Source organism: Primulina huaijiensis, chromosome 13, assembly GCF_012295235.1.
Source record: "Primulina huaijiensis isolate GDHJ02 chromosome 13, ASM1229523v2, whole genome shotgun sequence".
Classification (NCBI taxonomy): Eukaryota; Viridiplantae; Streptophyta; class Magnoliopsida; order Lamiales; family Gesneriaceae; genus Primulina; species Primulina huaijiensis.
In genome coordinates, this window is record NC_133318.1 from 4460375 (window position 1) to 4532463 (window position 72089).

The 72089-nt window shown below is 35.9% G+C and overlaps 4 protein-coding genes and 1 long non-coding RNA gene across 5 annotated transcripts; 2 read left to right on the forward strand and 3 right to left on the reverse strand.

The window, feature by feature from the left end:
- Positions 1-23244: 23244 nt before the first annotated feature.
- LOC140991140 (uncharacterized) lies at positions 23245-24210 on the reverse strand. Its single transcript, XM_073461099.1, has one exon. The coding sequence runs from the start codon at positions 24208-24210 to the stop codon at positions 23245-23247; it is 966 nt and encodes a 321-aa protein (XP_073317200.1).
- A 1898-nt stretch (positions 24211-26108) lies between these two features.
- LOC140991425 (two-component response regulator-like APRR1) lies at positions 26109-30851 on the reverse strand. The gene is made up of 6 exons (XM_073461373.1): positions 30206-30851; positions 29491-29652; positions 29243-29376; positions 28659-28826; positions 28290-28393; positions 26109-27197 (listed from the first exon to the last, which is right to left on the reverse strand). Exons 1-6 carry the CDS (start codon positions 30333-30335, stop codon positions 26300-26302), a joined length of 1596 nt encoding a protein of 531 aa, XP_073317474.1. The 5' UTR covers positions 30336-30851; the 3' UTR covers positions 26109-26299.
- Positions 30852-36991: 6140 nt separating this feature from the next.
- LOC140991719 (2-hydroxy-palmitic acid dioxygenase mpo1-like) lies at positions 36992-39377 on the forward strand. Its single transcript, XM_073461838.1, has 4 exons — positions 36992-37442; positions 38473-38535; positions 38895-38966; positions 39065-39377. The coding sequence occupies exons 1-4, from the start codon at positions 37104-37106 to the stop codon at positions 39179-39181; spliced, it is 591 nt and encodes a 196-aa protein (XP_073317939.1). The 5' UTR covers positions 36992-37103; the 3' UTR covers positions 39182-39377.
- Positions 39378-51454: 12077 nt separating this feature from the next.
- On the reverse strand, positions 51455-53579 carry LOC140990834 (uncharacterized). Its single transcript, XM_073460656.1, has one exon. The coding sequence runs from the start codon at positions 53487-53489 to the stop codon at positions 51522-51524; it is 1968 nt and encodes a 655-aa protein (XP_073316757.1). The 5' UTR covers positions 53490-53579; the 3' UTR covers positions 51455-51521.
- A 2895-nt stretch (positions 53580-56474) lies between these two features.
- LOC140991001 (uncharacterized) lies at positions 56475-56994 on the forward strand. Its single transcript, XR_012177756.1, has 2 exons — positions 56475-56618; positions 56695-56994. It is a non-coding gene; the product is annotated as an uncharacterized lncRNA (long non-coding RNA).
- Positions 56995-72089: the final 15095 nt, after the last annotated feature.

The window sequence follows — 72089 nt, forward strand, 5'->3', positions numbered from 1 at the left end:
AGTGACGATCGAGGAACGGAGACCGAAGGCTGAAAAATGTAAAATATTTTTATTGAATAATGATTTTTAATTATTTAAAATATGGTAGTTGGATATGCATATTTTTGAAAAATAGGGGTTTGAGGTGATTTTATACGCCGGGACGTAAATTTTAAAAGTGTTGGTTTTTCAACTAAAATACGAGCTTTTTTGACAACCCGGCTAATAAATTCACAAATTTATTTAAACAAAAACTTTGTTAATATTTTATTTAAATCCTAATTAGACTAATGAGCTTAATTTAATGGCTTAATAGGCCTAAGGCCTAGTTAGTAAACTAATTAGTATATTTTATGTGTATAATATGTTAAAAAAAAACCCTACACTTTACACCACAAAAAATCGGACACCCTCTTTAAAAATCTGAAAACTCTCCCCACCCCTCTCATGCACACACACGGCACATATACATATCATCCGAAGAATTTTCGAAGGGTTCAAGTGGAAACAAGCCAAGGTTCTTGCCCGTTCTTCGTTGTCAACAAATTTTCGTGCGTATATAACGCAAAGGCACGCCATAATTCTTTCTTTTCTCGTATTTCATGCCATGGTAAATATTTTAAATCATTGTGCATGAATAAACAAAGAACACTTGATTATATTTCGTTTTTCATGCATATGTGTTGTTTAAAGCATGGTTTTTAATTCCAAATTCATGTTACTTTTTTTTAAGAGGCTGCCATGAATTAGGATATGAATAAGCATGTATTTCCACAAGTTTTAAGGTCTAGAAACACACACAAAAGCAACAAAACACACGGCACAAACAGAAGCACAAAACTGGAACACTTTGATGTCAAGGGTGTTGAGGGGCTCGGCTTTTGAGTTGGGTGGCTGGGCTAGGGTTCGGTTGGGACAAAGGCCTGGCTAAGGGTGTGCTTGGGTCATGAGTGGAGTCCTAGCCATCATAGGACTCGGGTATAGGGCTCGGAAAGGAGTTCTAGCTTGCTAGGACTCCCACCCGATGGGGGGGTTGCTGCTGCACGCCTTGGTGCAGCAGCGCGCAGGCGACGTTGTGGTTTAGCAGGAGGGCAAGGGCTGGGATAGGGTGTCTCAGTAGGGTCCTAATAGGGTGCACGACAGGCTGGTTCAAGGGCTGGGCTCGTTGGTAAGGGTTGTGAAGCAAATCAAAGAGTCCTAGTTTCATACAATTCTCGGCCAGCATAGGGGTGTTTGGGAGGATCACGTTTTTGGATTTTGGGATGGGTCCTTAGTGGTCTAAGGGTCCAGTAGGGTACTTTAGGAGTTTGGTCAAGTTTTAGATCAACATGGTTTGGGGGTAACTTGTGAAAATCGAAAGTTGGCTCGGGGTCGAAGTTTAGGTGTCAATTTAGGGTTTTAACTAATGAAAAATTGAAAAAACGGCTCACGGGGGTCGAGTCGTGGTCATAAGGGCTAAAATAATATAAAAAGACTAAATTTTGAATTTAAGAATTTTATATTAAAGTTTGGGATTTTTCGGGATTGAATCACCGTCAAAACAATAAAAAAAAGATAAATGAAAAAGTCTAATATTTAAGCTAAATAAAATTATGAAAAAATTAATTTAAGCTTAAATAATTAGTTGGGACATGTTAGAGTCAAGAAATAAAGAAAAAAGTCAAAAACGTAAAATGTCAAGTCTAGGGGTATAACGGTCTTTTTACACCAAAAATTAGTAAACGTCATGGCAGTGCTCTAAATGTTATATTTATGATATTATGATTATTTTCAGCTGTTTATGAAATGTTCATGATTAAATAATGATTTTTAAATGTCAATTTGATTTTTATGCTTTAAGGTCGACATTTAAAAGACATGTTGCATGCTTGGTTTCAAAAGAAAAATGTGATGTTATGCATGATTTTTATAAAGTAATGAGAATGTTAAACGTTGAAGGAAGTGAAGTAATTGTGACTAATTCGATAATGTTGGAGATATCGTGAGGGTTATGGTCCCAGTGGGAGCCCAACGATCGTATTTCTATCATTATGAATATGTGGTAACGGTTATGTGGTAACGGTTTTGTGGTAAGGGTAAGAATGAGAATATCGTGAGGGAAAAAGGCCCCCGAGGGAACCCATTTATGGGAAAAGGCCCCAGAGGGAACCCCGACGATCGTATTTCTATTCGATGAGAATAGGTCAAGGCCCAGTTGACCGGTGAGAGTGTCGCTGGAGTCCCCGCCGCCCAGTACTGTGATTACATGTAGATGGATCCATCGACTTTTGAGGTTTATGTAATGATGAGGAAAGTCACAATTAACGATCTGAATTCAACAAAAGGAAAAAGTAAAAGGAAAAGGAAAATATTTATGATCATGAAAAATGTTTATGTTATGTCATGTTGAGGAAAAAAAGAAAATTAAAGTTTATGTTTGTCTGTCATAAAATGTTATTTTTACGTAAAAGTATTTTCACTGTTGCATGTGGTTTTATACGTATTATTAGCTATAAAGATTATGGTGTGTTGAGTCTTTAGACTCACTAGGTGTGATGGATGCAGGTGAGGTTGAGGGAGGTCATGACGGATGATTTGACTGGACTGATGGCGCACACAACCCCAGGACCAGCGCTTCTACTTTTTCTGCATTTATGATTCATGCTTCATGATTTACGTTAAAGATTTTTAAGACTATTTATTTATGCTTTTTGAGAGATTTTTGAGAGGTTTAGTATGAGCTATACTTTTCAAACTTATTGCTTTTTAGGTTTGGTAAGACAGTTGACGATTTCATATTTATGACTATTTCACTTGATTTTAAAATGCTAGTTGGATGATGTGTTATTTTTAAAGGGGAAAATATTTTATAAAAATATTTTTATGTGGTAAATGTACATGGCCGAAAATTGAGTGGTTTTTTGTTTAAAAAATTTCTAGTACTTTTAAAGAAATAAAAAGGGCAGACGTTTCATAGTTGTGGCTCATGATTGTGGAAGTGTCTTTTGACTTTTCACATTCTTGAGTTAATTGAAGACTTTTGACTCTTCATATTCTTGAGTTAACGGGAAGATTAATTGAGTTAATTAATTTTGCATGACTTTTGACGTGTATTTTGGAGCTTATAAATAGTGTGTCGTTGTATCCTGAGAAATACTTGTCCATCCAGATCCTCGAAGCACTGTCGGAGGGGACAGATATGTTTTAAAGAAACTATACTGTTAGAATCGGTTAAGGTAGTTGAAGTGTTTAGAAGGGGAGTTGAATAAACATCTAGGTTTTTTGCATTGTTTTCTGAAATGTGAATCAGTTTTTTGAGGAACTGATCCTAGAACCTTGTTTGTCGATATAAATCAGTCAACTGAAAGTAGTGCAGAATAAGACTAAAGTATAGATTGAATACTTAGTATAAACTGAAATGATAACTGAAATGAACACAAGAAATTTTTCTGGATGTTCGGAGACTTCAAATATTCCAACGTCACCGCTTCTATCATGAGGATAGGATTTCACTAAAAGACTTTGATATATTACAGTAAATTGTAATAATACACTTCAGTTGGTCTCACACACTGCCAGACTGAAACTCTTAGTCTAACAACTCTTAAACAGTTATAAACTGAAAGGTACTCTAACTAGTAGGGGTGTCAAAATTAAACACGACCCACGAACCCGATATTGTTCAACTCAAAAAAATCAGGTTTGGATTTCAGGTTTTCGGTTCAAGTCAGATCGAGTTGGACCCGATAGCTGACCCGAAAAAATGATCGGGTTGGTTCGGTCGGGTTGACCCGAAAATTTTAATTTTTTTAAAAAAAATATAATTAATAAATAATGCCTACATTTTTATATATTGTATGTCTGAAAACTATTTATTGTATATTTATATCATAAATTTTCTTAATTTAATATTTATTTCGTACATTTTTTATTTTTTAACCAATAGTTTATTTAATTTAGTAAATATAATTTTTTTCTACAATTAGACTTTTAAATTTAAATCATATATATAAGACAGCTTTTGTTATTATGTGTTTAAATTAAAATATTATTACTATTTTTAATTTTATTTAGTTTTTAAAAAAATTAAAAATATCGGGTTAGTCGGGTTGAGCGGGTTGATCAGATTTGTGTTCGGGTTGGGAGTTTTCGGGTGGGGCAATTTTTAAATAGTACTATGCACCAACCCGACCCACCCGAATTGACACCCCTACCTGAATGCTACTGATAAATACAAAGAAAGTAGAGCTTGAGTATGGGATTTGTAAATTAAGAATATACTCGAGAAGTGTATCGCAATTGATTGAAGGTTGTAGTTTTATTGTTTCGTGTGAGTTCACTTGTTTTAGTCACCAACCTTCTTCAGCTGATTCAATCAGCTATATGTAGTCTTCGATCTCAACGGTCGTGTAGCTACTTTTTCTGATAGTGGTACGAGGTATCCAGACTGTTCTGTTCCGATACAACTATTCTGCTTTGGTACAACCTGTCAGTCTGTCTGCTGATACTTCAACCGATGACGTGGCCAATTGATTAGAATTCAACTGATTAGTCGATCAGTTCAGTTGGGCATTATCCGTTGTAACTTATGTCATATCAGTTACGAATACTTCAGTTGATAAGATTTTTCAGTTTAGTTCAAGCGAAGTCTTCGGTTATTATTTCACGATTGTTCTATCAGTTACTTTCTTCAGTTTTTTTGCGGATTAATTTGTTAAACTCTGAAACTTTATAATATTCCAACAAATTACTCATTTTCGGTGTTTGACAAAACTTAGATTTCGTGAACTGATGATAGAGAACAAAACTTATTGTACATAAAATAATGTACAAATTCGTACATATTCAGCAATAAAAATTTTATAGATTTTGAAAGAGGTAAGTACAGATTCGTATAAACATTCCAAAACAGAAAATAAGCCTTCAGACTAATAAATGATTTAGGACACTTAGAAATTATATTTCGACTTCTTCTCAGCTGGCCCTTTATCAGTCGGCTTGTCTGGTTCAATTCTCTTATTTCTGTTTGTTCCTGATAACTCTGTCTTCTGTTTTTCTCCCTTTTTGCCAATACCCGCCACTTTTGTGAAGAGGAGGAATGCTGAACTAACTTGAGCAGATACCTCAGCCAGCTGATTCTGAATTATGTCAATCTTCTTAGATAGGCTGGTATGAAAAAAATCATCCGATTGCTGAGTTGTTCTTGGGATGAGAGCAGAGTAGGAATTGTAACCGATTCACTTTTAATCTTTTCGACTGAATTGAAAAGAGCAACTCCATCCTTGGTCAACATCTTCAAGTCCTTCATTGTTTGTTCTTTTAAGGTGTCCAGACTTAAAGAATGTAGCAGCTGAGTAGATTTGATCTGGCTGATATGTGAACCAAGATTGTTCAGTTCTGAAACGATGGTGTCCAGCATTATATCAGCTCCTAGTGGCAATTCAAGGGATAATGCTTCAGTAGGCACTTTTCTTTTCCCTTTCCCTTCTAAGAGAATTCCACAACAGCAAGCTGACCTGGGGCAATATCTTGGTCAATATCAGCTGCAAGTTCTTCTACTATTGCTTCTTGAACTGATTGACTGGGAATGTTGATCAGGTGAAGAGCTTGATACCTTGGTAGTATTTTGAGCAGCAAACATCTGAAGAGTGGCTTGAGACATAAAGAAAGTCTCAGGAAGCAGCTGGTTGATTGATGGCAAGGCAGTTGCAGGTGTTGGTTACTGGACTGAGAGAGTGATTATTTGTTCAGTTGGTAGCTGAGCAGCTTCAGTTTGCACTTCTGTCTCTGTTGTTGTGGGCTCCTTAACTCCTAATTGTTATTACCATGCAATCTGATCAGGGTTAATTAATTACAGCGGAACACGAGTTTAAATTTTATTTACAATAAGCCCAATATATATTATTTGAATACTAAAATAGTATTTCATCGCACATCATAAAATATGCCCACACATAATAAAAACAACACATACAACAACAAATCATATCCTCGGGACATGTCTCAGTATATAGATACATATATATATACTGGGATTGACAATAACACCTCAAACATCAACTGTGACTCCCTCCAGAAGCCCCCTCTCCGGTCTCCTGATATCTTGTAGTACTTGTCATTTTCCACATACAAAGACAACAACAGCCCCCTCTATGGTGAGCAAAGCACAGTCTGAAACAACCACAATATATACCACAAGTATCTAAACAATGATATATGATATGCAATGTATGTATGTCGTGGAGGTATCAGGTCAAATGCCCATCCACTGAGCATATCTGAGAATCAATCGAATCGCTATCAAATCAATGCTCGAGATGGCACACCGGCCTCAATCAGGGATGATCATATGATAGCGTCAGCAAAGCGCCATAAAATCCCAAATCTCAATCAATCATCGGGGCCACTAATGACTATGTTTTAAGGGCCACGTAATGCAAAACATAGCATCGCGTTCACAAACCCCAGAATGAAATCCAATCATATCAAGGTATCCAAAGATCATAGCTCAACGTATATGTCATGTATGCCACATCAACTCAACAAATAAGGCATATAGATACATATTCTCAGTCAAATCAATCAAACATATATCATATGATATAGATACATGTCATATATTACTTGGTCGTAACATACCTCAATTCTTCGTTCTCAGTTCAGTGTAGCTTGAATATTTCAGTATAGAATCTTTATATACATCAATAACATATTTATTCCAATCAATTACTTCATTCAAATCCATGTTTTCAAGTTTCAATTATCTTTTGAAACTTTGAAATTCATATCAAATCAAAATCAAAACATAATTCAATTTCTACTTCAAAACTTAGTTTCTTGTCGGTTATTCTGTCACATATATGTTCTCAACTTCACAAACATGTTATTCCAGCATTTCAATAAATAACAGTACTGAAATCAGAAGAAAGTTACCTCAAAAGAACGCTCTCGACACAAGGATTCCAAATATATAATTTGTTTCAAGTTTGGACAAAGTTTCGAGGCAGATTCGTACGGTATAATTTGAGTTTCCTCGATTTCTCTCGAAGCTTCAGCAAAAGAAATGAAGAAACTTCATTCTTATCAGCCTTAAATATTGTGCAACAGCTGTATCGGCGCTGGGGTGGTCAAACTTGGGCGCCTAACACCATTTGGCTTTGTCACACGCTGGGCCGCGCAAGAAGTTGCACCATAGCGTGACCTATTTTGTCCGAAACACTATTTTAGGTTTCTAATTAGCGAAAGTGGTCAACATGAAAGTTGTAGCTCTATGTCTTAGCTTTCATTTGCCACCAACCTTACTCAATTTGGATATCGGATGCGAGAGTTATGCTCATTCGTCCAAAATGTGTCAGTGCAAAAATTTCAATGCACACGTTATATGTCGGGATGATTTTGCCCCTATTTCCAAATGGATTTGGACAAAACTCAAAACATGAAAGTTTTAGTACTATGTATTATATTTCCAATGAAATTGGTTTCATTTCATTTGGACTAATACTCAGATAATTACGCTGAAAACCGTAAAATGTGTCACTTTTCTATTGCGGTTCAACATACTTTTCGAACACAAATCAATGTCTAATACAGTCTTTCATTATTACCACCTATTTTTTCACTTTCATTGTCAATGATATACCTCATACACGTAATCACATGACAATTTCATGAATTATCGATAATCAAAGTATGATTTATGATAATACGATACGAGGTCCTTACATTTCTCTTTCCACTTAAAAGATTTCGTCCTCGAAATCTTAAACTCAATATACATAACATTGGCAAACATATATTATGTTATCAGTTATAGAACATAGCAAAACTAAAATCAGTAAATGGATCATTATACATTGAATACAATGTAACAGGTGGAATAGAATCAAATAAATGTGGATATGATTCTCGCATCTTACTTTCCGATTCCCACATTAACTCTTCCACACCAAGTCGTGTCCATTGTACTCGAACCAAAGGAATATATTTTTTACGCAATATTTTCTCTTTCCGATCCATAATGAAAATAGGTTGTTCAACATAGTAAAGTGAAGGATAAAGTTCAACCTCATCAGGTTGAAGCACATGTAATGGATCTGGTTCATACTTTCTCAACATAGAAACATGAAATACATCGTGAATGACAGATAAAGATGGTGGCAATGCCAACCAATAGGCAAGATCCCCAACTCGATCAAGGATCTCATATGGGCCAACATATCGAGGAGATAATTTCCCTCGCATGTCAAATCGAACAGTGTCTCTAAAAGGAGATATATTCAAAAACACTTTATCACCTTTTCGGAATTCTTAGGGTCGTTTTTGTTTATTGGCATAACTTGTTTGACGATCCTGTCACCAATTTCATCCCAAAATAATGGTGATCTACATCGTCTCCCATATAAAGTTTCAAACGGCGCCATACCAATACTCGTTTGAAAGCTATTATTGTATTAAAATTCCACTAATAGTAAGGCATCTTGCCATCCCTTTTTAAAATCCATCACAACAGCACGTAACATATCTTCTAATTTTTGAATTGTACGCTAAGTCAGGCCATCAGTTTGAGAATGATAAGCAGTACTCATAGCCAAACGCGTACCCATCGCTTCTTGGAAACTACCCGAGAATTTAGAAACAAACCTAGGATCACGATCTGATACAATCAAGACTGGCACACCGTGCAGTCTCACAATATTCTCCATTTATAAACGGGTCATTCTCTTATAAGTATAAGTCCGCTCATACGGAATAAAATGCGCAGATTTCGAAAGCTGATCAATAATAACCCAAATAGCATCACAGCCCTTAGGCGAACGAGGCAAATGAGTTACAAAATCCATATCAATATGTTCTCAATTCCATTTTGGGATTTCCAGACTATGGAGTAATCCTCCGGGTTTCATTCTCTCGGCTTTCACTTGCTTGCAGACAAGGCATTTCGAAATGAATTCATCAATGTACTTCTTCATACGTCTCCACCAGAATTGAGGTCTCAATGTCAAATACATTTTTCAGCCTCTAGGGTGAATAGTGTATATGCTACAATGTGCTTCACGAAGAAGAGCAACTTTCAAATCAGAGTTAGTAGGAACTACCAGCCAACCATTAAGTCGTAAAGAATCATCAGAAGAAATCTGGAATCCAGAAAGTTGTCCTGGAGATACCAGTTCTTTAGACTTTTGAATTTGAGCATCACTTCGTTGGGCCTTTCGTATTTTATATATCAAATTAAGCTCAATTTGCAATGCTGAGACAGTGACAGAATTCCAATTCGAGTGAAAAGTCCAGCTAGAAGTACATATATCCTCATGTACTTTGGCGACACTAACATAAGCTAAAATGGAGTGATGCACTTTACGACTAAGGGCATCCACAGTAACATTCACCGATCCCGGATGATACTGAATCTCACAATCAAAATCCTTTAGGAGATCCATCCCCCTGCGTTGCCTCATATTCAAATCAGATTGAGAAAAGAGATACTTCAGACTCTTATGATCTGAATAATTAACAAACTTTTCTCCATACAAGTAATGTCGCCAAATCTTTAAAGAAAACACAATGACGGTCAATTCAAGATCATGAACAGGATAACATGTTTCAAGAGATTTCAATTGACGAGACGCATAAGCAACCACCTTGCCATGTTGCATCAATACATCCCAAACCCTTACCAGATGCATCTGTACATACCACAAATCCTCCGGTACCTGAGGGAATAATAAGCACAGGTGTTGTGGTTAATCTCGTCTTCAATTCAAGAAAACTAGCTTCACTTTAATCTGAACAAATTAATTGCCGATTCTTTTGTGTCAGTTGAGTAATAGATTTAGCTATTTTCGAAAATCCTTCAATGAAACGACGATAATAACTAGCTAAACCCATGAAGCTACAGATCTCATAAACATTCGTAGGTCTCGGACAATTCAATACAGCATCAACCTTAGCAAGATCAATAGATATGCCATGTCTCGAAATGACGTGGCCTAAAAATACTGCTTTGTCCATCCAGAATTCACATTTGGAAAACTTAGCATATAAATGGTCATTACGAAAAGTTTGAAGTACCAATTTCAAATGTTCAGCATGCTCATTTTTCGATTTCGAATATACAATAATATCATCGATAAAGACGATAACGAATTGGTCAAGAAAATCTCGAAAGACAAGATTCAATAGATCCATAAATACAGCAGGAGCATTCGTGAGACCGAAAGGCATAACCAAGAATTCATAGTGGCCATACCTGGTACGAAAAGCAGTCTTAGGCACTTCTTCTTTTCGAACTTGTACTTGATGATACCCAGAACGAAGATCAGTCTTAGAGTATACAGAAGTACCCTGAAGCTGATCAAATAAGTCATCAATACGAGGAAGTGGGTACTTGTTTTTCACAGTAGCCCGATTCAATTGCCTATAATTGATACATATTCGCATCGTACCATCTTTTTTTCGAACAAATAAAACTGGAGCTCCCCAAGGTGATACACTCGATCGAATACATCCCTTATCGAGAAGATCATGTAATTGTTCTTTTTATTATTTCAATTCAAGAGGTGCCATGCAATAAGAAGCTTTAGATATAGGCGCAGTCCACGGTACAAGATCAATACTAAATTCGACTACTCAATGAGGAGAAAAATCAGGAATATCATCGGGAAATACATCCGGGAACTCTTTTGCAACAAGAATATCATATAAAGAAGGCTCCTTCTTAGAGACATCAATAGCATAGATAAGATAACCATCATCCCCGTCAAACAAAAACCGAGACATTTCCAAAGAGGATACCAAAGGAATTTTAGCTTGGGAACCCTTGTCATAAAAATTCCACTTGGTTCCATCAACATGTCGAAATCGAACCACTCCGTGAAAACAATCGACAGTAGCTCGATTGGTTGTCAAGATATCCATGCCAACAGTACAATCAAAGTCGTGCATTGGGAGGACAATCAAATTCAGAAATATCACATTATCCTCCTATATCAATACACAATTATGCACAACTTGTTCAGACAAAATAATCTTTCCTGCTGGCGTGAATATCAATAACGTCTCATACAATGGCGTACACATAATATCATGAGATGCAACAAATGCATGAGATATGAATGAGTGAGATGATCATGTATCAAATAAAAAATGTGCAGGATAATCGCAAAGCATGTAGATATCTGTAATCACACCACCAGGAGCTTCTTTCGCCTGATCCTCGGTCAAGGCATACATTTTCACTTGATGAGGGCCTTGGACGGTCTGGCTACCAGGTCCTCGATACTGTGGAACATTTGAATACTAAAACGAGGGAACAGGAACAGTAGGTCTCATCACACTAGGCCACCTCTAAATCTTGGCTGGGGTTTGGAAGAAGTCGTACCCCTATTCGGACATACACGAGAGAAATGGCCTTCCTGTCCACAATGATAACAAGTACTCAACATACCCCAACACTGCTCAATAGTATGTTTGCCTCTACAATTGCCACAATAAGGAGCAATAACGGGACTCCCTCGCTGGGATCCATTGGAACTAGAAGATGAAGAAGAAGCAGTAAAACCAGTCTTTTTAAACTTTCTACCTTCGGACACAAAATAGGCTGCTGAGCTGACATTGGGGGTGAAGGAGCATATTGAGGACCTCCTTACCTTAATCCAGCTTCGGCTGCCTTTGCTCGTTCAACTGCCTCTGCGTAGCTAGTAGGCAAACCAGAAATAACAAAATTATATATAGCAGGATGCAAACCATTCACAAAACTGTTATATTTAGCCTTTGCATTTGCAGCTACATGAGGCGCATACTTCAAAAAAACTAGAAAATTTCGAAGCATATTCTGCAACAATCATCGTTCCCTGCTGCAGACTATTGAATTCATTTTCCTGTGCTGTATAATAAGAAGGAGGAGAATATTACTCAAGAAATTGGGCCTTGAAGACATCCCATGTGACTTCAACTCCAGCATCTTTCAATCCAATCTCAGCGGCTTCCCACCAAGATTTTGCTCGGTCATTTAACTGGTAAAGGGCAAGTTTCATTCTCTGAGGCTTAGAATATTCAATAATATTAAACAAATGCCCGATATCCTTCAGCCAGGCATCTGCTCTTTCTGCACTCTCAGTGTCAAAGAACCTCGGTGGCTTCAAGTCCTGGAAACGAGCCATCACCAGATCCATGGACATTCCTTCGAATTGTCCAAACATCCTTTCAGTACTACTACTCACAGTTTCATTTGTGGGATACATCTACAAAATATAGTATGAATATCACAAATACATATCAATTTCATATCATCATCATCTCATATAACTAATCTCATCAAGAACTTACTCAAACTAAATCAAGTAAAACCAAGTAATGCAACTAAATCAAACACAAACGCACAATTCATTTGTGCCTATTCAAGTGTACACAAGACTCAACCAAGCATTCCCAGCTATGCTCTGATACCATACTGTGTGGGGCCTTTAACTCTTAATTGTTATTACCATACAATCTGAATAGGGTTAATTAATTACAGCGGAACACGAGTTTAAATTTTCTTTACAATGAGCTCAAGATATATTATTTGAATACTAAAGTAGTATTTCATCTCACATCATAAAATCTGCCCACACATAATCAAAATAACTCATACAACAACAAATCATATCCTCGAGACATGCCCTGGTAAATAGACACACATATATATACTGGGATCGACAATAACACCTCAAACATCAACTGTGACTCCCTCGAGAAGCACCATCTCCTGTCTCCTGATATCCTGGAGTACCTGTCATTGTTCACATACAAAGACAACAACAGCCCCCTCTGAGTGAGCAAAGCTCAGTCTGAAACAACCACAATATATACCACACGTATCTAAACAATGATATATGGTATGCAATGCATGTATGTCGTGGAGGTATCAGGTCAAATGCCCATACACTGAGCATATCTCATAATCAATCGAATCGCTATCAAATCAATGCTCGAGCTAGCGCACCGGCCTCAATCAGGGATGATCATATGATAGTTTATGCAAAGCGCCATGAAATCCCAAATCTCAATCAATCATTGGGGCCGCTAATGACTATGTTGTAAGGGCCACGTAATGCCAAACATAGCATCGTGTTCACAAACCCCAGAATCAAATCTAATCATATCAAGGAATCCGAGGATCATAGCTTAACGTGTATGTCATGTATGCCACATCAACTCAATAAATAAGGCATATAGACACATATTCTCAGTCAAATCAATCAAACATATATCATATGATACAGATACATGTCGTATGTTACTTGGTCGCAACATACCTCAATTCTTCGTTCTCAGTTCACTGTAGCTTGAAGATTTTAGTAAAGAATCTTTATCTACATCAATAACATATTTATTTCAATCAATTACTTCATTAAAATCCATGTTTTCAAGTTTCAATTATCTTTTGAAACTTTTAAAATTCATATCAAATCGATAACAGAACATAATTCAATTCCGACTTCAAAACTTAGTTTTTTGTCGGTTATTCTGTGACATATATGGATCTCAACTTCACATACATGCTATTCCAGAATTTCAATAAATAACAGGGCTGAAATCAGAAGAAAGTTACCTCAAAATAACGCTATCGACGCGAGGATTCCAAATATATAATTTGTTTCAAGTTTGGACAACGTTTCGAGGTAGATTCGTACGGTGGAATTTGAGTTTCCTCGATTTCTCTCGAAGCTTCAGCAAAAGAAATGAAGAAACTTCATTCTTATCAACCTTAAATATTGTGCAACAGCTGTATCGGCGCTAGGGCGATCAAACTTGGGCGCCCTAGCGCGCCTGCTACTGCCGAACACCATTTGGCTTGGTCATGCGCTGGGGCGCGCAAGAAGTTGCGCCCTAGCGCAACTTGTTCTATCCAAAACTCTATTTTAGGTTTCGAATTAGCTAAAATGGTCAACATAAAAGTTGTAACTCTATGTCTTAAATTTCATTTGCCACAACCCTCACTCAATTTGGATATAGTATGCGAGAGTTATGCTCATTCTGCCAAAATGTGTCAGTGCAAAAATTGCAATGCACATGTTACATTTTGGAATGATTTTGCCCCTATTTTCAAATGGATTTTGACAAAACTCAAAACATGAAAGTTTTAGTATTATGTATTATCTTTCCAATGAAATTAGTTTCGTTTCATTTGGACTAATACTCAGATAATTATGCTAAAAATCAAAAAATATGTCACTTTTCTATTGTGGTTTAACATACTTTTCGAACACAAATCAATGTCTAATACAATCTTTCATTATCACCACCTATTTTGTCACTTTATTGTCATTGATATAATTCATACACGTAATCACATGACAATTTCATGAATTATTGATAATCAAAATATGATTTACGATAATACGATACGAGGTCCTTACAGTTGTTGGTATCATAACTCGATCTTCAGTGGTTTCAGCCGCTAAATTGTCTTTGAATTCCATTTGAATATTCTTACCGACTGATTGCAGCAGATCATCTACATTTGCTAATATCATATCTTTTTCAGAATATGTAGATGGCTGCTCTGCTGGTTCAGAGATCGGTAGGATAATCAATGGTGTAGATAAGGAGGGTTGTTCATCGGTGGAGAGTGAAGGAGGGACTTCTGAAACTGGTTCAACTGGTTGACTCACAACTAACTCTGTTTCAGCTGGAGCCATCAGCTGCTCCTCTGCTGACTCAGTTGGAAAGTCCTCCACAGTTGACTCAGTTGGAATTTGTTCCTTAGCTGATTTTGAACCACTGGCCCGCACTGGAACGTGTAATTGCTGTCCCATCTCCCAATTTTTCACTTTCATTTGAAGGGAGCGCATTCATCATAATGTTCCAGCTTCAGTTCAGAAAGCTCATTGATAGCTTGCATAATTAAATCAATTTTCATTTGAATGGCATTGCTAGGTCTCGTTTCCTCGATCATATTTGCCTTGTCCTTCGGATCAGTTAGGGCATGGGGCAAGTCTAGTGCTGAACCAATTGTGTCCACCACTTCTCTGATGATTACACCTTTTGAGCTTGCTGGAGATAGAACTATGGGGCGCACAACATTTGTGAGAGGAGCTGAGATTGATGTCAGTTTCAGCTTCTCTCCGAAGTCAGTTATGATTGTGGAGGGGTAGTCAGCTGCAGTCTTCTGTTTCAGTGGGACATCTGGCTGAACCGACTGAATTGGAATAGCCTGAAAAGGTTGCTCAGCTCCTGATGACAACAATATAAGTTCAGGAAGAGCTCCAGGAGTAGCATTTGGCTTGGTATTCTGCGACCTTGGTTTCTTCAACAAAATAGGAGAAGAAGTCTTCTCTGAATAACTGGTAGAAATGACCAATTTTCTCTTTGACTTGGGGGCATCAGCTGGTTTGATCTTTTCAGTTTTCTTAACCTTAGCTGTTGACTTGTCAACCTCAGCCTTCTTCAGCTGCACTTTGGAGACTGTGAAGATTTTGAACTTGATAATTGAGGAGGAGGGTACTTGAAGTATCCATAAGTCGTCAAAGAGTCTGGTCAGCTGAAGTGCAAAGACTTTGGACTGATTCGAAGTTTGTACCATGTTTTTCAAGATTGTGAAAAGTATGGATGACCAATTCATCTTTATCCCCTTGACAATAGTAGGAATGCATTGAAATTTTTCGAGAGTGAGGACAGCAAAGGATCCTGTCTTTGCTAGAAGGCCCTTGGCAATGATGTCAGCCAGTTGCTGGTACTCTGGCTTAAGCTCTTTCTTAGGGTCAGACAATTTGATATTTTCCCCAGTTTCAGATAGAGATGTCTGCATCTCTTCAATAGCAGCAGTAGTAGCAGAAACCTCTGAGAAATTCGAGAGGCCTTCAGTTGGGAGCTGAAACAAGCTCCTGAAAAATTCATCGTCCATGATCAAAATGTGGTCATCACCTTCATTTGAATCTTCCCATCATCAAAGACTGAGCTAGATTCATAAATAGAGAGGATCTCAGCAGAGAAAATTTCCTGGGTTGCCAACCCTAGGGAGGTACGAAGCCCAGATGCTTCGATCTTTTCGAACATGCTGCGAATTGAATCTTCAGAGTGTGCAAAGATCGATTCAAAACCGATTGCAACAACATTGGAGAGATAAGCACGTGTCTGAGATGCCATTTGATTGATTTTCGCTGAAAAGAGAGAAAAACACAAGTGATTTGCTCTGAAATACGAAAGCTTTGGAAAAGGTGAGACACTTCCTGAGAGACGGTTTTTATTTATATCTCGTGATCGTTCAAAGTTTGGACACTTGGCAGTCCGTGAGAGGTTTTACCAAATAAGTAAGATTTTCAATTGNTGGCAGTCCGTGAGAGGTTTTGACCAAATAAGTAAGATTTTCAACTATTTGACATTTAAATTCAGTAACTGGTTTAAGCAGTTAGATAAAAACGGAAAGACGTTTGAAATTCAAATTTAAATAGATAATTTGTACTTGGTCATGATTTTAATTGAGAAACTTAAAACGAATTAAATTTAGTCAACGTAAGGAATAAGATCAGTTTATTCAGATACTAACTGATCAGTTCAAAACCGATTCAGTTCAGTTTATTAACAACTGACTATTGTCTTATCAGTTGACTTACTGAAATTCAACATCCCCCCTAAGTTAAGCATTTAAGATAAATCAGTAAGCCCAAATGTATTTATAAAGTAAGAAAACTTAGTCTCTCGTAGTGGCTTGATGAAGATATCAGCTGCTTGTGGTTCAGTTGAAATATACTCCAGTCTGATATTCTTCTTGAGAGCATGGTCTTTGATGACATGATGTCTGACATAAATGTGCTTGGTTCTGGAGTGAAGAAGTGGATTGTAGGTAATCGCAATGGATCTGGTGTTGTCACAAAAGATCGATGACTTCAGCTACTTCTCCGTAATCTTTTAGTTGTTGCCGAATCTAGAGGAGTTAAGCACAGCAAGTTCCAGCAGCTAAGGCGATGAATGTTTGCTTTTTACTGAACCATGAGATTAGTTTGTCTCTTAGAAACTGACATGATCCACTTATATTTTTGCGATCAAGCTTACATCCTGCATAGACTGCATCTAAATAACCAACTAAATTGAAAGATGAGTCCTTAGCATACCATTAGCCCACATTATGTGTGCCTTTTAGATATTTCAATATATACGTTTAGCATATAGGAAATGCGATCCTCCGTTCGTCACCGACGTTCCACCGCTATGGTATTCGTATTTCAAGCGTTTTAAACGCAAAGACACGTTTTTAAACTTTTTTTTACACCATTCAAATCATATTATGTGTGTTTAATCATGTTTGCGTGGAAAATATGATACGCTTTGTATATTTTCATTTTTATGGCATAACATGAACAAAACTTGAGTTTTTGTGTTTCTAAACTCGTGATTATGATGCATAAAGGGGCTGCCATGATAGTACTATGGGAAGGGATGATTTTCAACATGTTTAAGGGTCCATATAAGCTTGGCTAAGGGTTGAAACAAGTGAGGGCAAGGGCTGAACGAAAATTTGGTTGATAGAGGAATTAGGGTTCGGTTTTGAGGGCTAGGAAAGAGCAGGCCATGTGCTGCTGTTGGTACATGTTCATGGGTCCTAGTACGGTCTAGTCATGGTCCTATATGGCTTGGAGGAAGGATGGTGCAAGTCTTAGGGCTATAGGTTGAAGTGTGGGTCGCGTAAGGCTAGGACGGGTTGAGGGTTGTGGTCGTGTGTGGGCTGTAAGGCTTAGTCCAGTAGCTATTCTAGGGTTCGGTCTAGGTCCTAGGATGGTTGGTTAGGGGCTGGACATGATGGTTAGGGCCTAGGCTTGAAGGAACTCAAGGTTGTACAAGCTAGGGTTTTCGAAAATGAGCAGAATTTTCCAACATAGTTCTAGGCTTGTTCAAGGGTTTTAATTAGCTTGATTTGGGATGAAAAAAGGTTAGTAAGGTGTTAGTAAGCTATGGCTCAAGTTTGGTTAAGTTTTGAGTCGATGCGAGTTAAAACCGGTACGTACGGTCAAGTTTTAAAAGAATTGGAAAATTAGTTGAGGAGCTAAATTTTACGTCTAAAAAATGTTTATTAGTGTATTTTAAGGTGTCATGTTAAGTTTAGGGAAGAAAAGTTTATGTTTAAAATGTGGGAATAAAATATTAAGTTTTGAATTTATTCGGGGTAAAAACGCTTCATGGTTTAGTCAATAAGTTATTAAATCGAAAGGTTCAGGTTTACGTCTAAGAAAAATATTAGACGACAAATTTAAGCTTATATGATGATTTGGGATAGGCTCGAATCAATAAAAGTAAGAAAATGTCAAAATCGAGAATTTTAGTGTCCAAGGGTAAAATGGTCATTTTGCTTTCCGGATAGTACGAAAGGCTTGGCAGTGCCCAAAAGAATCATAATACATGCTAAATGATATTTTAAAATGTTTATGATGAAAATATGAAATTTTATGATTTATGATAAAGCTGTGCAATTTTTACTATTAAAATGCTATTTTTCGAATGTGGAAAGGACATGATATTTTATGATTAAAAAGATTAGAAAAATATTTTGAATGATGTGAATTGAGTCTGATAAAAAAAGATATGATATATGATTTTTGGGAATATCATGAGGGAGAAAGCCCAGAGGGAGCCCGTTTACGGGAGAAGGCCCCAGAGGGAGTCCAACGATCGTATTTCCATTTTACGTCAGTACCTAGTACTCGTCCCCATACGTAATAGTGAGCTAAGACTGATCAGTCGACCAGAGGATAAAGGCTAGTTACTTTCAAAGATCAAAATTCACCCAAAATGATAAAAGATTGACAGTTTTACGATTTATGATTTATTTATTATTACAAGTCTATTTTAAGCAAAAGTATGATTTTAATACATATGCATGTATATGTATTATTTGTTATGTATGATTAGAACATGATGAGTCATTATACTTACTAGGTTTGGATGGTTGCATGCGATGATGATTTTGAGGGAGGCGCTGACGCTTGAGTGGAACGGGTCCGGCATTACACTCCCGAGGGACATTTATTTTCCGCATTAGCTTGATATTTAAAGTTTTAAAGATTTTGCTAATGATTTAATTAGAGATTTTAATGCTTTATTTTGAACTTAGTATGATCATGTTAAAGATTGGAGTTGAATTTTTTTAATTGACGATTTAGAGATTTTTATGCACTTGAGATTTTAAATGTTAAATTAATTTATGGATGTTGGAATTGTGGAGTTATTTTACATGGAATGTTTCGAAAAAAAATTTAGCAGGATATTAAAGTTAAAAAGTAGTGAACGTTTTAGTAATTATTCAATGACAAGATTAACCGCTCTGATACTACTTGTTAGGATCGGTTGGGGTAGTTGAAGTGTTTAGAAGGGGGGTTTGAATAAAAACTTAAGATTTTTGTATTCTTTTCTGAAATGTTAATCAGTTCTTTGAGGAACTAATCCTAAAATCTTGTTTGTCGATATAGATCAGTCAACTGAAAGTAGTGCGGAATAAGACTGAAGTATAGATTAAATAATACTTAGTGTAAACTGAAATGAACACAGGAAATTTTTCTGGATATTCGGAGAATTCAAATGCTCTTACGTCACCACTTCTATCACGAGAATATGTTTTCATTAAAAGACTTTGATATATTATAACAGATTGTAATAATTCACTTCAGTTCGTCTTACACACTGCCAGATTGAAACTCTTAGTCTAACAACTCTTAAACAGTTATAAACTGAAAGGTGCTCTAACTAGTAGCCTGAATGCTACTGATAAATACAAAGAAAGTAGAGCTTGAGTGTGCGATCTGTAAATTAAGAATATACTCAAGAAGTGTATTGCAATTGATTGATAGTTGTAGTTTTATTACTTCGTGTGAGTTCACTTTTTTTTAGTCACCAAACTTCTTCAGCTGATTCGATCAGCTATATATAGTCTTCGATCTCAACAGTCCTATTGAATGCATTTAATGACCATTTAATGACAAATATATGTTAAATCGTCGTATAGTTACTTTATCTAATAGTAGTACGAGGTATCCAGACTGTTCTGTTCCGATACAATTGTTCTGATTTGGTACGACCTGTCACTCAGTCTGCTGATACTTCAACTGATGATGTGATCAACTGATTAGAAGTCAACTGATCAGCCGATCAGTTCAACTGGGCATTATCAGTTGTTATTGATGTCCTATTAGTTATGAATACTTCAGTTGATAAGATTTTTCAGTTTAGTTCAAATGAAGTCTTCAGTTATGATTTCACGATTGTTCTATCAGTTAGTTTCTTCATTTCTCTTGCAAATTAATTTGTCAAACTCTAAAACTTTATAATATTCTAACATGTACTTTGTACAGGCCTTGGTTTGATTTACAGTTTTCCTGTTGTTCTTTTATACATAATATTGATACTTTTAATAGTATGTGCATTTTCGTTTAGTGCTTTGTCTTTACGAAACTTTTTTCATCTTCTCTGCTTCTATATTTTTGTTATTAGCTATTTGGCTAACAATCTAAAAAAAAAAATTTATACTCATTAAGTGATTTGTTGAAGCATGGCTACTAATTCAAATGTCTCGAATGTGCCAAAAGTTAGTCCCTATGCTGATACACCGAATTTGAAGGCTCAAATTTCAAAAGGTGGCAATAGAAGATGTTCTTCTATCTTACCGTCTTGAATCTAGCAAGATTTTTTACCGAGGATGCTCCCAAACCAGGCGAGGTTGACGGAGATGTGCAAAGAGCTAGTACTATTGATGCATGTCACCACTCATATTTCTTGTGTAGAAAATGAATGGTTTGGCCGATTCGCTATAAAATGTGTGTAGTGAAAAGAAGATGACTCGGGAATTTTGGGAGTCGCTGGATCGGATATACAAAACCAAGGATGTCGGGGCCAAGAAATTTATTGTTAGTCGATTCTTGGACTACAAGATGTTCGACTCCAAAATGGTGATCAGTCAGGTTCAGGAACTCCAAGCGATCCTACATGAAATTCACACTGAGGGGATGACTTTGAGCGAATCTTTCCAAGTGGCTGCTATTGTTGAGAAGGTACCACCGATCTTGAAGTATTTCGAAAAATATTTGAAACACGAGAGAAAGGATATGAATTTTGAAGAGCTCATTGTTTGACTTCGCATCTAGGAAGACAACAAGAGTTCTGAAAGACGTTTGTTTCTCCAGTTGCTGCCAAGAAAAATGTTTTCGAGCATGACCAAAGCTCGAAAATGTCGAAAATGAGAAAATTTTCTCTTTCCAACAAAAAGAAATAGTGAACCACTTGATCTAATTCACAATTATATATGTGATTTAAAAGGTGTTCAAACATGTGATGGAAAAAAATACTTCATTATTTTTGTTGACGATAGTACAAAATTTTGTTATGTGTATCTTCTTAAAAGTAAAGTTGAAGTAATTGAAAATTTTGTTACAAAAGTAAAGTTGAAAACCAACTTAGCAAGAAAATTAAGGTGCTAAGAAGTGATCAAGTAGGTGAATATGAATCATCATTTACTGAGTTTTGTGCTCAACATGATATCAAACACGAAAGAACTGCACATTATTCTCTTCAGCAAAATGGCATTGCAGAGAAAAAGAATCGCACATTTGATAGAAATGATGAATGAATTGTTATTAAGTTGGCTCACATTTTAAATGATTGTCAAAATGGCCGAAAAAAATTTTGAAACGGAAGGATGCGTTCAGACAAGGAATTGCATATATAAATATATTCATTCCTTCAAAATTCAAGTATATCTTATTCGAGTTTTCTCTCATCTTATAACATTTGAGTGATTAGTTCAATAATATTTGTGAGGTGTTTTGTTCACCTATATTAAGAGAGTATATGTTCTCTTTGGAAACACAGTGAGTGGTTGTACACCATTAAATATTATAGAAGAAATCTTTTCATCTTGCTCGTGATTTTTACCCTAATAATTTTTTGGGTTTTCCACGTAAATCTTGGTGTCTAATTTATTCTTTATTTTCATATTTATTATCTCAAATTGCCGCATGTGTAACCAACATCGACCTCAACGTAAATTCATTTTTCTTTCCTTTTCTTTTAATTATTTTATAACTAATTTCAAATCTATTATACATATGAATGACTTTTATAATTATACAAAAACTATTTTGATAATTTTATTTCTAAAATAGTTTCAATATAATATTACTCTTTTATAATGTATAGATTATAGTAAATATTGAAATACATTCATAGATCATTTAAGCGATGAATATAGCCGGTCAAATGGTAAAAACTTGTGTGAGACGGTCTCACGAGTCGTATTTGTGAGAAGGGTCTCTTATTTGGGTCATATATGAAAAAATATTACTTTTTATGCTAAAAATATTACTTTTTATTGTAAATATGGTAGGGTTGACCCGTCTCACAAATTAAGATCCGTGAGACGGTCTCACATGAGACCCACTCTGGTCAAATAATACAGTTGGTATCTATCTTGTATTATTTAATTTTAAAGTTTCATTTTTAAGTTTTTATCAAAATATTAATTTTTCCACAATGCTTAACTAATAAAGTAATTAAGTTAATTATGTAACCAATTAGTTATTCAAAATAATTAAATATAAACATAAATAAGCAATATTTTTAAGAATACTTTTTTAGGATAAGTTTGAAATTGATTTAAAGAAGATTCCTTTTATATTTAACTCATAAATTAAACCACTTTGGTATTATAATATCTTAATTTAAAAAATTAAATTTGAAAATTTCTTTTCTTTTTTTAATTTTATAAAAACTATATTTTTAAATATTCTTAAAAATTAAATATTTTAAACGATCAAGGATTAGGTGCCATAACTTTAAGAGAGTCGGGTACTTGCCATCAAGATTTGGTATATTATCATACTCATACATCTAATTGGCCATGTGCTAATCGTTTCCCTACACATTAACTATTTATATTTGATAAAATTATAAAAAAATTTAAATTAAATTAAATATAAGCCCGAAATATCAGATATTTTCCTCGACAAAAAATAAAATAAAGTTTCAAATAAAAATTTATAGAAATGTTTTGTTATAAAAAATATGTTCATCGAGTTACTTTTTTGTTTCACACGTTTGAAATCAAAGCATAATCAAGAAATTGGAACAAATGGATTTAATCACTTACATTGAATCTCAATCCAAACTATAGTGTGATTGACTGACAAAATCTACATGTTTTTTGAGACTGCGAATTCCCACTTTGGAAATAGGTTTGAGGAACAAAAACAACACATTTTTCAGAGAAAAAATGTAATGAATCTCGTTGATTTGTGGAAAATATTTCTTCGAAGAGTAACCAGTTCATATCCCTTTTGCGAGAAACTTACAATCTGTATTTTGGATTTCGATGCCATGAAAGTATGCATCCTCTTGGCCGATTTCGGATTCTGTTGTTCTGCTACTTCTGATGAAAATGCAGCCCACAACTGTATCAAGAACTAGTATCATAGCATACAAATATGCAATGAGAAATCCCTCAAAAACCATGGCTGAGTTGATGGCAAAAGCTCGATTATAGGCTCGAACAATGCGGTACTGAAACAAGGCTTCAATGCCTGCTAAGGCCATGTTGAATGGCAAAGCTAATGATAATGCAGTTGCTGTTCTATCTTGGATCAACACGTAAGTCTTGATGATTGAGATAAATCCACCAGCCTTTTCGTATCCGGAAAATACCAATGCAAGATTGCATATAACATAGGCATTGGCAAGAATGATAGAGTAGATTATGGCACCTATTGCTGACAAAAGTAGTGAAGATCCAGGAGCAGAAAGAGCTCCCAACATTTCGAAGAAGTTGAAGTACACGACTATTAGGCAGAAGCAAGTGGCGTTTGCGGAAAGAATGAGCAATGAGTTGCACAATTGTGTGATGAGTAGAGGGCTGAGCAGTTGAATCCAAGAAGAGAACGCATGTTTTTGCTCTGGTTTTTTATGCTCGATGGCTCGAATTATGGATGCTTTGGCGAGAAGAAGAAAGGAAATGGTAAAGGGTAAGGAGAAAAGATAGTTTACAATGGTTTGAGAGAGCTTAAGATTGAGAATGGCAAAGAGTTCTACTGATGGAGGGAACCCTGCAGCAAGAAAAAGAGACCTTAAACGGAGGTGGATTATCGGGAAAAGCGGCGACGTGGGGATGATCAGCTGGGACGCGAGGCACGAGATGGCGAAAGGGAGGGCGGAAAGAGATGGTGTTGAGGTGAAGTACTGGTAGTTCTTCAAGAAAGTGAAGACTGATCTTCTAATGATCGCAGCTGTTTTCTCCATTGTGATGGAGGAAAGATAAGTGTGGTGTTGATTTCTTGAAATGGGGTGTGGATCGAAATTTTTAAGATGGGATGTATGATATATGTTGACTTGAGTTTACCGTTTATGATTTCGAATGGTTAGATACATTTAATGTGCTAATTATTGTAAAAATATTTTTTTAAAAAAAAAATATTTGGAATTAGTAATATTTATGGATGGATAATAGTATAGAATTTCGTTTTGGTAGTTTGGAGGTGTTGGGAAAGTAGTTTTTTGGTGGAATGGATTGGCCAACAACTCAAAACTAATAGCAAAAGCTTAGTTGGAGTAGTTTTAAGCTTTGGTTCCATGAATGGCTTTGTTTGGATACCATTGATTACTTTTTTGTGATCTTCAAATCTAGACATTAGTTGCAAGGTACTAAAAATTGTGCCTTCTAAATTGTCATGTTTAATTAAGGTAGAGTTACATTTTTTCTCTCTCATTTAATTAGCATGTTTTTCGTTTTTGTCTTATTATTGATTAATCTACGTTCTTACTTCACAAATTTGTATTTATTTTCAGTTTTAGTCAATTTTCATTTGAGTATTGATTTGTCACCAAAAAATTATGATTATTCACTGAAAATGCTGACTTTGGTGGTGACGTATCTGATGCCATTTCAACGTCCCGATACAAAAAGACTAAAATAGAAAAAATGTAAGGTACTGATAATAGGATAACAAATGAGTGTAAGTTACATGACAAAAAAATGTGATTTTCTCGGAAAATAATTCTTTTTTATTTTTATTTTTATATCTTTTAGAAAGAAAGGTGTTTATATCATTATATGGCGTCAGAATACATTTACAAACATCTCACAGCTAGAGTGGGGCATGAAACCAACAGATTTTGATGGATTAGGAATTTCCTAGATGACAAGTAACATCATAATAGGTGTGAGAACTTAAAGTGTAAGTCGGGGGGGTTTGCTTGCATTATGTGATGTCTTAGACTTTAATCTTACAAAAAAATAAAATAAAATAAAATAAATAAAACAAATAATAATAATAATAATAATAATAATAATAATAATAATAATCTTGATGTTTTTTTTTTTTTACCTAAAAAGGGATATAATGTTGGCTACAATTACACATTATTTTACTTTGGCAATGATGATTTACGATTAAATTTAAGCCTATACAATGTCCATTACGTGAAGGTAAAGTTGATAGTATAAAATCCAAGAACTAAGGTTTATGGGTTCCATTTGTTTCTATCTTTTATTTTATTATATTATATATTGTGGAATAACATTTCAACTTCCAAATGTGGTGGGAACGAGATCTACCCTAAATTAAAGCCATAGTTGTTGCTTTATTAGGATAGTTCCATTTTTGTCTTTACTTATTCATTTTCATTTATATGCATTTCCATTAATATGTATCTATATATATTTATAAAAATGAAACTGGAATAATATGCGGGTGGTGCTATTTTATTATTATTATTATTTTTTTAAAGTAGGTGATGTTATAAAAACTTAAAGATGGCTCATGAGTTTGGCTCAAATACTTTTTTTCAGGAGTAAAGGTCTAAAAGCACGAACCACGAAGTGAGTGAGAATCTTGATTTTTCTTGGCGAAACAACTCCAACGCTCAATTCATAGAGGAATGTATAAAATATAGGACGGTTGAAAAATTATGGCTTAAGCTTATTATTACCAACTTTAGGTATTTAAGGATGCGGCCGTGTGGAAGGAGCCTCTATATATATATACATATACATGATATTATTAGGCTAGATTTATGTCAAATATACGTATCTTTGGATTAACAAGAAAGCGATGATATTAGAGTTAAAAGGACAATTTTTCATGCTACTTTTTTGACATAGCAGGAGTAAATATACGTGCAACCAAATTCTACGCAGATTGGTCATAGTTTCAAAGGCATAACTTATTGAAGCTTCTAATAATAATGTCACAAAGTTTAGTTACTCTACGCAACACGATAGGAGAAGTGACAGACACCAAGAAATCTACTGAGAATCTCTTCAAACAGCTCTACCAGTTCCAATGTTAGTCGGAGATTCCAACGACTCACAATTCGAGTCCCATCAATGCTAAGAATTGTCCTCTTCCTCATCATACTCTTCTTCACCTTCTTCATCTTCTTCAGTAGAAGCCGGTTGCCCATTAAGATCAACGGCAATGCCATTTACCTTTCTCACAAACTGGCCCCTCAGGCGAGGCCTACGTTCTGCGAGTTTTTTCCTGTTCACATACCTGATCTTCTTGTCGAAACATCTCTCCTTACGCTTTTGCCTAAACTTCATCAAGGCTGCCTCCCTTCGATCAACTTTACCTGAATTCTCTTCATTCACCCAGGAATATTGCAAAGACGGCCATGAATGAGGAGCGGGAACAGGCATTTGACCAGGTTGTAAGCATATACCAAGGGGGTAGTATGGATAAGGCACCATCTCTTTGACATGAGGTGGGCATTGAGGAACGTGATTGTATGGAGACAATATAGCAGGATTAGAATGGTTATGTATATCCAGACTGTGCTTGTGATACATAGAGGCTGGTGGCATCGTTACTTGATTCATTACTCCGGGTATGTAGTAAGGATAAGCAGCATGAGTGTAGCGACCGGTCGCATTGACGTTTCTTGAATGCACATGTGAGTGAGAGAAATGTTCATCCGGGTTCCTCTGTAGTGTGATATCATGAGATACAGGAGTACATGACCTCTCCGCAGAGAAAGAACCGTGAACGCTGTTACTGCAGTGAGAATGATTTTGCAGGGTCTTTGTGTTATCCTGCTGTTGGATTTCAATACCAACTTGATCACTAACCGTGGAGAGATGCTCTGCTATCTTCAAATGCTGAGGTTCATCATCATGAACAGAAGGTAGCCCTTGGGTGTTGCTGTTGGGTGTGGTTGACTTGATATACGTGAAAAAGGCAGAAGACTCACCTATTTTCAGTTGTTTTTTTGGAAAACCAAACTTTGTCCTGGAAACATTTCAAGTCCACACTTAGTTACATGCACATGGGAGACAACAAAACAGGGATAAATGATTTCCTTTACCAGGCCATTATTATTTCCTAATTTTCAGGAATATCGCATTCATTGTTGAAAAGAATCAAAGATGCCTCCGGATGAAATCAGCAGGCTATATTTTGATCTCACACTCGAAACAAATATCAGATTAAAACAGTGGAAAACCAACTCCACATAAAGTTGCATTGAAAGGAAAACAGATTTTAAGCAGAGACTTTATAATAATACTGATTTAACATTTAAGAAAAAGGCAGACTTGAAGAAAGCAGTTAAAAATATCACACCGCACCATCAGTGAACATGGAAAATTCTGGAGAGAGAGTTAAAAAACTAGGTGTCACTAACTGAGAACTTCGAGGGAGAAAAGCAAGTGAATATCACAAATTTGCGATCTTTATGGAAGAACCACCCTTGCATTGAAATATTTAATGGATGTTTATAACTTTATTTGCTATTCAATGTTTATATGCCTTATTAACTAGTCTAGTCAAATATTTCTTCCAACAGAAAAGTATCAGTTCACATGGTTCATGGTTTATTCTTCCCATTTTACGTTTTCCAAACTCTGCTCATCTCAAATAGACCATTCATAGAAACTTTGATGTTATTTCTGGATGCTATTTGACCATAAATGGAAAATGGGCAAAGCATCTGCAAGGTTTTGATAAGTCCCAATAAAATTGAACGAGTTTAATTTATGCAAAAGTCAACAGCCGCTACTTAAATTACAGGCAAGAAAAAGAACTTGACTTCAAATCCTTTCAATCTATTTGGACTAGTCGATCACGCACCAGTAAGTGTAACAGAAAAGAAAAAAGAAGATGGTTCTAAGATGGATGGATATCATGCATCACATTTTAAAAATACTATTTATTAAATATAGCAGACACTTCATTCCAAATATATGCTTCCTGGACTTAGCAGTGATCATAGAAACATATGTCAAACGGTGACGCATGATCTACTCTCTCCACATGCAACAGGAAAATATTATTATTATTTAAATTTATAGGCCGTCTAAAATTATTTAGAAAGTCGTGAACCAATAACCTGTCTGTCTGCCATTTATTTGTGGCATGTTAGGCTGACACTCTGAGAGATCACAAATCACAGTCTCTATCCCAGCAGCAGTTGTGGTGGCAGGAATCTAAACACGATGCAAATGGAGTAACTTAGTTAAAGACAACCAATTTGGCCAAAATGGAAAAAACCCCTATGCTCTCCTTGGTATTAAAAACAATTAATGGTCCTGAAGCCTTTGTTGAGATAAAACTATATATGCTCTTTTAAGACCAGCAATAAACTTTTTATCTTCAATGTATAGAAATTGAAGATAATGTTTAAATGGAAGAAAGAAATTATCATGTCTGGTGTCATTCATATATAGTTCTCAAACTCAAACTCAAACTCACTTCCTCTTTCCGATGTGTCGAAACACAAAATTCTGGGTTATTACCCTTCAGAGACCTGTCATCTATGTCATCTGAGAATAAAGTAGTGCTGTTGGTATTAGCATCACTAGGATCCGAAGCTACCAGATCCAGATCACAATTTACAATGCTCTTATCAGCAAGTCCCAGCTGTCGATGTAAAATCAAAGAGATAAACCATCATAACACTGACCTAAATAAAAGTCCAAAAAGGCTGATATACGCCATGCCCAAGAAAAAATAATACTATCACATACATGTGGCACTCCCTGTAGAAATTTGATGAACAGACCTAGAAAAAGAAGCTTTGTTTCACGATAGCTGCAGAATCAGAACAGCTATTATCTTAACGATTCAAAAGATCATACAACCACATATCCTCAACCTTTTGTATCCAGGTATAAACCTCAAATAAGTTAAACAGTTCCAAGCATGTGTGATGCATGAGACCAGTCAATTATCTTATTTTAAAAATAAAGAAACCCATCACACTGTTCTCTAAAAGAAAACCAATGAAAACCAGCAACATATTAAAAACAACTTCTTAATGAGAAAAGAGTACGTGCCATTCTCCTTCTTCTCCACATGTGTGTCCACAAGTTCAACAACTCATTCGTACGTAATGGCTTCACAAGATAATCAGCTGCTCCAAATTTTAGGCACTTCACAACAATAGAGACTTCGTCTTGATCTGACATCACTAACAAGCAAAACAATGCAACAAAAGGATGACAATTAAACCAGCCTGTCTCAAACTCAAGATGGCTTACGTTAATCGAATGAAAGGCACAATGTAAATGCAATTTACGCTTACTGATTACAGGAATCCGCCGCAATTCTTTTTCCCTCATGATATATTTTAACATTTTCAATCCTCTAGACATCGGAAGGTCAACTTCAGAGAGAATAATATCAATATCAGGCCCCGCAGCATTCAGTGCACCAATCACCTGTCTTGGTGATCTTACAGAAATAACTGGAAAGCAAGGGCCAACTATATTCAGCATCAAAATCAACATGAAACTTTCTACATGAGTTCTAGAAGTTTCCTACAATTAGAATTTTTTCAGAAGCAATTTATTTTATACTTGGACAAGTAAACTGCATTTGGTGTTCTTCCGACTCCTTATACATCAATCTAGCCAAATGATCCTAAGATGGGCCTGTCAAAGGTAAAGCAATCTAATCAAATCATTAATCAAATGAAATCTGCGCAATTCTTTGTCCCTCATGATATATCCACACCTTAGTCGTTAATATAACTTGATCGTCAAAATGGCAGAATTCAATATTGAAGTCGTAATTCGTAAACTTTTTATCTTACTTAAGTCGTAAAGAAAAGCGTAAACTTTCATCTTATTGAAGTCGTAAACTTCGTCTTATCGAAGTTAATACATGAAAAAACAGGTAAATGCTTGACAAATAAATTTTTGAATATTGAACAATTGCTCAAGATCATGACAAAATAACAAAATCAATCCAAGAACAGTTGCTAAAGAAGAATGAAGAAGAAGAAGAAATGAAAATACCTTGATAAGCACATTTACACAGAAGTGTAAAAACCTCCTCAGAACTTTTGTCATCGTTATCACACAGCAAAATCCTCACTTTACTCCGATCAATGAACACATCCCTACTCTTCCCAGTTTCATTCTCCATCACTCCCACAACCAAGACACTAACCTAAAAACGGGTCCCAATTCAAACCCACAATACAATTAACGCTATAGATACTTCATAACTGAACTACCTCCCGACCCTCAACAAATCAAATCTCCTCCACTATAACCAACACAAACTCCCCCTTCCAAATTCAGAATCCTCGCTTCTAATTTCCCTCATACAGATCATCAACTCAGTGAAAAAGGCAATATCTAACAGAAAAAGAAGGTGAAAAAACTGACTTCTGCTCACCATTGCTAGCAACTAATCACAACCCAATCCATGTAAGGTAATCGAGCAATCTATTACAACAAGGGAAAAGCGGAAAACAGTAAAAATTCCAATCCGACAACTCCCAACACCGCCACGTCACCGATCCAGCTGCTGCAACCACCTGCACAAATCCACAAAAACTACAGCAGCAGACTGATACAGGAGCCTCAAAAGCTAGGAAGAGATATTGAAGAAAATATCTCAGTGCTCTATAACGGTCTTTTTCCCAATGGTCCCAATGGGAAATAGTGAGAGCTAAAATGCCACTGATCATCTGGGCGGCGTCCAATCAACGGTTAAGATGGATTGTTAGTGGGTCCAGTATCTATTGTATACATCAAATAATCAAGGTTTTAAAAAGCGTGAAGCGTCCCGAAACGTGGATGTCGAGTTCCAAGCTTTTCAAGCTTAAGCGAGATTAACACAGGCTTAAGCGTGAAAAAGCGTTTTTTATCTTTAGTGTAATTGTAATTATCTTAAACCAATAAATAGATAAAATAATACATAAATATGGTAAATTTAAGTCTGATGCATTAATTCTCATATGTATAAAATCATAAAAATATCAAAATTACAATCAATACTAGTTTTTGCAACTAGAACACATTAAAAATATTAAATATTTGTCAAATCATTATCAGACACGCTTAATCATAATTAAAATTAAAAAATAAACATCTAAATTATAAACCTAATTTATTATTTTAAAATAAAAAGACATACCTTCAAAATAAAAAAAAATTAAAAAATAAATACATGCAATTAATTATGCTTAAGCACCTTAATTATGCTTAATTCGGTCAAACTACAGTTTGACAGCTTTTTTCGCTTTCTCCGAAGTCGGGCGTTTTTGTCGAGCTTCAAGCTTAACCGCGCTTAAGCGAGGCTTAAGCGGATTTTTTTGAACACTGCAAATAATGAGTAACTAACTTGGTACACTAAGGGCCTGTTTGTCTCATAGGATTAGGGAGTGATTAAACTTTATTTCATTTTTAAACCTTTTTTCCTCTCGTTTTTGGCAAAAGCAAATATCATCACATTCTTTATACAATTGATCATTCTTTATACAATTGATCATCACTTTGATGTTTTTTCTCTTGCTCAACGGTAACATAGATTATGATGGATTTTATCATCTTATATTCATTTTTATTATCCTATATAGACATTTTACACTCATTTTTTTATTATCTTACATAAATTTTACTCGTGAATCTGAATCACACTTTGAGAGACACTGCTTTGATATAGAGAAAATGAAATAACAACCAACAATACAAGGGAAATCGGCTTCTTTCTCCGAAAAAAATTGTGTTTCTTAAAGTATTTTGTTATCTAAAGTTGTAGAAAACTATTTTATGACACGTGTTTTCCAGTGGTACAACAAATATTAATATCCTCATTTGTGTAACTCGTTTCTACCTCGATCTTGTGCTAAGTAAGAAACATAGGTCAAATAGGAGAGGCATAAGACAACATGTGTCCGTAACACTGAATGCTCAAATTGACCGCCTGCGTAGAATCATTGAAATAGGAGATGCCCAATGCGTAGTCAATTTGAGGATAGGTCGTAATGCATTTGCTCGACTTTGTTACCTACTCACCCATGTTTGCGGCCTTGTGGAATCTAGATATATATGTACGAGTCGTGGAAAAAGTTGTGATGTTCTTATCTATTTTAGCACATCCTAAGAAAAATAGAACAATTGGTCATGACAACATACGAAGTGGGCACAGGGTGAGCACCCATTTCCACAAAGTTCTAAGACGTGTTTTGAAACTACATACTTTACTTCTTGTGAAACATAAACGAGGATTGCTCGAACGAGACATGAAAATGATTTAAGGTGTACGTATTTAAAACTTTCTAATTTGTCTATAAAAACATAATACACCTAATACAATAAAATTCTTTAAAAATTTGAATTAATCTGGTTCACAGGAGATGATTTTTTTGCACATAACGTTATTGAAAAAGGTGTTTGGTTTGTTAAAAATACTATGGGCAGTACTCCGTAGCCCAACATTTTACCCTTTAAGAGTTAAAAATCAGATGATTTGGGCATGCATGCTTCTACATAACTTCATTCGTCGTTAAATGTCTGATGACCTGCTTGAGGGAGTTGATGAAACAGTTATGTGCTCCATTGAGAACATAGGAGATGATTTCATCGTAAATATTGAGTCATCTACCACTTGGGATATGTGGAGAGATGATTTGGTTATGTCTATATAGCTTAATTAAGAAAACATTAAGTGCAAGACCTTAACTAGAAAATTGTATTAATTAGTTGTTCAATCTTTTTAAAGATAATTTTGCGTGATAAACACTGAAATATTTGTATCTAGCTACGGATGGTTTACCCCGTGTGATACATGATTTGTTATTATCTTTATAATTCAACATTTGGTTGTTCTATTCATTATATCAGATATGCTTGCTTTGATTGTCACGCCCCAGGGACGGGGTTGGTTGACACTGGCGTTGCTCTCAAATTTACATTCGAAAACAACAAGCTTCAGAAGTACAAAATTCAGAAACCAGTCTTTTTATTGATAATACTGAATGTATCATTGTCTGATACAAGCTCAAATATTAATGTTTTACAGCAGAAATGTAAAACCAGATATAAAGTCTTAACAGATACATCAGAAACATAACATAGAATTGAAAAACAACAGTCTTCTTCACTAGCTCCAAAATTGATTATGCTCCTCTTCTTCTAACATTTCTTCCTCGTTCTTATCTGAGATGTGTTTGGTGGGTGAGTGATATGGTTGTCACTCAGTAAGCGGGGACGGGAATAACTCCCAGTTTTCAAACCATTTTTAACAGAAACAGTAATACAATAATATACTGAAAACTTTTATTTTCAGAACAGGAATCAATATTCAGTAATAACAGATTTCAAAACAGAAATCAGGATACAAAATCTCAATACCGACTAAACTGATCAACTCGACAAGCCAATTGATTTTTTCTCGTTATTATTTAATTATTTAAAATTATAAAGATTAAAAACATACAATCATAATAAATTTATTTATACTTGAAAACATGATAATCAAATTTAATTTAAATAAGATAATTATGTTTCGTGTGTTTACAAAACTAAAATCTATCCGATTAAATAGTTCAACTTGCGAACCTGATAATTAAGTTGAAAACATATAATCATGATAAAAATATTTAAATTTAAAAAACTTAGATATGAAATTTTATCTAAATAAGATAATTACGTTTCATGTGTTTATAAATTTATATTTAGTACTCCGATTGTTTCTAAATTAATTAATGGAAAAATAACAAGTTTTTAGAAAATAAATTTTACATGTTTAAATTTTGACACCCCAATCTGATCTCAAACTTTTCTTTTGGATGATGATTGTGTTCGTTTTTTGCATCGCCCAACATAACTTATGATTGTATAACATGAAAATAAAAATTAAGGCCCAACCCAAGTTGAATTTAACACAAATTTCATATCAATAAAGGCCCAATATAACATTTAATATTTTGACATATGCACATTGTGTGTTTAGGCCCAAAGAAAGAGTTTAACCTAATTATTGGAATATATAAACAACACATGTCGGCTCAAGCTCTCATTTTTCAGTCCACTTCTCTCCACTTTTCATTTTCTCGTATCTCACAATACAAACTCACACGTTTGTTTGAAGTTTGTGAATTTTTATGGTTTCTGTGCTCTTGAGAATCAACATTTTTGTGACAACATGATTAGTAGTTGGATCGATTTCAAAGATTCCCAAGAGACATGTTGCACATTATTTTCAGATTGGAATTTCAATAGCTAACCGAATAGCCATGTTATACATTTTTCATTCAAATCTAAACTTGGAGCTTTATTTAAGGCTATTCCACACTTCCCATGAGACATGTTGCACATTATTTTCATATTGGAATTTCAATAGCTAACCGAATAGCCATGTTATATATTTTTCATTCAGATATAAAGTTGGAGCTTTATTTAAAGCTATTCCACACTTCAGATCTACACCGAGGACTTGGCCATGGCTAGGCTGGGGCTCGGTGAGGACCAGGGTTAAGAGGCTGTAAAGGTCCTAGCGTGGCTGGCTGCAGGGAAGAGTCCGCGAGCGCTAGGACTCTTCCCGAGCGTGTTGCTGCGGTCCGCGATGGGGCGACTGCATGGAGGGTTCAAGCGAGGGCTAGCTGGTCTAGGCTTGGTCACAAAGGGGTCCAGGGTGGTCCAGAGTGCGAGGGCTCGGTGGTTAGGGCCATAGCGAGTTAACGTAGAGTTCTAGTGTATGTTGGTTACTCGGCCGCAACACTTGTTTGTACGGGTTGCTTCGTCGTGGGCCAAGGCTGGGTTCTAAGGGTCCAGGAGGGTGCCTAGAGGGTCTGGTCAACAGTTGGCTCAAGGTGGCTCGGGCTGGGCTCGAGGAAACCGAGAGATGGTTCGTAGGTGCTAGCATGGTTCGAACTTAGGGTTTCCTTTGAAAAATAAAAATCGAAACAAGGCTCACGGGGGTCGAGTCATGGTTCACGAGGGAAAAAATAATATAAAAAGTCTAAGTTTAGAATTTAGGAATTTTATATTAAAGTTTGAAATTTTTCGGGATTAAAACGCCTTAAAACGAATAATTAGTTATTAATTAAAAAGTTTAATATTTATGCTAAATAAAACTATGAGAAAATTAATTTAAGCTTAAATAATTATTTGGGACATGATAGAGTCAATGGAATTAAGAAAAAGTCAAGTTCGAGGATTTTTACGTCTAGTGTAAAACGATAATTTTACACCCGAAAATTGGTAATCGTCATGGCAGTGATCTGAATGCTGTTTTATATGTTAAAAGGATTATTTTAAATGTTTATGGGATTTTATGATTATTTATGGAATTTATGTGGAAACGATAAAAGTAAAAGGAATGTTGCATGCATGTTTTTTTTAAAAAAATTATATTAAATGCATTGATTTTTTTAAGTGATGAAAATACGAAACGTTGGAGGAGGTGAAGTAATCGTAACTATTATGAGGATATGATGATATGAATGAGGAAATCGTGAGAGAAAAGACCCCAGAGAGAGCCTATTTATGGGAGAAGACCCCATAAGAAGCCCGACGATCGTATTTCCATATGATGAGGATAGGCCAATGCTCAGTTGACGGGGGAGAGTGTCGCTGATGTCCCCGTCGCCTAGTACTGTGGCTACATGTAGATGGATCCATCGACTTTTGAAGAAAAGGAAAGTCACGATTAACGATCTGAATTCAATAAAGGAAAATGAAATGTTTATGCTCATGATAAAAGGTTATATGTTATGAAAATGATTAAAAAGAAAAATGTTGAGGTTAAGTTATGGATGATCATGAAAGGATATTTTAAGTAAATGTATTTTCAATGTTGCTTGTGAACTGTATATGTATGACTTATTATAAAGATTATGATGTGTTGAGTCTTTAGACTCACTAGGTGTGATTGATGCAGGTGAGTTTGATGGAGGTCTTGATGGTTGATCTTGCTGGACTGAAAGTGCACATAACCCGAGGACCAGCGCTTCTATTTTCCGCACTTATGATTTATGCTTATGCTTTACGTTAAAGATTCTACGACTTTTTATTTATGCTTTGAGAGGTTTTTGAGAGGTGGTAGTATGAGCTATACTTTTCAAATTATTGTTTTTTAGGTTTGGTTTTATGCTTAAACTATTTCCTTGAATTTTCAAATATTAGTTGGTGGTTTATTTTAAGAAAATGGTGTCAAAATATTTTATGTAATTGTGTAAGGGTTCGGCCGAAATAGTAAGAAATTTAAAAAAAAATATTTCTAGTACTTTTAAAGTAAAACGAAAAACAGACGTTTCAATTTCCATTTTTAAGTTATCAATTTAACGAGATATTTCTATATTTGACATAAACTTTGCTTTTATATATAGATTGATATGAATTGGGCTTTTTAAATGGGCCCGCGTTGTGAGTGGCTATGTGGATCGGATATGTTCTTGTCATCGATTATAGCAACTTATTCAATATATTTGTCCGTAGACACTTTGAAATATTTAAAATAGTTGAGATCGTTTTCGTCCCCTGCGTAAATAAATCGAGCTAATTCGCAAGTTTTCCAAAAATATTTGGGAAATTTCAATGTGGTAGAATATTTCTCCAGCTGGATCTGAGGTCGAATTAGTTCGTTCAATGGTATTGAGTTTTATTTTCAGTACTTCATATGTTGGATAAATTTATCTTATAAAAATCGATAACTTGACATGAAAAAGGAGGAGACCAAATGGAGACCTGTCCTATTTTATTAGTCGATAGGTATTAATTGTAAGAAGTTTGTAATAGGTCAAATTCATTAATCGCAGCCTATCCGCAAACTTTATCGTGTTTCGAGAAATTTAATAAATCAACGTGTTTTTTCTTTCAACCATCGGGCTCCAGCAACTCAATATAAATTCATAAAAGTCGAATCTTTCAACATCCCATTTCAGAAAATTTCATTTCGGAGATGGGGTTGTTTGATTTGGAGAAGCATTTTTCATTTTACGGAGCTTATCACAGCAATCCCGTCAATATACTCATCCATATGATATTTGTTTGGCCGATTCTGTTCACTGCTTTGGTTCTTCTCTATTTCACGCCACCTTTGTTCAAGCTCTCTGCGATTCAATCACTGGACGATGGTTTCTTGATTTTCAATTACGGGTTCTTGTTCACTGTCGTCTATGCCTTTTATTATGTTGGGTTGGACAAAAAAGCGGGTTCTTTGGCTGCGTTCTTGGTTTTCCTATGTTGGATTGGGAGCATCGCTCTTGCTCGTAGCCTAGGGTTCTCTTTAGCTTGGAGGGTAGTTCAAGTCTTGTTTCTTTTTTTTCGGTGTTTTAACATTATGGGGTTTAGATTTTGTACGACTTTTCAATCATTTATTTTGTGCATTATGATTTATTAGTGTTGAACTCTCTTAATTAAGGGGCTATTTGTTTGAAAAAAACCTCCTCATGCAGCCTAATTGAACAAGGAAAAATGATAGGATATCTGAGTTTACAATTGCTTGTGATGATGGAGACGTTTAATCTTGGTATTGGTATGATGCGGAAAAGGGAATTTCGACGCGGGGGGCTTTATTGTGTTTTGGGAATTGAAACTTTTGATTTTAAGTTGTCGAAATTTTGATCATGTCATTCAGTTCATGCTTGATACGTGAATCCTTAAGGGATTAATTTCAGTTGGATACGGTGCCCAACTTTTTCTAGTTTATTCTTAAAATTGCTAACCATGGGACGTTCTTGGTTGGGTTTTCCTACCTTTCCTTTACCTCGGTCTTACTTAACAAAGCGAACGAATCTTCATTCAAGGATAAGTATTATCTCTTTATTGAAGGATAAGTATTTTATTTGGACTGCATTTATTAGCTCTTTGCTTATGACACAACACTCAAAGATTTATATTCTGAATGTTTCTTGTATCTCTGTAATAGAAGTGGTCAAATTATTTCTAGAGGACTCCAGCTAGTCTTGACTGTCAGAGCTTTAAGCACCTCCATCAAGTAGTGCAATTCTGGAAAGTTTTCTATCTTAGTTCTTGTGAGGAATGAATTGAATTATATGGGGAGAACTTCCTCTGTCCCCTGCTACTGTGCAGTTTCGAGAGTTTAACCCTCAAAAATAGACGTGGATCGGTGCAGCACGACGGAAATTTTATATTTGTTCATCTCTACTAAATGTTAAGGAAAATTATGATGGGCTGTTTGATTTTCTTTTGTTTTTTTCGTAATCATACTCTACTTGTCACCTGTACAACGATACTATGGTTTAGCCTCATGCATTATTCCAAATTAAAGTTTGATTTATTGCTGTCGATGACCATCATTGAACCAGGTTGTTCTGGCATCTCAATTACTGTGCTGGACTGGACAGTTCATAGGCCACGGGGTGTTTGAGGTACTTGTTTTGATCATTTGTCATTCATCGTTTGCTTCCATCATTCTCCTTGTGAAAATTATATGAATCTCGCTCTAGAGATTTGTCCAAATTACACAAATTTATCAGATGAAAGCATAATTATCGAAGGGCAGACTTGTGAAATTTAAACTTTCAACTACACAAAATTTGAGGATTTTTTGCTCTCGAATATTCTTTTTGGATATGTTTTGGTATTTACAGAGAGGTGATAGGTGTAAGCATTTTATAGTCGGTTTACACCCAAGAGTATACCTTTTTAAATCTTGTGGGAGCCAGGTGTATCTTTCTTCTCGTTTCTCCATGAAGCATTTTCTTCACAATTGTCTCAAAATTTGTAGAAGCGAGCACCTGCTTTGCTGGACAATCTCGCACAAGCATTCCTCATGGCACCTTTCTTTGTATTACTAGAGGTAAACTTATTGGTTGTATTTGAATCTTCTGCAAAATTCACAGAATTTGTATTGGTATCAAGTGATTTTACTGTTCCATACTATTTGGTTGCTTGCAGGCTCTGCAGTCTTCCTTTGGATATGAGCCATACCCAGGGTTTCGTGCTAGAGTCGAGGCGGAGATTGATGCTGACATCAAAGAGTGGAAGGACAAGAAACACAAGAAAAATTCTTAACCTCAATGGTATCAGGTACCTGTTAATGCTGGAAGTGAATATGTTCCCAGAAATAAATGTGTGCTTATGTCGAAGAATCGTGCTCGCTGTTGCTATATTAAGATCAATAGGAGATATCATGTATCGCTATTTTCATTCTGACTCTGTGACATGTAAACTTGAATTATAAGAATGGAACTGGTTGTTGTCGTGTGAATACTTTACTCCCGTTTTCGGATATGCCGGGAGGGACACTCCCATTTATCATAATCGGTGTATCTCCTAAAATGCTTGCCTGCAAGCTGTAAAGACATCATTGTATATTTGACCTATATCCGAGTAACCAAGAGGGAGAGGTTAAACGAGACTTAGTTTAACAATATTGTGGGGTTGATTGATATTAACATATTTTGAAATGCAAAACTTGTATATCTAAAGAACTACACAAAAATTCAGAACTTTCTAAATTTCTCTGGATGTGATATTGGATGGAGATACTTCCGAAGCTATCAAGTCCTAGTTGAGGCGTAGGATCATCGGATAAGTTGTCCCAAGAACCCATCACATGTACACTCGACCCTGATTTATTTTTCAATATTTCTACATGGCATGGGTGTCCCAACACAAACTGACCAAAATTCAGAAAAAGAATCGTGTAGCGACGGTTCTCACCATCGTTACTAAGTCAGCCGTCGTTGACCTTTAACAAAAATCGTTGCTAAATTTAGTATATTTCTTAAGAAAAAATCAAATTTTTATTTTATATTTAACATTTAATATATCAATTTTTTTTTTGTAAATTTATTTATAATGTATTTTAATATTTATCAAACATAATAAATTTTGCTAACCGTGTTTCGAAAAAAAATATTAAGCTAATATATATCCAACTGAATTCAATTGATATTTTATATAAAATAAATAAAGTTTGACTCATATTTAAACTAAGAAGTGCAATAAAAATTATAACAAAATATAATAAAATACCATGTGCGTCGGTTTTGTCATCGTCGTAATCGTAGTGGTCATTGCCATCGCCATCATCATCGTCCTGTCCATTGTCATCGTCGTGACCCTAGTCATGTGATGACACGATATACTTCTGTGAGTAACCCCGTCAAGATGTAACTCTAGTCTTATACCCATTTCAACAAGATCCCCTCTTAATTTAACGCTATCTTTAGTATGTCCAGTAATATTTGTCACTGTGTTAAAAATATTTTCGAAAACATTTTTCTCAACATGCATGACATCCAAGTTGTGTCTTATCAAGTTGGTAGCCTTGTACGGAAGCTCCCAGAAAATAATCCATCTTCTTCATCCACATTTGATCAAATTATATAACTATTTGTTTGTTGAATCAGAGTCAACCTCATATGAGGGTCTAAAACCAAAATCGTTCAACTCAGTAAGTAATTGATCACCCTTTTTAACAATAGGGGCAGAATGCAACACTCTTCTACCGCAGACAAACACATGCTTATTGCGACGTAGTGGGTGATCTTCAGATAGGAACTTCCTGTGATTGTTGAAGTTCTCATTTTCAGTTTCCAAATTTTCCTCGAAAATAAAATTTTCTTGCAAATTATTATCGAGACCAGCAAAATCAGAAGGTGCAATCATTTGTGGTTCCCTAAATACATTCGAAACACGGTACGAAGAAGACGGAACTTCAAGATTAATATTTGGATATGACTGACGAACATATTTCTCCCATTAAAATACCAACAGTAATAATCAGGTACAAATCAATATCGTCATAAGTGTACTTTAACTGTATCATAGGAAAATAGATTTTGTTTTGACATTTGTTGCGGTTGCACGAGCTATGTACATTCCGTCGCTAAATCTGTCGTTAATTTAGTGACTGTTAAAATACATATCGTAATTCGACCACAGTTTTTGTAAAAACCGTGGCAAAGTAAGTTCCGTCGCTAATTGAACGGTTTTTTCTAGTGGAAGCAGAGCTCAACCAAGTTATTATTTTTTATTTTTTTCTAACTTATTTACTCAATTTTTCAGTTGCTTCCTTCACTTTCTTGTCATTCTTTTTTCTCACCAAAAGCTATGGCAACTAAAAACACCATTCTGGGATCTTTCCCTAACTCAGTCACCATATGAGATGAATATTGATATACAAGTCAATATTACCATGAAGGATCACCATTCTGGTTATTATATTTCATCCTTGTTATCTGCAAAAATATTGTTCACAAAACGTGAAGGAACGAGTAACATAATCGTTTGTTGCATCCAAGCCAGAATTTGATAATTCATCACTAAAAGGAATAATTTATTCCTTTATTATTTTTTGCTAAATTGATATTATCAATTTAAGATTTTGCTTGTCTAGATTACAAGATCTTGCTTGATTTATTTCTAGATGATAATATCTTGCTTGATTTATCTGTAGATATTATAGGATTTGTTTTTAATATGATTTTTATTTTTAATATATTTTATCCTCGTTTAAAAGAGTTTATCCCTAATGAAAATCTTGTTTCCATAATTTCTAGGACTCTTTTATGGAATTGTTTTTAGGTCAAGCATTGAATATAAATATGTAGTGCCTTACAGCCGTGTGTGAAGTCTTTTCGGTGTGGTCGGCAGAGGAGCTCTTACATAGAAGAAAAATATGAGAGCCGAGCCTATTTTGATAAGAAGCTTTCGTGTGATCGATTGATCACTTTGTGCAGATGCTGAAGTTTTTCGTGTGATCGGTTGATCACTTTGCGCAGCTGCTGGAGTTTTTCTGAACATAAAAAAGTTCAGAGTTGAAGATTTGTGTGTGAAGAGTTTGTGTGATTGATTCACATACTTATCGTATTGCTGATTGGTGTTGGCGACACTAAAGAACAACATTGCCTGAAGTGTTGGTTATAGAGTGGTTTCATTTGGTTTTAATCAACACACTTTTTTGTTTTATAAATCTAGTATTTACTTTGAGTTTTTGATGCATCTTAATTCCTTGGAGTGTCAAAGAATTTAGTTTTGTTATTCTCACTAGTATTGTTTTGATGTAAACGATTTACATATTTTTCTAGTGAATTTTCACTATGAGGAATTGCACAAGTATTCGTATTTGTGCATAATTTAAATCTGGTATTTATTTGTTAAATTTTACGTGTGTGTTAAATAATTAATTTCCGCTGCATATTGTGTGCTGGTGTTTACAACACCAGAGCACAATACTAACTCTTGATATATATAGTTTAATTTATTTTCTGTTCGTTTGTTATCAACAACGCCATTTCAAGTGGTATCAGAACCAACTCTTGATATACTAAGTGATTGATTCTTGTTTACTGTTGTTTTTACAAGAAATTCAAGTATAGCTCAATGGACACATTGGCTTCAAGTGCTGCCTTTAGACCACGGGTCTTAGATGGATCGAATTATGTGTTTTGGAAAGTCAAGATGATGATGTACATAAAATCCATCGAAGAAAGAGCTTGACAACGGGTTGTAGATGATTGATCACCACCTAGATTTCTTGATGCTGATGGCGACAGTTGAGTTAAACCTGAGAGTGCATGGTCTAATGATGAAGTCCAAACCTCAAATTTTAACTCAAAGGGGCTCAATGCTATTTTCACCTCTATTGATGTCAAGATGTTCAGTCTTATCACCAACTGCATCTCCGCCAAAGAAGCGTGAGATATTCTTCAGAAGCACTGCGAAGGGTTTGAGAGTGTACGCAAAACAAAACTCAGGATGTTAACCTTCAAATTTGAAAACTTGAGAATGGAGGAGAACGAGACTATTGTTGAATATGATCGAAGATTGCGTGCAAATGAAGCTTCTAGTCTCCGTGATCCTATGTCGAATGAAAGACTGGTTAGCAAGGTCCTGAGATCCCTCCCAGAATGCTTCAACATCAAAATCTGTGCTATTGACGAGTCTAAGGACACTTCTACACTTAACCTGGAAGATTTTATCAGCTCACTCAGGACATTCGAGATGAATCTAGACTTACAGAAAAGAGACAAAGGGAAGGCTGTTGCACTCAAAATTTCTGACGATTCCCTTGATGATCTAATTCAAGAAGTCAATGAGTCTGACCTATTTGAAGATTCAATCTCGCTGATAACGAAGAAGTTCGGTGATTATCTGAAAAGGATAAGAGACAAAATACAATCGTTCAAACATCGAAACTTCCATTTGTTGTTTCTGAAAAGAATAAAATACTTACACTTTCTCAAGGACAGTTTAGGCCGAGAAATGAATTGATGGCTCGACCTAATCTTAAGAGATTAGATTCAGTCCAATGCAGAGAATGTTCTGAATTCGGCCATTATGCAAATGAATGTGCCAACAGGCTTCGTGAGAACAAAGTCATGCCAGTTTCCTTGAGTGATGATGACTCAAAAGAAGAACTGGTATCTTGTAAAGGAGAAGAACACTCTTCCCTGTCTGCTGTTTTGAAAGAAAAATGCTGGCTGCAAGTCACTCCGCACGGTGTTGCAACACCAGGCTGCAACACCACTTCAAAATCATTGTGTCTCAATGTTAAATCTCACAGTAACTCAAGTAATCATGAAATCCAAGATGTTGATTCGGATGAACTCACCTTTGAGAGTGTGTAGGCTATGTATGAAATGCTATATGAAGATTGGATCAAAAGAAATAAAATAAATTTGATTCTCTCTAAAGAGAATAACGATCTAAAAGAATGTGTGTCTCGACTTGAAGCTGTGCTTAGCAAAAAGGATCTTGAGCTTTGTAGAGTCAAGGATGATCTTGAGAAGGCCTCAAAAACTCTTGTAAAATTCAACTCAAGATCAACAAAACTTGACTTGATGATGGTAATGATGGGAAATGACAGTAGAGTTGGTCTTGGATACGTGAAAAGCACATATGAACATGGAGGAACTTCCAACTCCGGATCACAATCAACTGTTTTCACAAAAAAAGAAAGTCGATCTGATCCCTTTGAAGATTGATTATGTGGTAAAGACTCTCCCAAGCAAGATGCACGAACCGAAACAAAGGAAACACCGCTTTATTTGCCAATACTGTCATAAGTTAGGGCACATCGAACTTTTTTGTTTTAAGCTGAGAAATGACTATATGAACTGGCACGCAAATCGGGTGTTGCCCACTATGTTTCCCAACACCAGGCGCAACACAGCAGTCAAGAAACCTCTCGTGAAGATAGTTCGGGTACCAAAAGCCGTTATTAATTGCAATGTCATTTATACGTCTTTTAAAACTAACGTTGCAAGTATATGATATTTCGACAATGGGTGCTCACGCCACATGACTGGATCCAAGGAACACCTCACTGATTATATTGAAGTAAGAAGTGGACGTGTGACCTATGGAGATGTTGCAAAAAAAAAAATTTTAGGCAAAGGAATCTTAAATGTGGATGGGCTTCCTAAACTTCACAATGTGCTTCATGTTGAGGGACTCAACGCAAACTTAATAAGCATTATTCAACTGTGTGATGATGACTTTCATGTTAAGTTTAACAAAACTAATTGTGAAGTCTTTGATAATACTAATGTATGTGTTATCAAAAGATCTAGATTTGCCGACAACTGCTACCAACTGGGTGAATACCATGCTTACCGAAATAGCAAAGTAAGCGAGTTCGATCTATGGAATCAAAAATTGAGACATGAAAACTTCAAGACATTGAAGAATCTTAGTAAATATGATGTTGTACGAGGTATGTCCAATTTAAGCTTAGGAACTGCATACATTTGTGGACCATATCACAAAGGTAAGCAAACCAGTGTTCCACACTAACCAGTGTTCCACACCAAGTGTGGCAAAAACTTGGGACAACATGGTGTCTTGAACTCTTGCATATGGATCTTATGGGTACAATAGAGGTGGAGAGCCTAGGAGGTAAGAAGTACTTATTTGTTTGTGTTGACAATTTCTCACGTTTCACTTGGGTAAGTTTTCTTAGAGAGAAATCAGACATATTTGACGCCTTCAAAAAACTACATGCCAAGGTCATAACCCACCATGGTAAGGAGTTTGAAAATTCTCAATTTGCGTGTTTGTGTGACAAGAATGGAATAATTCATGAATTTTCAGCCCCTAAAACTCTTCAACAAAACGGTATAGCTGAAAGGAAAAATCAAACCCTTCAAGAAATGGCTCGGGTCATGCAAGGGCATTCCTATCTTGTGGACAGGTACCTCATTATCAATCCTTAATGGTCAGTTTGGAACAGTAGTAGTAGTTAAACAGTTAATAGACTACTCTTGAGGTTCCAGATCGAACAAGGATCGAACAAGAGCTCCAAGAATGTGTCAAAATGTTTTTGGGCCGAAGCCTTAAACACGGTATGTCACATTTCCAACCATGTATTTTTAAGGAGTCGATCTACCATAACATCTTATGAAATTATCTGGGAAAGAAACCAAACCTTAAATATTTCATATCTTTGGTTGTGTTTGCTACGTTTTAAATGATCGAGATCATCTTGCAAAATTTGATTCGAAATGTTATAAAATCCTATTTCTTGGATACTCAATGAATAGTCGGTAGGGATGGCAATTTCCTCCGAACCCGTTGGAGGATCCGATACCCGACCCGAATAGAAGAGGGTATGGAGGGATTTTTAGACCCGATTAAATAATTGGGTAATCGGGTATGTGTATTTTCGGGTTCGGGTATGGAGGCGGGTTTTAAATTAATATATATAAATATATATNATAAATGCACTTATTATAAAGCGTGAATAATTTTCCTTATTGTTCATTTAAATAATTTTTTAAATATTCATAACTTCATTGAAGCAATTTAAATTTGAAAAAATTTAATTGTATATGATAATTGAGTATTTGGGTAGGGTATGAGTATCCGATAATCCGATGGGTATGAGGATGGAGATGAAATTCAATACACGATGGGTATGAGGATGAATTTAATAAATGGGTATGGGGATGGAGGTATGAAATCCGACCCATACCCTACCTATTGCCATCCCTAATAGTCGGGACTATCGTGTGTTTAATTTGAGAACTAGGACAACTATTGAATCAATTAATGTTGTGTTTGATGATTTTGAAACCTAACAGGAAAAATCAAGGAGGATGATACTGAGGGACTGCTGGATGTAAGTAAGCCACTGACCAAAAAAAGTGTTGAGTGTGGAGTTGAGACCCGTGAGACAACACCAAGCGCAATACTGCCTCTGAACCAAACAGAAACACTAGATGATGAGGACAATGATGATGGGGTTAATAATGAAGGAAAGGACATTCCAAGCAAGATTCAGAAGAACCATCCATCATCACATATTATTGGTGAGGTGCATGATGACGTGAAAACAAGACAAAAAAAAAAAAAATTGACTAACGCAAAATTATTGGTTTAGTCTTTAAGATATCCACATTTTCACAGGTAAGTCACTCTTTTTTTGTGTCTCACATTGAACCTAAGAACATTAACGATGCACTAAAAGACGAATTCTGGGTCAATGCAATGAATGAAGAACTTGAACAATTTGTGCACAATGATGTATGAGATTTGGTTCCTAGACCATCGAATATCAATGTTATTGGAACGAAATGGATTTTCAAAAATAAAACAGATAAATCCGGTAACATTGATCGAAACAAGGCTCGGTTGGTAGCTCAAAGGTATACATAAGTTGAGGAGGTGGATTTTGATGAGACCTTCGCTCCTGTAGCCCGAATTAAGTTAGTTCGACTGTTGTTTGCCATAGCATGCCATATGCGTATCAAATTGTATTAAATGGACGTAAACAGTGCTTTTTTAAATGGAATTTCGAATGAGGAAGCATATGTAAGTAAACCACAATGATTTGAAGATCCACATCGCATGGAATATGTCTACATGCTGAAGAAAGTCTATGGACTGAAACAGGATCCACGAGCATGGTACGGTAGGTTGGCTGATTTTTCGATCAACTTGGGCTTTAAACGAGATTATGTTGATAAAACCATTTTTATTCAAAAATTGAAGCATGATGTTTCGATTTGTCAAGTTTATGTAGATGACATTATCTTTGGTGCATCATCACAAAACCTTGTTGATAACGTTGTTGAGTGCATGTCATCACAATTTGAAATGAGCATGGTAGGAGAGTTGAATTTCTTTCTTGGATTGCAAGTTAAACAATTTCATGATGGTATATTTCTGTGTCAATCCAAGTGTGCTAAGAATCTATTTAAAAAGTTCTCAAATGATAGTTCTAAGCATATGAAAACTCTCGTGGGGTTAAGTGAAAAACTGTCTAAAGATGATGTTGTTGAGGGTGTTGACAACACCAACACCATGTACCGAAGCATCATCGGTAGTCTTTTGTACTTAACTGCTACATGCCCCGATATTATGTTTAGTGTCCGTTTGTGTGCTAGGTACCAAGCAAATCCAAAAATATCACACTTAAAAGCTATANGTGTGCTAGGTACCAAGCAAATCCAAAAATATCACACCTAAAAGCTATGAAACGCATTCTTAGATACATTGCAGGTACACTAGAGTTAGGGTTGTGGTACTCACAAGAGAAAAACACAAATTTGGTAGGTTTTTCTGATGCTGACTGGGCCGGCGACCTAGATGATAGGAAGAGCACATCAGGTGGGTGCCTCTACCTAGGGAATAACCTTGTGTCTTGGTACAGTAAGAAGCAAAATCGTGTGTCCCTATCCATCGCCGAGTCTGAGTATGTAGCAGCTACTAGTTGTTGCTCACAACTTGTTTGGATGAATCAAATGATTAGGATTATGGTTTTCACAGTGACATCATGACTATATATTGTGACAACTCTAGTGCTATAGACATTTCTAATAATCATGTTCAATATTATCGAACAAAACACATAGACATAAGACATCATTTTATTCGAGATTTGATTGAAAAATGCATAATTTGACTGGAATTTGTTAGGACTGAAAACCAGTTGACTGATTTATTCACGAAACCTTTGGATTTTGAGAAATTTTCCAACCTTCGGAAGTCTCTCAGCTTGTGTGCACAATGATCACTCATGCGTGTTGTCGCCGGTGTTACAACACCAGTGACAACACCAAGCATGCATGTTTTTAATAGGATGCTAGACATATTTCATTTTCACATTCACATTCATCTTGTTTTGTGTAAAGTCTAAACAGTGAAGGCAATTTCTGAAAGATACCTCTGAGTGTTCATACTTCCAATCAAAATATTGAAGAGTGAATTACGCTCAATCCAAGGCATCGAGTAGTTGAAGATAGTCATGGAAATCATGATCTTGTCTAATGTGAAAAAATGAATTGAAAAATGTGAGCATAAGGAGAAAAACAGAAAAGAGGTAAATAAAAAAAATTGTTTAGAAGAAAATGAAAAAAAATACCTAGAAGAATCCATTGAAGACCGTTTTTCTAGTGTGGGAGTTACCACTTTTAAGTAAAAATAGTAATAGAAAAAGCTACCTAGAGGAGTCCATTGAAGGCCGTTTTTCTATTGTGGGAGCTACCATTTCTGAATCAAAAGAAAATTTTATGAAAGTTTGACTAAAACTCAGTGGTGTTACCAACATCAAATTCAGACACAACACAATTTATACAATATCTGACATTACGATAATTCATTATACTAGAGGTATATTTAAGACATGCATATTGAGTTTTGTTTCGTGAATTCATCATGTGCAGTGACATATCAGTGTTGACCTATGACGGTTGATGAAAACCTTAATTACCCAGATTTTGAATTTATGTGACTACTTGTGTCAGTGGGTTATAATCGACGTGGGTTTTCATTGAATGATCTTCTAGAATCGTCTTAACACGAGTTTGAATCAATTTTACCGTTGAATGAGGGTATGACGTGTAAACTAGAAATCAAGTCTGCAAATTATTACCGTCACCATTCGGATTTTTCGAAGCTGAAGGATTGAATCGGTGTATTTTTTTTTGAGTAAGAGTATATATGTTTTGTTGTCATTTCCCTGATAATTACTCTTGTTTGGTCTCATTTACCCTCACAATTTTTGCTTGCTCTCGTGATTTCTTTGTGCGTGCAATTCCCTCTCACATTTTACAGGTGGCTGAAGATACTGCTGATGTTGAGTCCAATGTTGTCAGCTGTATGTTATCAACACCGCTGACAACATTGACTCTTCTGATTATGATGTGAGAAATTCTTTTTCCACCAAGTTCTACAATGAAGCTGCCTTAGTCCTATGGTCTCTCTATGTGAATAGAGAATTTATTGAAGAGAAGAACATTGATATGGAGGCGTATGGCCAACAAAAGTTGATAGCATTCTTCAAAGATTGAGGACTGCTTGCTATGATTTTCAATTTCTCCCTGACTGTCATCAATGAATTCTACAATATCCCCACGGATGAAGAAGATGAAATTACTGCAGACATCAATGCTATCGCTAATGTACTAACTTGTGTGCTAAACACTGAATTCCCCAGTCGCCCGATGTGTCTGTCTGCAGCAAGTCTAACTTCTTTCTATTCAGTCCTTCACAAGATAACAACACGCAATTGGACTCCCTCCACCAACACGACTGTGGTTACCGGGCCACAAGCAATAGTGCTATTTGCTATTGTGACGGGAAGATCTTTCACTTTTGGCAACCTTGTGTTCAAAACGGTTTGATCAATTCGCCGAGGGTGGGTTGAAGTCAACAAAGCTCCCTTTTCCATCCCTGATCTTTGGAATACTGGAGTCACAAGGGTTCCTCAAAGAATAGGATGATACTGTTTCTGATGTGAGCGAAACATTAAAGATCGCTCCTGTCTATTTCAAGGGTAACAGGAAACTGGATCTACATTGGTCAGCGATTGGTGTTGCCACTGGTGTTGGCAACACAACGTCCACATCCACTTCCACTCTTGAAGGCTACGTCATGCTCTCTGCTCTCATCTATAGTCCCAAATTGATTTTGGTTTGCAACAAATTCAAAAGGCCAAAGATCTCATTGCCTACTATGAAGAAGAAGTGGCTGAGTATAGGTTACTGTTGGAAGTTGGCCTACATTCTGGCCAAAAAGAAGGAGTATGTAGAAGAACCAAAAATGTCACAGACAATGAGTGGTGATGATGATGCTGAAGCATCTGGAAGAGTTGAGACTGATGAGCTTAAAGACATAGAGGAAGACAAAGAATAAAGAATTAAAGCTGCTTTTGCTTTTATATCGGTTTGCTCTTTTATTTGTTTGCTGTTGAATGAACTTTTTCCTTTGTATATCTTCGCATGCTTTCAATGTTCTAACGATGGTGTTGACAACACTGTCAACAACATATTTAATTTAACATATTTAATTCAGGGAGAGATAAATTTTAGCTGAGGGGGAGATATACACAATAACTCAGAGGGAGCTTAACTCATTGCGATGCTTGCCAAGATTATCATTTTTGGATGTTTTGTCCAAAAAGACAAAAAGGGAGAGATTGAAAGAAATAATTATTCCTTTATTAATTTTTCCTAAATTATCGATTTAAGATTTTGCCTTTCTAGATGATAATATCTTGCTTGATTTATTTCTAGATGATAATTTATTTCTAGATGATAATATCTTGCTTGATTTATTTCTAGATATTATAAGATTTGTTTTTCATATGATTTTTATCTCTAAGATAATTTATCCTTGTTTAAAAGAGTTTTATCCCTAATGAAAATCTTGTTTCCATATTTTCTAGGACTCTTTTATGGAATTATTTTTAGGTCGAGCATTGAGTATAAATATGTAGTGCCTTACAGGCGTGTGTGAAGTCTTTTCAGTGTGGTCGGCAGAGGAGTTCTTGCATAGAAGAAAAATACGAGAGCCGATCCTATTTTGATGAGAAGCTTTCGTGTGATCGGTTGATCATTTTGTGTAGCTGCTGAAGTTTTTCGTGTGATCGGTTGATCACTTTGCGCAGCTGCTGGAGTTTTTCTGAACATACAGAAGTTCAAAGTTGAAGATTTTCATGCGAAGAGTTTGTGTGATTCATTCACATACTTATTGTGTTGCTGATTGGTGTTGGCGACATTCAAGAACAACACTGCGTGAAATGTTGGGTTTAGAGTGGTTTCGTTTGGTTTTAAACAACACACCTTTTTGTTTTATGCATTTAGTATTTACATTAAGTTTTTGATACATTTTAATTCCTTGGATTGTCAAAGAATTTGGTATTGTTATTCTCACTTTTATTGTTTTGGTATAAAAAATTTACATATTTTATAGTGAATTTTCACCATGAGGCATTGTACGAGTACGAATGCTTGTGCATAATTTAAATCTGATATTTATTTGTTAAAGTTTACGTGTGTGTTAAATAATTAATTTCTGCTGCATGTTGTGTGCTAGTGTTGACAACACCAAAGCACGACACTAACTCCTGATACACACAGTTTAATTTATTTCATGTTCTTTTATGATCAACAACGCCCTTTCAATCACGACACTTCATGGCGGATGCAAAATCACCCATATCCTGATAACACCTATCCAGTAACTTGTATAAGAATGCATTTGGCAGCATGCCCAACTTTAGCATATCTGCTTGCAGCATCATAACATCAAACACATGTTTGGATACAGAATGGCCCTTTATAATAACAGCATAATCAGAGATTTCTAGTCGTAACCCACTTCTTCGCAGATCAGAAAAAAATTTGCTGGCCTTAAAAATCTGACCATCTGTGCACAAACCATTGATCAAGGCAGAATATGTGACAATATTTAGGGAACCACGGCGTATATTATCGTTGCCTAACTGGCCTACTTTTTCACCGGAGCCAGCTGGAGATTGTTCCAAGAAAATCTTGATTGCATCATTGATCCTACTATGTTTACACATCCCGTCAATCAAACAACTAACTGTAAAGACATTGGAAGCAATTCCAGATTCTATCATTTCTTTGTGCAGTCTAAGAGCTGCATCTTTGTTACCACCTTTGAAGTGCCCATCAATCAAACTAGTGTATGCAACCACATCGGGCTTGTAACCTTTGATTGCCATTTCTGAATAAAGTCCCATGGCGGCATCCATCTTTCCTACTTTGCAGTATCCATCTATTAGTGTACAGAAAGTAACTATATCCGGCTGCAAATTATTCGCCACCATTTGAGAACAAATCTCCAGAGCTTTCTCCATGTTTCCGTTCTTACAATATCCATCAATTAATGTATTATACACCACAGAATTTGCCATTAATCCTGCATTTTTCATCTTCCAAAAAACATGCTCTGCATCTTGAACTTTACCAATTCCACAGTAGCCCTTCATAAGTATACCCCACGTAAAAACATCCGGAGAAATACCGAATTTCTCCATCTCCAGATACATGTCCTCAGCAGAAGATAGATCACCAGCGTTACAGAATCCATCCATAATACAGTTATATATATACACATTAGGAACAACGTTTAGTTTCACCATATGCACAAAATAGCTACTAAAAGCCACAAGTTTTCCCATTTTGGCAAATAAATCGATTATGATGCAATAGGTGACAAAATTCGGCAGAACTTTATAATCTAGCATCTCGTGATACAGTTCAAGGACTTTCAGAACATTTACCATCTTAGCATATCCATCCATTATAGTATTGTAAGTGTACACATTAGGATCAACATCAACTTCTCGCATCCTCCGAAAAAAGCTTTCTGCTTCAGAAATCTTATTCTCCAAAGATAGGCAGTGTATAAGTGTAGTATAATTCACAACCGTTGGCTTCAACCCTTTTTGGATCATCTCATCGAACAACTCTTTGGCTTTCGCAACATCCCCTCGATCACGAGAAGCATCGATTAGTATACCATAAGTCACCTCACTCGGGGATGCACCTTTCAGAACCATGTCTCCATAAACATACCACATGAACTCTACCCGGCCCGTTTTCAGAATCCCATTCAAAAGTGCATTACAAACTTGAACAGCAGGCAGCTTGCCCAACCTGCGGTACACCCAATACCCTTCATCAACAAAACCCTTTTCGCATAAAGCAACGATCAACACTCCAAACACATTAAAATTGTTCTCCGAAGTCCGACTGTGATAAAGTGCATTGAAAATCGAAGAACACACTTTATGAGGCTTCCGGTTTGTTCTTAAAATCTCAATGAGGTCTTTTATCAAACATCTTGCCTTCACATACAATTTCGCGTCGGTCAAGAAATGGATAATGGCGGAGTGGAGTTTCAGAGTCCTCGCTGGATTGATGGTTCTGGAGGCCGCGTCAAAGAGTTCGAGCGCTTGTTTTGGGCTCCTGGAATTGAGTATTGAAGTGGCTAAATTTGATAGGTAAGGTGATGACGGCTGTGAAGGATACGCCAGTGCGGCGGCAGATGATACGAACGCCGGCAAGGAGATTTGCTGGAAAATGGGTTTAATTTTTGGTGGGCAAAGATTCAACATTTCCTCAAGTGATTGCAGAATCTATCCATCCCATCAACGATATGGAATTCAAACTCCAAAGCAAAGAGCCGTCTAATAATATATTTTAATTATTATAAAAAAAATTAATCATAAATATGAAATTATATCAAAATCTTGGATTCTGAATCCTTTTAATTATTATTTTTTCATGTTCATGATTTATTTTGTTTGGAATTTTTGTCCATTTATTTCATTTTTCGTTTAATTAATATTTCTTCACTATGTAAAAAACAATTTTTTTGAATTTATATTAACTGCTTATTCTCATACATTTTCCTAATTTTATGTTTTTTTTTATCCATACATTCTACATTCTAGTATATGTTTTTATCTATTAAAGTCGTTATCCGTATCTAAGCTCTTCGTCAAAGATGGTATGATCGATGCTTTTGCGACGTTACGCGTTTAAAGTGATTTAAATTAATATACGCCATCGTATCAAAATGTTTCAATCTAATCTCTTATCACGTATTATATTCTAGTCATCATCGCTTTGTAAAAAACAATTTTTTTAATGTTACCATTCTTTTCCAAATAAAATATAAACCTCACAAACTCTATAAATAACATATTTTTGTTGAATAAAAATGGAAAATTAATCACTCTTTCAAATAATATTATTTCACGTTAACTTTTGAATTTCTCTAATAAATTATACTTTCAAATAATATATAGACAATTTACACTCAAAAGTTTTGATTTTGAGGCAAATGCGATGCATCACTATAATATTTTATTTTACAATTAATTTTTCTTACCAATCACATTAAAGTGAACAATTAATAAAGAATCCCTCAAAAGGTTGTCTCATTTCAAGTGATTTATTTTCACCCTACGCCTTTTCAAGATTATTGAAATAAAATTTGGGTAAGCTCTTAGTTAATGCAAATTTCCACAATCTATGAAATGAAGTTTTCTAAAAGTAAGCCATTAGTGATAATTAAAAAAAGGTAAAAAGAAAAAAAAAAGAACGCTAATTCAAGATTTTCCGCGAACAGACCAGCTTGAAATTTCGCGAAAAACGAACCCATATATTAGCTAAATTATAATTTTACATTTTAAAAATTGTGATTATTGTCGCGGTCGTCCTCTGATTATGTGATTTTTTTCATCCAAGGTTAATGAGATGTTATCCTTGAGACAATATTTTAAGGATGTATCTATTGATTCACATTCATCTTTATATATATGTCTATATAAAAAGATCGTAGACATCACATGTAAGAATAAATGTTCAATACATTGACGGTAGATTGAACTCAACATTCCAGAACAATGAGACATCCATTTTAATTGCTTGGAGCTTTGTATTAATTAGCAGAATTAATTATCCAGTCATCAAACAAAAAGGTGGAAGATTTTATAATTAATGAGTCTCCAACATTCATTTAAAATACAGTAGAAAAGATTNTCATCTGAATTTCCAATTAAATCAGTACAATAATACTCTAAGATTTAAACTTGTTCATTTTTATTAATAACCATGAGTACCTCCAATGCTGAAGCTGCCAAACAGGTATATAAAAGTTATTTTTTTGGAATTTTCATTTTATATATGTTAAATAGGATTTTGTTTTGAAGAAGAGACAGGAAATTTCGAAACTTTTCCTTGGGGCATTTCTAAATTATTATAATGGTTGTTTTCATAATACTCGTGTTAGAATCAAGTTTTTCAACACTTTCGGCCCAAGACGAACTACTGTAGGGAGTTTATTAAAACCATTGAATCCGGAATACGGTTTTTGCGACAACTATCTAACTATACGTTAAAAAGACAATAAATCGTATATGCTTGTTATAACTCTCATGTTCGTCTAGAAATTCACGCAATTTTTTAACCATACTTCTTGAAATTCCTCATCATATATGATTTTGAAATAATTTCGAATGCACATTTTGGATTGCATTTATATTTATTTTATCATATAATTATATTGTGAATAAATAAATCTAACGGCGAAAAATAAATAATGAGAAATGTTAATTTGTTAAATTTTTAGCATTTAAATCAACATTGATTATTTCTTTTTATAGGTTGAGAAAGCCATTGAACGTAAAAACGACGTGCCACAATGGCTCTACGGCTTTCTATCGAAGACATTCTTCGATAAATGTCGATACCATGAAACCCAAAGGAACGACTTGAACAGGTATTGCATCACTTGCGACGCCACCATTTGCAGGTATTGCGTAAAATCCGACCACCACGAAGAGCACGACTTGCTCACGATCTACCGGCATGTCTACAAGGACGTCGTCCTGCTCGATCAAATGAACAATTATATCAATTGTACAAGAATTCAGGTACCTAACCTCATTCATATGCACCTTAGAAAACTTCATGTTGGTTTCACGGGCGGTAACTTGAGATAATAATATGAAAATAAAGTATAAAACTGGACACTGAGATTTACGTGGAAAACACCTAAAAATTATTATGATAAAAACCACGGACAAAATGAAAAGAATTCCACTATAATATTTTATGGTGTACAACCACTCACTGTGTTTTCAAATAGAACAAACACTTTCTTTATACAAGAGAACATATGCCTCACAAATATTATAGAACTAATCATTCAAATGATATAAGATGAGAGAGAACTCGATGAAGAGATGTTTTTTGAACGAGGAGAGGGAGATCTATTTATAGAGCTCTTCGTCAATGTGAAAACGTGTCTTCTTATCTAAATGCTTCTTTTGTCAAATTTGATATACAAAGCTACCTAATCATTGCGCTCAATAATGATGGCATCCAATCAATGCATTTAATGCATTTCCTGTGTTGTCATCATTTCTTTGCCAATTCTGAGACAAGTGACCTCCTGGAAAGTTTCCTTGGGTGCGTATGAGTGAGGACGGCTTAAAAACAACTTATTCAAAAGTTTAAAATTATATTTTTCACTAATATTATATAGTTAATTTTTTTTTGTTTTTCTTGTAATTTATATATAGCCATATAAATGCAACAAGAAATGGGTGGTATCTTTGACTCCACTCCCACATAATGGGTCTGGTTCACTTATTGGAAGGGATGGAGCTTGCAGTGTTTGCCGGAGAAAGTTGACTGAGCCCGGACGCTTTCGTTTCTGCTCTATAACTTGCAAGGTATGTATTTTTTTTGTAGTAATAATAATAATATGATAGTGGTAAAATTCTTTAATTTTAGACTTAATCTGATCAGCTGGAAGCATATAATGCTGGAGGGGACGTTACTATTTCGCGTCGTGGGTCTGGAGCGGAAACTCATTCCCGGAGAGCGGTGGCGGTGGATGCAGCTGCAGCGGTGGCAAGGGAACCCCATAATGGAAGTTACCGGAAGCGGAGCCGGAAAGGAGTGCCTCATAGGTCCCTTTTTACGTTGATATAGCTAAACTCTGTCATACTGGTGTTGTTTTATCATAAATATTATGACTTACTTTTATCTCTTCTGAGAATATTATATAATCTAATGGTATTTATGGAGTTTCTTGAATTGTGTTTTGATGTTTGGATAATTTATCTTTGCAACTTTTAAAATTTTGCACTGATATTGAATTAATTCATTATATTTTGAATCCAATCCACTTGCTATATCATAAAAATTCATGTTCTTTAGTGTCGTCTTTATTTAACGATTTGTATAATGTCGCTAAAAGATGTAAAATGTGATATAATACTAAAATTAGCGACGGAATACCGCACTAATAACGTCATTATAGAAACTGATTCATAAAAATGACGTAGAATATATATAATAGTAGTTAATTTCAAAAAATAAACACAAATGTCGTTGCGTGAAATGAAAATATTTGATTGACAGAATTATTATAATCCATTGTTATGTTTGTATGTCCACCCACGCGAATGAAATACAGTCTCACTGATTTTTCATTTTATCATATAGATTCTGAATGAATTTCAATATATGGGGTCCAATCTTATGGTTCCTCACTCACATTATATCGAATAAAACTGAAAGAAAAAAAAATTCATGTAAGATCGTCTTACGGATCAATTTTGTCAAACGGATCTTGAATCCGACCCGATTAACATTTTCATTTTAAAAATATTACTTTTCTATTTAATTATGGATGTGATTGACCTGTCTCGTGGAAATAGATCTATGAGATTATCTCACAAGAGACTTACTCCACTTAAAATCAGGTGGTGTGATAGGAACGAAGACAAACGAGTTCCAAAACCACGGGCGTATCCAAGAAGTCCAGCTCATATATTTTTCTACTAAAATCCGACAAAGTGACCAATAGTTATTGCTATCTCGGGCTAAAATTTAATATCTCTAGTTTTTTAGATAAAGAAAAATATATGTAAATATTAACGCTCTAAATAAATGATTAGAAAGCTTCTATAAAATTTATTCCCATTTCTTAAAATTATAATGTCAAGCAACTACTCAGAAAATTTATTTTAAAGACCATGCGTAAAGATGCTAAAATTTTCACTTGTTAAATAAATCTCATTTTGGCGTTTGATTTGTGATTTTTATTAAGGAACTCTTAATTAAAATATATAATTTTATTTATTTATATATTGGCAACTTATTTTGAATGTTAATGTCACATTCATCGAGAGTGGTTTAACGTGATTTAATAAGTATTTTCAGAGATTATAATGTGAAGTCTGGGGTCGAAGAGGGCGGGAGATGATCGTCAGTGTCATGAGGTTGCACGGACAATGAGCGGCTAACTCTTACACATTAAAAATATTTTTAATTCTTTTAAATACACGATAAAAATTCATCAAAATTGTTAAGTAATTATATTTTTGGTGGTGTGTCTTAAGTCAACAAAAATCTCGGAAGCTATTAAAATTCGACAAACAAACGATTTTAATGGTTCGTAATTCAACAGACATCTCGTATGTTTTTAGAAAAACTGATTAAGATCAATCGAACTTGGAGAAACCATATTGGCTGACTGGTCATACTATTTTACTGTCTACTAAATTATATTTTCGGCAGCTTACAATATTAGATTTGTTTCCTTAACTGATGAAGACATTTTATCAGCAAATTTGATAATCAGTTAATATTTAGAGTATACAAACAAAAACATCATGACCATTGAATTTCAGTATCGCGGGCATTTATTTTTGCAAGTGAAATCCAGTACTATTTTGGTTATGGCCTTGGTAAGACTGATTTTTATCTGTTCGAATCTGAACGTTGAAAGTCTTCTTTAAAAGGTCATCTCAAGATTCTCACGATCCAGCAAGCTCTCGAGACTCTCGATCAATCTGCAATATGCTATTTATTCTTTTAGAGATTCAAAACTTTGCGGAGATTATTCTAGCACACTCTTAAGATATATACCAGATCTTTTCACATATCATTTGTGCTGAACATTTACTCACAATTGTTTTAAAGTGTATATTGTATTTTGTGTGAGTTTGTAACCGACAGAAAGATTTTTTACGTTCAGAATTCTTTTTTCAAGTTGCAAGAAGTTGTTAAGAGTTTCAGTAGGCAATGAATAAGTCCTACTAAAGTGAGTGTTTACGAGAGTAATCCAACTGCATGCAAATATAAGAAAAATGAAAAATGTCTAATTAAATTATTTTAATTACATTAATTAAATGTAGTAGGCATGTTTACATTTTAAAAAATAAGAATTTCTATTAGAATCCATAAATCAATGTTTTCAAAGGTTATTCGAGGCTTGACCGAGGAACGGAGACCGGGACTGTTAAATGAAAATTTATTTTATTAAATAATTATTTTTAATTATTTAATAAATGGTGCAATTAATGTGTAAATTTCGAAAATAATGTCTAGTGAGATACTTTTATACGTCGAGTCATATTTTAAACCAGTAATCGATTTTCGACAAAAATAAGGATTTTTTGGAGACTCGGATAATATTTTCGAAAACTTTACTAAACGAGATATTTTTCCTATGCACTAATGGACCTATATACCAGGACTATTGGGCCTAGATGTCTACCTAATTATTTATATCAAAAGCCTTGACTCCCAAGCATATTTTTCTCCACAAATCTCACGTTAAAAATAAAATAAAACTAGGGCTCTCTTCCCTAGCATCAGCCGCACAAACACGGATGTCCAAAGGCTGTCTCACGCTGGTTTTGAAGGCAAAAATCACAACAAAGGGTTCCCTGTCCCTCCGGCAACGCTCCTACGTGTCTAGACTCGAATATTCGTGGGTGAATCACGCAAAGGCACGTCTTATACCTTCATTTTCTCATCATTCAAGCTGTATTATGTGTGAATATATATTCTTGTATGAAAAATCTGATATCATGATATTATTTTCGTTTTTATGGTTAAAGCATGGAAAATCTTGGATTTCTTGTTATATGACTCACGTCCTTGATGTTGCTTAAGGGGCTGCCAGGTTAGGGATGGTATGGGCATGATTTGAGGGATGTCTAGGAGTCTTAGATGGGGTTGGACAGGTCTAGTAAAGAGGGGAGAAAGAGCTGAACGAAATCATGGGAATATCAAGGGTTAGGGTTCGGCCTTGGTCCTTCGTGGGTGCAGGGTGTGTGCAGTGGTTGGGTTGCATCCAGAAGACCTATCAGGGTTGTGTTGTGGTCCTGGATGGGTTGAGTTGTGCTTGGTTCGGGGGCAAGGGCTGGAACAAAGCCGCTTGGCCGCACGATCACTAAATGCGCGTGGTTTGGGATTTTTGTGCATGGTTCGGTGTAGGGACTGTATGCCGGTCTTAAGGCTGAGTCATGATGGTCTAGAGAGGTCTTGGGTTTGTCTAATCATAGGCTCGTCCATGGCTAGGCTTTGTTTGGATCGAGTTCACCCCATGGCTGATGGGTGTTTCTCAAGGGCCGGTCTCCCGCTCCAAAGGTTGCAGCAGGTTTAGGGATGGTTGTTACGGTCTGGACCGAGGTTAGGTTGGGGTGTAATGGGATGGTCGAGTCTTGGTTCGAGTTAGGAAAAGATATGTTCAGTTTCGGATTGATTCGGGTTAAAACCGGGACTCTGGTCTAAGTTTTAAAACGAATTATGAAACTTAGTCTTGCGGTTAAGTTTATGTCTAAGAAATGATTACATGTTTTAAGTTGTTATGGTAAGTTTGGATGGGTTCGGGTCGAAGCTTTAAGTTCCAGGGGTAAAATGGGAAAGTTAGGGTTTCAGGAGAAAAACGGTCATTTTGCACCTGGAAAATTTTAGGAGTCTTAGCAGTGTCCGGATAATTGTAATTAATGCTAAAAATGTATATTTTGAAAGGTTATAGAATTTTTATGATGAAAAATGATAAATTCTAAAAGACATGTCGCATGCTCGGTTTAAAAAGAAAATTATATTTATGCATGTATTTTTTAAAGTGGTGGAAATAATGAAAATGTTTTGAATGAAGTGATTTGATTGTGACGGTAAGAAAATGAAGATTCCTGAGGGACAAAGTCCCGAGGGAACCCAACACCTGATTTCCATAGGCCACGGCCCATTAACGGAAAAGTGGTTGCTGGTGTCCCCGCCAACTATAGGCCAAGGCACAGAACAGAAAAGTGGTTACTGTTGACTCACCGCCTGATACCATGGTTACAGCTGAGATTGATCAATCGATCGAAAGATGAAAGGATGGTCACAATTAATGAACCGATTTCCCCCAAAAAGGAAATGTATATGTATAAAGATGAAAAGAAATGATTAAGTTTGTGCAAATGTTCTTGTAAAAGTTATTTTATTACAAGCTTGTTTTCATTGTTGCATGTTAATATATACGCATTACTTGTTATAATAGTTAAGGCATGTTGAGTCATTAGACTCACTAGGTGTGAATGATGCAGGTGAGAATGTTTCTGTTGAGACATTAGGACTTGATTATTGATCTGATCGGACTGATGGTGCACGGGAACCCGAGGACCTTGCTAGTTTTCCGCACATCTGATGATTAAACAGTACTTTGAATATTTATATGAATTTTATGGTTAGGAGTGGTTTTGAGAGGATTTAAGATGTTCATGCTATTTTGAAAAATGTCAGCTTTAGGTTTGGTTGAATGTTTATGATTTAATGATTTTTATAGCAGTTATTATTTTTAAATAATTAGATGGTTGGGTTATTTTCTTATTGGTGCAATTTAGAAAAGGAGGCAGTATAGGACGTTTCAGTTGGTATCAGAGCAACGATTCTTGTAAAGGGTTGTGCCACCGCCAGTTCCAGGAATCTCAGTCGTCAAGTCTCAAGTCTATAAGTTTAAATGATTTCAATGATGGCACATGCATGTTTACATGGCTTATATGTTCAAGTTACATGTTTAAATGCTTTTTGGAGTTAATTGGTATTTATGTTTAAGATTGCTTGATAAATGATTTTTATAAGCTAAATGGTTAAATGCTTAGATTTAATTGTGTGTTGGTTACGTTCAGAATTTGGAATATGTTCATATAAGATGCCTCCTAGACGCGCACCTAGTACTTATAGACAAGATGATACTCATGATGATAGTCAACAGAATCCACGGCAACCTCTAAATAGGGATGCTGCTATTTGGGTGCTGGATAGAATGGCACGATTCTTTGAGCAGTAGGCTCGGCAAGCTCCGAGGCCAACATGATATTCATGTCCAGTTCAGGAGGCTTGGTCCTAAGGAGTTTTCAGGTACCACCTGCCCATTTACTGCTGAAGGTTGGATTAGATCCCTTGAGGTGCATTTCCGCTATCTGAATATGGGGGATGCTGATAGAGTCAGGTGTGCCACTTACATGTTGCGGGATGATGTTTCTCTTTGGTGGGAAGGAGCTGAGCAGGGTGTCAATCTAGCCACCCTTACTTGGACGTAGTTCAATGACATTGTCTACGAGAAATACTTTACTACTGACGTAAGGGGGCGTTTGAAGCGGGAGTTTATGAGTCTCCGTCAGGGAGACATGTCCGTGGCTAAGTTCATGAAGAATTTTGACAGGGGTTGTCGTTTCGTGCCATTCATCGCCAGAGATGCTGCTGAGAAACTGAGACATTTCATGGATGGCCTTTGTCCCACTATTCGCAGTGATGTGATGATGATGAGGCTGGCAGATTATGCAGCTGCCACCGCTTGTGCTTTCCAAGTCGAACAAGCTTTGAAGGATATTGACTTCGAAATGCAGCACAAGAGGCAGCAGTATCAGCAGAACTCTTAGCCAAACAAGAGGCAATTCACAAGACCTCCCAAAGCTCAGGGGCAGCAGAAGCCCCAAAGTCAGTCAAAGAAACCAGGGCAGCAGAAGCCACTACAGATTGGAGCCGCCCCAAAATCTGATGAGAAACCACTGTTCAAAGAATGCAACCGCCCTTACTATGGCAAGTGCATATGGGGATCATTCAAGTGCTTCATTTTCAAGGAGGAAGGGCACACATCCATTGATTTCCCAAGAAAGAAAGGATCAACGACTGGCATAGTTTATGTCATCGAGGAGGCAGAAGCAGAGCCAGACAAGACTTTAATCACTGGTAACCTAGTTTCTTAACATCTTTGCATTGCTTTGATTGCATGAAATGTTAAGTTGGTTAGTAGAATTGGTTTGAGATAATAAAGAACCTAGAAGAAACTAGGTCGCATGCTCTATTTTAATTGGATTTAAGGGATGACATTGAATTTTTAAAAGATTAGGCATAAAATATAAGCTTTAAAATGTAAAGGATTGAAGTGAATCAACTTTGTAAAAGATTGAAGTGAATCAACTTAAGAATTATGAGGTTTATATTGCATAAATCAAAAACTGTATGGATTAAAATGCCAAAAAAATTGAGAGCTCAAGGGTTTAAATGCATGAGATCGAGAATTTCATGGGCTAATCTATAATTTTAGAAGTCCATGGACTGAATTTGGGATGGCCGAAAGTTCCATGTTGAAATCTGGGATTTTTGAGAATTCAGGAACCAAATTGAAAAGTTTGAGAATTGCCGGGGCTATTTTGAGAATTCTGATAATCAGGTGATGTTTCAGTAAATTTTGAGGTTTTATGGCATGATTTGATTTAATTCGAAATAATTTGGGCAAAGATGAAGAATTTCGAAACTTTGGGGTCTAAAATGAACGAATTTGAGAAAAGCAAGGGCCGAAATGCAAATTTTGAAAATTTATTTTGGCCAGATTGTGTATTTTCGATATTAATTAAGGATTAATTGAAGTAATTTTCGAGAATTTTGGGTTATTAATGATAGAAATTCTTAAATTTATTCGGCTCGAATGGATTTGATAGTATATTTGTCGCATGAATGATATTTATTTCAGGTGTAGCTACCTATACATTGCTAGATTCAGAAGCTACACACTCATTCATATCCGAGACGTTTGTCAAGAGATTGAAAATTTTCCCAGAGGATTTGGATTTGGGCTTTAGAGTTTCTATTCTTTCTGGTGATCAGATGGTTACTACGAATATAGTGAGAAATCTTGAGCTTTGTTTACAGAAGAATGTGGTTCAGGCAGATCTCATCATACTTCCGATGCCTGAGTTCGACATCATTCTTGGCACGGATTGGCTATCTTTGAATGGAGCTTCGATAGATTTCCAGCAGATGTTAGTGTCTATTCGACTGCCCAGTGGAAAATCTTTTGTCTTTGAGCAGCGAGGAACAAGCAGATGCCACACATTATCTCCTGCATCTGTACGAGGAAACTTATGAGACGAGACTGCCAAGATTTTCTGGCGAGTGTTATTTCAGTACATGTTTCGGTCAGTCAGAAGCTAGAGGATCTTGAGGTTGTCAGAGACTTTCCTAGCGTCTTTCTTAAGGACGTTTCCGGCATTCCACTGGACCGAGAGGTGGAATTTTCTATCGAGTTGATCTCGGGTACAGTGTTAATTTCTAAGGTACCCTATTGTCTAGCGCCAGCTGAGATGAAAGAGCATAAGGATCAGATTTAGGAGTTGCTAGACAAGGGTTTTATTCACCCGAGTTGTGCTCCATGGGGCGCACCGATATTATTCGTGAAGAAGAAGGATGTTAGTATGCGACTCTGCATTGACTATAGAGAGTTGAACCGAGTCACCATCAAGAATAGCTATCCTTTGCCTAGAATCGAAGCCTTGTTTGATCAGCTGCAGGGAGGTTCAGTTTTCTGAAGATAGATCTTCGTTCGGAATACCATCAGCTGAAGGTGAAAGACTCGGATGTCTAGTGCCCATATTCAGTTGAGGATCGAGATCAACTTTTGGTTCCTAGTGGTGATTCACTGAGAGATGTTGTTATGACATAAGCCCATAATTCTACGTACTCCATTCATCCTGGAAGTACAAATATGTATAAAGATTTGCAGTAATTGTATTGGTGGCCGAGCATGAAACGAGACATCTTGCGTTTTGTGTCCGAGTGTTTGACGTGCCAGCATGTTAAGGCTGAGCATCAGAGGCCAGCTGAGAAGCTTAAACCACTTCCTATCCCCAAGTGGAAATTGAAAAATATCACTATGGATTTCGTAATGGGATTGCCAAGGACTATCATGGGCACTAGACATCCTCAACGATATGGGGCTACGAGTTTATGGTGATGCAATTCGGGTTCACCAATGCGCTAGCGATCTTCATGAATCTCATGAATCACATATTTCAACCGTATCTGGATCAGTTTATCATAGTCTTTATAAATGATATTCTGATTTACTCGAGAAGCAGAGAATAACACAGTCAGCACTTGAGAACATATCTACAGATATTGCAAGACAGAAATCTATTTTCTAAGTTCAGCAAGTGCGAGTTTTGACTCGAGAGAGTGGCGTTTTTAGGCCACATTATTCTAGATATGGAGTTGAGGTTGATCCCAGCAAAGTCGAGGCAGTTAGAGAGTGGCCAGTACCTAAGAGTGTAATTGAAATCCGCAGTTTCTTGGGTTTAGTTAGCTACTACCGGAAGTTCATTCAGGGTTTCTCTTCTATTACAGTACCCTTGACGAAGAAAAATGCAAAGTTTATTTGGGGATCAGACTGCCAGGAGAGTTTTGAGAAGTTGAAGCAAGCTTTGACTTCAACGACAGTTCTATCTATGCCATCAGCGTAAAGAGAGTATATTTTCTATACAGATGCCTCAAAACTTGGTTTGGGCACAGTCCTGGTGCAGAATGATCGAGTGATAGCATATGCATTTAGACAATTGAAGGTTCATGAGAAGAATTATCCGAATCATGACCTCGAGCTCGCAGCATTAGTATTTGCTCTGAAGGTTTGGAGACACTACTTATATGGGGAGAAGTGCAATATTTTCACTGATCATAAAATCTTGAAGCATTTCTTCACCCAGAAAGAGTTGAATATGAGGCAGCGGAGATGGTTAGAGCTGGTGAAAGATTAAGGCTGCGATATTAGCTATAATCCAGGAAACGATAACGTGGTCGCAGATGCTTTGAGTAGAAAGACAACAGTTATTGGTCAGTTTTCAGTTCAGAGACCATTGCAGACAGAGATTCAGCGATTCGATCTTGCAATGTATGCTAGGGGCAATGCTTCTAATATTTCTACTATGTCAGTTCAGTCGACTCTGAGGGATAAAATCAGAGCAGGCCAATCTTCTGATGAGCAGTTGTAGACTAAGAGATGAATCTAAGGGTCGGAAGTTTTATTCAGTTGAGGATCGAGATCAACTTTTGGTTCCTAGTTGTGATTCACTGAGAGATGTTGTTATGACATAAGCCCATAATTCTACGTACTCCATTCATCCTGGAAGTACAAATATGTATAAAGATTTGCAGTAATTTTATTGGTGGCCGAACATGAAACGAGACATCTTGCATTTTGTGTCCGAGTGTTTGACGTGTCAGCATGTTAAGGCTGAGCATCAGAGGCTAGCTGGGAAGCTTAAACCACTTCCTATCCCCAAGTGGAAATTGAAAAATATCACTATGGATTTCGTAATGGGATTGCCAAGGACTATCATGGGATTTAATGTCATTTGGGTGATAGTTGATTGTCTTACGAAGTCAGCTCACTTTCTATCTATTAAGACGGCATTCACTATGACTCGGTAAGCAGAGGTGTATATCCAAGAGATAGTCAGATTACACGGAATTCCAGTGTCAATTGTTTCAGACAGAGATCCGAGGTTCAAATCATCTTTCTGTAAGAGTCTGCATTCGGCTATGAGAACGAAGTTGTTGTTCAGTACATCGTTTCATTCTCAGACCGATGGTCAGTCTGAAAGGTGATTCAGATTTTGGAAGATCTACTCCGAGCTTGTGTGATCGATTTTCAGGACAGCTGAGAACCGAAATTACCTCTAGTGGAGTTCACCTATAACAATAGTTACTAGTCGTCTATAGGTAGTAAGGCTCCTTACGAGGCACTTCATTGGAAGAAATGCATATCAGCGATAACTTGGGATGAGGTTGGTGAAAGAGGAGAGTTAGGTCTGGACTTGGTCAAACATACAGCAGATCTAGTAGTCAAAATCTGAGATAGGATGAAAACTGCTCAAAGTCGCCAGAAAAGCTCTGCTGATAAGCGACGAAGGGAACTAAAGCTTGCAGTGGGTGACCACGTGTTCGTGAAAGTAGCACCTATGAAGGGTTTTATGAAGTTTGGCAAGAAAGGCAAACTCAGTCCGAGGTTTATAGGACCTTTTGAGGTTCTGGAGAAGATTAGAACATTAGCTTATAGAGTAGCTTTGCCACCGATGCTGGCTGGAGTGCATAATGTGTTTCATATCTCGAGATGCGAAAGTACATGTCGAATCCTTCTCATTTACTGTATTATGAGCCTCTACAATTGATACCAAATTTGTCTTACGAGGAAAGACCTACAATAATTCTGGATAGGAAAGAAAGAATGTTTCGGAACAAAGTTATTCAAATGGTCAAAATCAAGTGGCTAAATCATTCGGATGATGAAGCTAATTGGGAAACTGAGACTGACAAGAGGAGTCGCTACCCGGAGTTATTCAGTAAGTCTTAATTTCGAGGACGAAATTTCATTTAAGGGAGTGAGGAATTGTAAGGTCCAAAATGCGATAATGTAATCCAAATGCATGCAAATCTAAGAAAAATAGAAAATACCAAATTAAATTATTCTAATTACATTAATTAAATGTGGTATGCATATTTACATGTTAAAAAATAGGAATTTTTATATCTATTAGAATGGATAAATCAGTGTTTTCAGTGGTTATTCGAGACTTGATCGAGGAATGGAGACCGAAGACTTTTAAATGAAAAATATTTTTATTAAATAATTATTTTTAATTATTTAATATATGGTATAATTAATGTGTAAATTTCGAAAATAATGTCTAGTGAGATATTTTTACATCTCGAAAAATATTTCAAACCGACAATCGATTTTCGACTAAAATAAGGACTTTTTGGAGTCTTAGATAATATTTTCGAAAACTTTCCTAAACGAGATATTTTTCCTATGCACTAATGGGCCTATTATACTAAGACTATTGGGCCTAGATGTCTATCTAAATATTTATATCAAAAGCCTTGACTACCAAGCCTATTTTTCCTCCACAAATCTCACGTTAAAAACAAAATAAAACTAGGGTTCTCTTCCCTAGCATCAGCCACACACACACTCATGTACAAAGGCTATCTCATGCGGTTTTGAAGGCAAAAATCACAGCAAAGGGTTCCCCGTCCCTCCGGCAACGCTTCTACGTGTGTAGACTCGAATATTCGTGCGTGAATCAAACAAAAGCACGCCTTATACCTTCGTTTTCTCATCATTCATGCAGTAATATGTGTGAATACATATTCTTAAATGAAAAATCTGATATCATGATAGTATTTTCGTTTTTATGGTTAAAGCATGGAAAAATTTTGGATTTCTTGCTATATAACTCACGTCCTTGATGATGCATAAGGGACTGTCAGGTTTGGGATGGTATGGGCATGATTTGAGGGCTGTCTAGGAGTCCTATATTGGGTTGGACAGGTCTGGTAAAGAGAGGAGAAATAGCTGAACGAAATCATGGGAATTGCAAGGGTTAGGGTTCGGCCTTGGTCCTTCGAGGGTTCAGGCTATGTGCAGCGATTGGGTTGCTTCCAAAAGACCTAGAAGGGTTGTGTCGTGGTCCTAGATGGGTTGAGTCATGCCTGGTTCTGGGGCAAGGGCTACAAAGAAGCAGCTTTGCCGCGCGATCACCACATGCGCGTGGTTTGGGATTTTTATGGATGGCTTGGTGCAAGGACTGTATGCGGGTCTTAGGCTGAGTCATGATGGTCCAGAAGGGTCTTGAGGTGGTCTAGTCGTAGGCTGGTAAGGGCTGGTCCATGGCTAGGCTTGGTTTGAATCGAGTTCACCCCATGGCCGATGGGTGTTTCTTAAGGGCCAAGGGTCTCCTGTGTTCCAGAGGTTGCAGCAGGTTTAGGGATGGTTGTTATTGTCTGGACCGAGGGTAGGTTGGGGTGTAATGGGCTAGTCGAGTCTTGGTTCGAGTTAGAAAAAGATATGTTCAGTTTCAGGTTGATTCGGGTTAAAATCGGAACTCCGGTCTAAGTTTTAAAATGAATTACGAAACTTAGACTATGGGCTTAAGTTTACATCTAAGAAATGATTACATGTTTTAAGTCGTTATAGTAAGTTTGGATGGGTTCGGGTCGAAGTTTTATGGTCCAGGGGTAAAATGAGAAAGTTAGGGTTTCATGGTCAAAACTGTCATTTTTCACCTGAAAAATATTAGGAGATCTGGCAGTGTCCGAATAACTGTATTAAATGCTAAAAATGTTTATTTTGAAAGGTTATGGAATTTTTATGATGAAAAATGATAAATTCTAAAAGACGCGTTGCATGCTTGGTTTAAAAGAAAAACTTATTTATGTATGTATTTTTTAAAAATGATTGAAATGATGAAAATGTTTTGAATGAAGTGATTTGATTGTGACGGTAAGAAAATGGAGTTTCGTGAGGAACAAAACCCCGAGGGAAACCAGCACCGGATTTCCACAGGCCACAGCCTAGTAACAGAAAGGTGGTTGCTGGTTTCCCCACCAATTATTGGTCAAGGCACAGAATGGAAAGTGGTTATTGTTGTCCCGCCGCCTGGTACCATGGTTACAGTCTAGATTGATCAATCGACCGAAAGATGATAGGATTGCCACAATTAATATATATATATATATATATATATTATATGGCCGAAGCCTTAGTGTTTTTTTTTAAAATGGTTATAAATTATGAATTCTCATATGATGAGTCACTGAACGACTCTCCCTCGTAATTTTCAAATGGTTATCATTTATTAAGTAGATAAATCCGCTGTTATTATTGTACACAATTAGTCTTTTGACCCGAGATATCATAGAGGCTTTATGTACTAGTGTTGCATTTTGACTCGTTTACCAACTCCGCTAGGGTTATCAAATGCCGATGTTTGGTGTTGTTTCAGCATATGTAGTAACCAATACATTGTATTCCAGGATTCACTGCTCACATACATGTGTTGATATCACATGTCATCTGATGAATTAATAGTGCAAAAAATCTCTAGCCAGAGTAAGCAATGTGATTTAGTGTAAAACTTGTTCTCTAGTTACACATACGATGTCACTATGATTACTCTAAGATACATCAAATTGTTATTTAATTCATGTGCAACCCTCTAAAAACCAATAATTGCATATTTAATCGGGATATATTAGTTGAAGAGACAGTACTGTACACTAACCATAACTTACTGGTTCTTGTAGGCACTATCAGTGATATATAGGAAATCATTATCGATGCTACTAAACGCACTTACTATGATTCAATGAGTACAATCAGAAATGAGTTATAAAAATTTTGTGATCAAGGGGTTAATACATAGAATGGAGCTAAAAATGGTAATCACGTATACGGGACACATGTTGTCTTGAATCACATGAGTTGTAACCCACAGTTAGTTGTATCTCTGAATCATTGAGAGTCACACAAGTATTAATTTCAATGTTCCTATTGAGATAGTCAAATTCAAAGAATTGAATTTGATTGCTGAATTTGGTAGAGATAAACATATGGTCTATAAATGTGTTTATAAGTGCATTTCATATTTAAAAGTTGTGAGAATTAACATGACTACTAAATTTGTGAGGAGCGTGAAACTGCCTGAATTTTGTGAAAATATTCCAAAGTTGGCAGCTGTCAAAATCGAGTCAGTAGAAAGTTGACTTTGACTCGATGGTTTTTCAAAAAGTTTGACTTTGCATCATTATAATGAACTTTGTACCCTTGTCACATAGGTGATATCTGATCATCGATTGAGATTATGATGAAATCACGATCGTGGATTGTTTGATGGATTAGGCTTGGAGTATCCTAGTAAAACTCTATCTAGTAGGTGTCTTAGTTAGACAAACCACCGGTAAGAGTTTTGATCTATTAGACTGAAATATCATAATCAAACTCTAATTAGATGAGATCACATTATCTAGATCATTTCTAGATAAGATTACATAATCTAGATAATGTCATATTCAGATAAAACTATTAGTAGAAGGTTTTACTAGTTGTGCCAGATCATCTCACTCAAACATTAGTTTAGTTGGTAAAAAAATATTAGCTAGAATCCCTATACATCCATGAATTTTGTAAACATAACATTATCTATCAAATTTACACACAAGACAATTTCTCTCTCATCTCAAATCAACCATCCAGCCACCTCTTTGGATTTGATCAAGATTTCGGCCACTACCTCACAACCACCACACATGCATTACTCCCCGTCGCATTGCCGTCATGCCACCGTCTTATTGATGTCTCTTTCTATCTATTGATTCTCTACACAAATTTCATCTATATTTCTAATACGATATAGACAAGGAACATAACTTTTAATCGTGGACCTAATTGTTGGAGATTGAAGTAAGACGAATCCATTTGATTGTTCGGTAGAGAGATACAAGAATAATTATCTCCGAATGAATGGATTTAGAACCGTATGACGCCCAAACAAATTTATTAATGTCAAAAATTAAAATTTCAAAGTTCTACTACGTCTTCGATGCGAGAAAGCGATACAACAGCATTCTCAAGGGGCTAATACAGTTTGGACCTAAATAGATTGGGTATCAGTTAACAAAATTACTGTTTGCTGTGAAATAAGAATCTACTTATATCAGAAGATTAACGTGGTATCTAGATAGTGGATGCTCTGGGCACATGACTGGTCAAGTCAAGCTAATTTCGGAAGTCATAAATTACAGTGGACCAAGGTTAACTTTCGTTGAAAATTATAAGGGTAAAATGGTGGGTAAGTGTAAGGGTAAGATTATCCAAGGAAACATTGTCATCAATAATGTGCTATTGGTTGAAAATATATACTCTAATTTGATTAGTATTATTCAACTATGTGATTATGGATATTTGATATAATTCCATAAACACACGGGCACAATTAAAGATATTGATGCTAATATTTTGTTGCAGGAATCATAAGTGGTAATACATATAAGATAAACTGATAATACGATCAACTTGATAATCCTACATACTTTGTTGGAGGATTGCATCCTCCTCTGATAAACAATAGTTGTGGCATAAACGTTTGAATCATTTGAACTTTAGATCAATTAACAACTTAAATAAATTTAACTTGGTTGATGGTTTAGCTAAAATTGAATATGTTAAAAATCATGTATGTTCAACATGTCAGTTAGGTAAATAAGTTAGATAAAGTTTTAAAAATAAAGCTAGTAAATTG

Coding starts and splice junctions, on each gene's coding strand:
- LOC140991140 (XM_073461099.1), bottom strand. CDS start 24,210: ATGGAGAAAACAGCTGCGATCATTAGAAGATCAGTCTTCACTTTCTTG.
- LOC140991425 (XM_073461373.1), bottom strand. CDS start 30,335: ATGGAGAATGAAACTGGGAAGAGTAGGGATGTGTTCATTGATCGGAGT. Junction 29,653..30,205: donor GTGTAAATGTGCTTATCAAG/GTATTTTCATTT, acceptor CTTGCTTTCCAG/TTATTTCTGTAAGATCACCA. Junction 27,198..28,289: donor GGCAGACAGACAGGTTATTG/GTTCACGACTTT, acceptor AAATGTTTCCAG/GACAAAGTTTGGTTTTCCAA.
- LOC140991719 (XM_073461838.1), top strand. CDS start 37,104: ATGGGGTTGTTTGATTTGGAGAAGCATTTTTCATTTTACGGAGCTTAT. Junction 37,443..38,472: donor GGTTCTCTTTAGCTTGGAGG/GTAGTTCAAGTC, acceptor TCATTGAACCAG/GTTGTTCTGGCATCTCAATT. Junction 38,967..39,064: donor CTTTCTTTGTATTACTAGAG/GTAAACTTATTG, acceptor GGTTGCTTGCAG/GCTCTGCAGTCTTCCTTTGG.
- LOC140990834 (XM_073460656.1), bottom strand. CDS start 53,489: ATGTTGAATCTTTGCCCACCAAAAATTAAACCCATTTTCCAGCAAATC.